The 65,408-nt window shown below is 32.9% G+C and overlaps 2 protein-coding genes across 2 annotated transcripts; both read left to right on the plus strand.

Moving 5' to 3' along the window:
- The first annotated feature begins 31,906 nt into the window (after positions 1-31,906).
- On the plus strand, positions 31,907-54,993 carry LOC115888839 (venom carboxylesterase-6-like). Its single transcript, XM_030908696.1, has 11 exons — positions 31,907-32,011; positions 35,873-36,010; positions 36,068-36,199; positions 36,912-37,063; positions 44,726-44,901; positions 46,012-46,208; positions 50,848-51,025; positions 53,414-53,577; positions 53,641-53,770; positions 54,467-54,590; positions 54,756-54,993. The coding sequence occupies exons 1-11, from the start codon at positions 31,937-31,939 to the stop codon at positions 54,964-54,966; spliced, it is 1,677 nt and encodes a 558-aa protein (XP_030764556.1). The 5' UTR covers positions 31,907-31,936; the 3' UTR covers positions 54,967-54,993.
- A 530-nt stretch (positions 54,994-55,523) lies between these two features.
- On the plus strand, positions 55,524-59,949 carry LOC115888818 (serine/threonine-protein kinase PAK 2). The gene is made up of 7 exons (XM_030908668.1): positions 55,524-55,902; positions 56,072-56,650; positions 56,867-57,019; positions 57,076-57,212; positions 57,272-57,414; positions 59,172-59,341; positions 59,537-59,949. The coding sequence occupies exons 1-7, from the start codon at positions 55,839-55,841 to the stop codon at positions 59,737-59,739; spliced, it is 1,449 nt and encodes a 482-aa protein (XP_030764528.1). The 5' UTR covers positions 55,524-55,838; the 3' UTR covers positions 59,740-59,949.
- Positions 59,950-65,408: the final 5,459 nt, after the last annotated feature.

The following is a 65,408-nucleotide window of genomic DNA, read 5'->3' on the forward strand; positions in this document are numbered from 1 at the left end:
TCGTAATTTTAAAATGATTTTCTGGGCAAAAAGTGCTCGCATTTACTTGACAGGGCAAACTGACTTTTCAGCATAAATGTGACAAATGTCATAGTTAAAGGTGTTAAAGATGGGCGACTAATAAATAAAAATTAAAACAGCATTTTCTTATTTTTTCGCTTGTAGATAAAACGTTGTACATGACACGTGCGTTTTAAACATGATTACAACACTCGTGTGATTAGAACGACTCGGTCTACGACCTCGTCGTTCTAATCGTTCACACTCGTTGTCGTAATCATGTTCATAAAACACACTTGTACTGTAAATAACTATTATCTACAACCGTTTAGTTATAACGTTTTCACATCACTGTTTTTTAGTATTTCAGTTACGTTATGAGATTCATAACACAACTAGTGGTGTTATGAATCTATAACACAACTAGTTGCTGTAATAATGAAAACAACTACGAACATCTAAATATATTAACTTTTCCGGCAATAATCTTCTACATCTGAAGGGACACTTTCGAATCGCTCATCGTAATTTTTAAAATGATTTTTCTGGGCAAAAGTGCTCGCATTTACTTGACAGGCAAACTGACTTTTCAGCATAAATGTGACAAATGTCATAGTTAAAGGTGTTAAAGATGGGCGACTAATAAATGAAAATTAAAACAGCATTTTCTTATTTTTCGCTTGTAGATAAAACGTTGTATGATGACACGTAGTTTAAACATGATTACAACACTCGTGTGATTAGAACGACTCGGTCTACGACCTCGTCGTTCTAATCGTTCACACTCGTTGTCGTAATCATGTTCATAAACACACTTGTACTGTAAATAACTATTATCTACAACCGTTTAGTTATAACGTTTTCACATCACTGTTTTTTTAGTATTTCAGTTACGTTATGAGATTCATAACACAACTAGTGGTGTTATGAATCTATAACACAACTAGTTGCTGTAATAATGAAAAACAACTACGAACATCTAAATATATTAACTTTTCCGGCAATAATCTTCTACATCTGAAGGGACACTTTCGGAATCGCTCATCGTAATTTTTAAAATGATTTTCTGGGCAAAAGTGCTCGCATTTACTTGACAGGGCAAACTGACTTTTCAGCATAAATGTGACAAATGTCATAGTTAAAGGTGTTAAAGATGGGCGACTAATAAATAAAAATTAAAACAGCATTTTCTTATTTTTCGCTTGTAGATAAAACGTTGTACATGACACGTAAGTTTAAACATGATTACAACACTCGTGTGATTAGAACGACTCGGTCTACGACCTCGTCGTTCTAATCGTTCACACTCGTTGTCGTAATCATGTTCATAAACACACTTGTACTGTAAATAACTATTATCTACAACCGTTTAGTTATAACGTTTTCACATCACTGTTTTTTAGTATTTCAGTTACGTTATGAGATTCATAACACAACTAGTGGTGTTATGAATCTATAACACAACTAGTTGCTGTAATAATGAAAACAACTACGAACATCTAAATATATTAACTTTTCCGGCAATAATCTTCTACATCTGAAGGGACACTTTCGGAATCGCTCATCGTAATTTTTAAAATGATTTTTCTGGGCAAAAAGTGCTCGCATTTACTTGACAGGGCAAACTGACTTTTCAGCATAAATGTGACAAATGTCATAGTTAAAGGTGTTAAAGATGGGCGACTAATAAATGAAAATTAAAACAGCATTTTCTTATTTTTCGCTTGTAGATAAAACGTTGTACATGACACGTGCGTTTAAACATGATTACAACACTCGTGTGATTAGAACGACTCGGTCTACGACCTCGTCGTTCTAATCGTTCACACTCGTTGTTGTAATCATGTTCATAAACACACTTGTACTGTAAATAACTATTATCTACAACCGTTTTGTTATAACGTTTTTACATCACTATTTTTTTAGTATTTCAGTTACGTTATGAGATTCATAACACAACTAGTGGTATTATGAATCTATAACACAACTAGTTGCTATAATAATGAAAAACAACTACGAACATCTAAATATATTAACTTTTCCGGCAATAATGATTCCGCGGCACGTACTGCGGCAAGTTCTACATCTGAAGGGAGACTTTCGAAATCGCTCATCGTAATTTTTAAAATGATTTTTCTGGTCAAAAAATGCTCGCGTTTACTTGACAGGGCAAACTGACTTTTCAGCATAAATGTCACAAATGTCATAGTTAAAGATGTTAAAGGTGGGCGACTAATAAACGAAAATTAAAACAGCATTTTCTTATTGTAGATAAAACATTGTACATGAAACGTGCGTTTAAACATGATTACAACACTCGTGTGATTAGAACGACTCGGTCTACGACCACGTCGTTCTAATCGTTCACACTCGTTGTTGTAATCATGTTCAAAAACACACTTGTACTGTAAATAACTATTAAAACTTAATTTTTCCTATAATTTTTTCCGTGAATTTTTATAGTCATCCTGCTATACGAGACGACCGCAACTCCAACAATCCACAAAAAAACCTCTACCATTGCAATAATCTCTTTAATTGTCTCACTGAACCACCCTGTATAATAATAAAGTGAATGAATGAAATGCCTAATTGAAAAAACATACAATTCCCAAGACAGTCATATATTATTATGTGTCCCTGTGGAAGAAAAACCACAGGAGAAGTGATTCTCCTATACTAATGTAGTCAACCGTTTCATTATCTGCAAACACGCAGCAGGTCGCCAACACTTACTTTACACATTAAATTAATTACATTTCACAAAAAGTCTCTTCAGGCTTTTTTTAGCGAGAATACCATTTTAAATTGACGTTCAAGTACTGTAATACGATTACAATAATTCATACACGTACAGCAGACGCTGTGCAGCGAACCGGAACACGTCTGGATCAATGAAGATCTAAAAAGGCAGCGAGATAGGACTGGATAGCCTAAAGTTAACCCTACACCATGTAGCAAATATCTTCCAGCATTGAACATATAACTTTATGTAATAGAGATGGTAAGGAACCTCTGTTAGTACGGATTCTGTATTTGGCACTTTCTGTCCTATTTAAAAATAACTGTATTTCTCTAAATTCAGTTTTAAGACACTCTGTATACATAAATCATTATTGATTTTAAAAATCTTATTCTCAAACTAGGGAGAGGGGAATCAGAGAATGAACAGAGATGATAGGTGTTAGGTAATAGCCTTTAATAGCTTTTATACTACCGTTTGAGACGTACTGATGTTACATGGATGTTACTTTGATATGTAATTTTTGGTTATTGTGACCAAAGAGTGCTATAGTCTGTCCAACGAGAAGATCCTTGACAGTGATAGATGTGTCTGTCATTTTAATTTCAAAGTAGTTTATTTTATTTTACAAAGAAATAAGTTGGTACAACTGGAACGCATAGCGATATATTTAAAATTTGATTGACATGACAAGTGATTACTTCAAAATATTGTGAAAAAAACTGTATAAAACTGAAAAAATGTAATCGAGTTATTTTATTACAAAACAAACAAGAACAAGACACTACATACCAAAAAAATATAAAAAAGAACTATTATTTACTTTCAAGCTTTATGAAACTAGCCGCATTTATGATTATATTTATCAATATAACTTATGTACAAATACAAATTTGTAATATTCCACAGGTATAAATAAAACAACATAGGTAAATACAACAAACTATTTAATTAATAATAACACCTACCAAATTTTATACCTTAAAGGTTGATTAATTAACTTTAATCTTAATTTTTTAAACCAGTACCTTTTGACAATATTTTCCTGCAGTACTAAAATCCATTATTTACCTATCGTGTGATGTCGATATTTTACAGCTGCTCCAGTTTTTAGTATGTGTTTAGTTTGATCCTTATATACGAGATGCACTTATCTACGACGAAATGGTATACAAACTTTATCGATGGCAACTTCATTGGTGTATAAGACTTTCTGCCTGGGCAGCGTGTATTAACCATAAACTGTGCTCTGGGTCTTCAGTTAATTTTCACTCGATTTTTCCTCCACTTGACTTCAAAAGACACAAAACACACGTAATAATACGAATCAAAATGCATCATCTTCCAAAACGCAGTGTATTTAACAAAAGTTGACACAAAATTATAACCTATAATTTGGCAAGACTTTGACAAGCGTCAAAAATGACAAAAATCTAAAGGCGAGTTCATACGCATCGGCGTCCGTGTGTCGTTCATCGTTCCGTCAAACCAATAAAATTGAAATACGATCTGTCATTTTTTAAATAAACCAATAAAACTGGTTAAAAACAACAAGACACGACGCATGACGGATTTATATTTAAACCCATCCATAGATAACTTAAAAATTATTAGAAACTTTTTTTAGTAAAATAAATAGATTGGTATGGGACGTCATCTGCTTTTCTTCTGTCATCGTCTGTCGAAATCTTACCTGAGAAAAAAAACAGAGTATATTAAAGGTAAAGTAAATGTTTTCCCATTAACTAAAGCAAAATATTTTACTTTCCTGTTGAAATATTCTATGCTAATGTTTTTCCTTATTTATTTGATTTGTCGACAACAACTTCTTTTTATGTCTTTCGCTTAACTGCCATACCTCAGTCATATAACATTACGCTCTTCAGAATCGCGTTATAGATCAGTTTTTTTCTGTGATCCGAGATATCCCTAGACCAAAGCACCGAGTTTAGAGCTTCTATCACCTTTCTGCCTTTACCAATCCGTTCTTCGATTTCCTTTTCGCATCTCCCTTTGCTTGCGATTTTTACCCCTACATACATATATTCTTCGCAGGCAATTTTTAGATTGTTATTTAATACCAAGTCTTCCAACTCGCCAACACACACGTATCTTGTCTTCTTCTTGTTTAGCTCCAGTCCTCATTTTTTGTATTCTTCTATCAGTTTCTTAGTCATGTATTCTAGGTCTTCTTTATCTTGGGCCTTTACTATCTGGTCATCGGCGAAATGCAGAGTATACAGAGAAAGCTTGTCATTAATAGATATTCCCATCTGAGAACACTTTTTGCGCCAGTGTTTAAGAGCTTCTGATAGGTAGATTTTAAATAAATTTGGGGACAGGCAACAACTCTGTTTTAGATCTTTTGATATTGGGAATAATAATAGAATAATATATATAAAAAAATTAGCACCAAATATATCACTATAGTCTGTGAAACGAATAACTTTGAATTTGACAGTTCCCGCGGGCTTTTCTAGTGTTAATTTTATTAGGTTAGCAATTTGCGGCCATGCTGCGCAATGCCGTCTCTAATAGAATACCCTCCGAGCGAGATTTATGACGTCACGCTAGTTAGATACTACGGATTAATAAATATGTAGTAGAATACATGGAAATCATAATTATTCCTCGTATTTTTGGTTTGTATTTTAAAAATGATACAGTTTACATGAAATATACATAATATACAGTTAATAAATACAATATATGTACCTACTGATAGTAATAAATACTTTGGCAAATTAACTATGAACCATACAAATGCAGCAAATGTTTTACAATATACAAATAATGAATAGGTACATAAGATAATGGGTAAAATGTAAAATATATTTTAAATTTTGGGGTTTGAAAATCGATCTAATTTCACAAAAAACATTCAATATCTACTAATAGTGATGTATTATTATTTGCATTCACAAAATTTATATGTATATTTTGCAAGTATCAATGTTCGAAAAATTATATTTGCAAATAATACAATATCATAGAAAAAAAGGCGTCAGCGATGGCTATGAAATAAAGATCGCTGTCATTTTATATGTAAAATTATTCTAAAATTTTTGATTTTCTTGGGATTTAGGTTCGGTAAAGCGCTGATTAAGTTTTTATTCATTATTTTTATTTGGTTAAAAAAAAACGTTTCGGCTAACATTATAGCCTTCATCAGTGTTGTGTCATATGAAAAAAATAGTGTCGAATATAATTCAAAAAATTACATATAAAATATTCACACCACACATCACATAATGTTTACTGCAATTAATAAACTAATATAAACTTGTCAAAAGATGACCACATATGGAGTACGATTTCAGCCATTTATTTATTAATCCGTCGTATCTAACTAGCGTGACGTCAAAAATCTCGCTCCGAGGCTGTTCTATTAGAGAAGGCATTGGTCTGAGATTTAGAAATGTCAAAAGCTGATGACATTTTACTTTTGACAATTATGCCATTTCGTGTTGATTTTTGCAAGAAGAGGAAAAACTGTCACTTATTTTATTATTTTCCGAAAAAAAAAATTTTTACGAAAGTAAAAAGAGTTACCTATCTGGTTCGTTCAGGCACTCAATTTAAAGAATATCAGTAACTTTTTTGACAGAGGGATTTTATATTTGCCATGTTGGTAAAAAAATAACGGTCAAAATTCAAAGTTATTCATTTTATAGACTATACCTGCAGGTGGAGACCTGCTAACTAACCAAACTGCTACGGTTATGAAAGTTTTAAGTCTGTTAAACTTCAAACCTCGATATGAAGACCGTATTTGTGTTAGTATTATTTCTCTTTTATTACAGTTCAGAACAGCATACCTGGATTTTTTGGAATAGTGATCACGGTTTTCTCTACCGTGCCCTTTTACTTGTGAATTCCAAGCTGAGTACGGCACTTCTTTCATTTCATTTAATAAAATAGAAATTAATGCCAAAATAGTCGTAAGCTGTTACTGTTTGTTTCAAAAGCAAATATCTCCAACAAAAAAAAAGCTATTGAGATGAATCAAAAAACAAATTACCGAGAAAATATATGTATCTTGACGAAATATTAGTTTTTAGATTTCTTGCTTTGTTAAATCATTCCACAGGGTGATTGAAACTTTCGCTAAAATAATAACATTTTGTTTTCCTTCGTATAATAGACACAATGGAAATTTTAATTTTAAAAGGGGCTAAAAATTACTAAAGGCTATTTACAAATTTAGCTGAAAAGTTCCGCAGTCCTATGCAAGGTGTATTTCCTCCTTTATCTTTGTCAAGTGAGCTGTTGCCTAGCATATTTCACCGAGCACATAAATTGAATATTTTTTGACACATATTTGTTTTTCCGATGACTTCTTAAACTGTATTTCTCGGATTGAAATTTTCAGCTTAGATTTTTTTATATTTAAAAAACTAAAATTATATTTACACGCTTTGCACGTACGTAGGTATAATTAAACCTGTACGTTGCCGGCTTAAAGTGCTAATTCGCACTTTGGGCTTAAACAGAAATTTAATTAAATAGAGTAAAACAGTATGTGTTTTAGTTTTACATAATTTATTGTATAGTATTATTATTTTAGTATAATATTTGCGAAGCACTTTAATGTTAAACGTATGTAGATTTTGCATTATATATTAAAATTAGCTTTGTTACTATATATTTATTATTTATACAAAATTAAAATAAACGGGTAAAAGAATAAACAACTGCAAATACACTGAACGGCACGGAAAATAGATACCTTAAAATTTTCATGCATTTTAAAGTTCAACATATTTTGTTTATATTTAATCAATTTGTTGCTAAATTGTTTGGATTTTTAGCCCCTTTTAAAATTAAATTTCCATTGTGTCTATTATACGAGGGAAAACAAAATGTTGTTATTTTGGCGAAAGTTTCAATCACCCTGTAGAATGGTTTAACAAAGTAAGAACATTAAAAACTAATCTATCGTCAAGATACATAGTTTCTTGGTAATTTGTTTTTTGATTCATCTCAATAGCTCTTTTTCTGTTGGAGATATTCGCTTTTGAAAAAGGCAGTAACAGCTTACGACAATTTTTACATTAAAAGCATACAAAACAGCTATAAAATAGTAAAAATTGTTTTAGTAATGTCACTGTAAGCTACTCAACTGCCAACAAACAATAATAACTATGAATAACATGACTTTTTTATGACAGTGACATTAGAAAAACCATAAAATCCATTTCATAGGTGTTTTATTAAAGACCAAAAACATAGGCATGCTTTCAATTCAATCTTAAGACTGCTGCAAATCGTTACTGTCTTTTCAAAAGAATATTTTCGTTGAAAATAAAGCTGTCGATATGAACTAAAAAACAAACTATACTCTGTTTTTTTTCTCAGGTAAGATTTCGACAGACGATGACAGAAGAAAAGCAGATGACGTCCCATACCAATATATTTATTTTACTAAAAAAAGTTTCTAATAATTTTTAAGTTAACTATGGATGGGTTTAAATATAAATCCGTCATGCGTCGTCTCTTGTTGTTTTTAACCAGTTTTATTGGTTTATTTCAAAAATGACAGATCGTATTCTAATTTTATTGGTTTGACGGAACGACAAACGGACGCCGATGCGTATGAACTCGCCTTTCACACCCCAAACGACGGTAGTGTTTAAATTCCTTACTTTTTCTTCCTTATTCCTGGAGCCCAATTTTTTTTTTCTAAACTTGAGTCCTTTCCGAAACCTAAAAACATAAGTGAGGGTAGTGAATGACACATTATTATGAAATTTGGGAATATTTAAATGATTACTAAAATAAAAATGTAAGTAAAATTAACAAATATTATATAATTTTTCACAAACTAACATCAAGCGGTTAAAAGAAGTTGTAAGTAAGTTTCAAGGTATTAAGGTAGGTGTCCAGAATATTCTCTTTAGTTGTATGGATTCCCTCGGGATAGAAATCTTCCACCTGGCTAATTAACCCTAAGGAACAGAAACAGATATCAAGATCCCTTTTAAGGCAGTGACTACAGCCAGACAGAACAGTACAAGAATAAAAGGCTTGTTTACAGTATAACTTATGTAACTCTGTATATACTGGGTGTCCCAGGCTGAGCGTGCATATGAAGTTTCTAGAAAACTACAGTATCTAAATCGGAGATTTTTTGCACGTCATTGTTTCAGAACGAGATTTATCGATTAAAAATATTTTCAATATGGCGGCACTTCCGGAAATACCGGAAGTTGACAGCAGCTTTCTTATTTTAAATGGGTACCCCCATTTTTTATAACATATTTAAATTTTCTGTAAAAGTTTATAAATTTTGATATCAAACACTTTGTCTCTACCATAAATCGTTTTTCAGAAAAAAAATATTTAAAATTTTTGGAGGAAAAAAACTGTCTGTCAAAAAAATTTGTATAGCCTAAACGTCAAATTTAGTGATTACCATAGCCAGTGTGACATAAAGAGAAGACATCTGGCTATCTATTTCAATAATTAAATTGTTCGAATGTCAAATAATATTGTACTGTCATGAAATTGAACGATTAAAAAATTGTCAAAAATCGTTGTTTGAAAAAAAATCAATCGTTTTTGTTCTTCTTTCAATCAACGATGCAATCTACAAAATGTACCACTCACTGTACACTATTTTTCTACACCCTGTATATCTAATGCGTTATTTTATAATTTCCTAGATATATTATTCAAACGGCTATACAAACTTGGCTTAAAATCTGTCCATTTCAAAGACAAAATCTGTATTCCAATAGATAGGATCTAAAAACTAGTTCTTAAATTTTAAATAAAGCGGGTTCCTCTCTGCATTTTGCATAAAGAATTGTTTAATTAGTGAGAGAGTCGCGAGGCGGCACGTTTTCCCAGTTTCTGTTTGTTTTTTCCATTTTCTTTTCATTTCCTCCTGTTTCCATTACGCGGGCGTCTCCCAAGCTCGTCGCAGCTTCTGACAAACTTTCTTGTTACAAGCAATAAAGGACTGTTTTACATAGACAAAGCCGAATTTTTCTACAAATAAAAAGTGGGGTTTTCTTACTATTACTCTCTGTAATAATAGTTATTACTAAAATAGTTATTTTTCTACCACTAGCCTAGAAAATGCAATTTGACACACGGAAAACTCGATCTGAAATTGGCGTTTTGCAAACTGTTGTGTACTAAGGATTTAGCGCACGACATGTGTCATTTTGCACACGACATGTGCCAATTTTAACATTTTTAACCTCCAATGCTCTGCTCCAATGTTTAGCTGAAACGCCAATCGCAACGCAGCCGTCAGAAAAGTGTCATCATTACATCGCAAATTATTTCACAAAACTGGCAAAAACTGAGTGAGTCTGTTGCTAATTTGTAGTCGTAGAAAAAATAGCGTAAAAGCTCGTTCGAAAACTTTTTTGTACACTCGTTCGACTTGTGGCTCTTGCCTGCGGCTCGAGCCAACAAACTGTCGAACTCGTGTGCAAAACATCGTTTTCGAAACTGAATAAATAAAAGCTTACTTCGGGTTTCTCTTATTACCGATTCTGAACCATCCTAGAACTGTGATGCGTATGCGCAGAAGGAAATATGAAGACATTATTTCATTATATTCAGCATGCGCTGCAGAGTTCTAGGACGGTTCAGAATCGGTAATAACAAGAACCCGAACAAAGCTACTATTTGGCGACATAATTCCGGAAAAAGCCGAACCGCTCCGAAATTATCAAGAGCTTTGGGTCGCGACCGTTGCAAGAATAGCGCCAAATAGTAATTACATTTTCCTTATGGACACTTTCCAATCTAAACTTGTTTCATTTATCTATGGTTTTTACATTGTCATTTCTAGCAGTCTTTTGAAATACACATTGTTACAGTCTTTTAAATTACACAGTAGTCTTTTAAATTACACAATGATTACATTGTCATTTCGCTAGAGTAAAAGATATGATTTTTAAAATAGTAGATAGTGTATACTCTGTTTTTTTTTCTCAGGTAAGATTTCGACAGACGATGACAGAAGAAAAGCAGATGACGTCCCATACGAATCTATTTATTTTACTAAAAAAAGTTTCTAATAATTTTTAAGTTAACTATGGATGGGTTTAAATATAAATTCGTCATGCGTCGTCACTTCTTGTTTTTAACCAGTTTTATTGGTTTATTTCAAAAATGACAGATCGTATTTCAATTTTATTGGTTTGACGGAACGATGAACGACAAACGGTCGCCGATGCGTATGAACTCGCCTTTAGATTTTTGACGTTTGTCAAAGTCTTGCCAAATTATAGGTTATAATTTTGTGACAACTTTTGTCAAATACCCTGCGTTTTGGAAGATGATGCATTTTGATTCGTGTTATTACGTGTGTTTTGTGTCTTTTGAAGTCAAGTGGAGGAGAAATCGAGTAAAAATTAACTGTAGAAACCAGAGCACAGTTTATGGTTAATAATCGCTGCCCAGGCAAAAACTCTTATACACCAATAAAGTTACCATCATTAAAGTTCGTATACCATCTCGTCGTAAAATTTGGTAAGTGTTATTAATAATAAAATAGTTTGTTTTATTTATATTGTTTTATTTATTCCTGCTGAATATTACAAATTTGTATGTGTACATAAGTTATATTGATAAATATAATCATAAATGCGGGAAGTTTCATAAAGCTTGAAAGTAAGAAAGAGTTCTTTTTCCAAGGCAGAAAGTCTTATACAGATACACCAATAAAATTACTATCAATAAAGTTCGTATACCATCTCATCGTAGATAAGTGTCTCTCGAATATGGTAGAAGGACCATACTAAACCCATACTAAAAACTAGAGTAGCTGTAAAATATCGACATCACACGATAGGTAAATAATGGATTTTAGTACTGCAGAAAAATAATGTCAAAAGGTACTGGTTTAAAAAAATTAAGATTAAAGTTAATTAATCAACCTGTGAGGTATAAAATTTGGTAAGTATTATTATTAATAAAATAGTTTGTTTTATTTATGTTGTTTTATTTATTCCTGCGGAATATTACAAATTTGTATTTGTACATAAGTTATATTGATAAATATAATCATAAATGCGGGAAGTTTCATAAAGCTTGAAAGTAAGAAATAGTTCTTTTTTATATTTTTTGGTATGTGGTGTCTTGTTTTTGTTTGTTTTGTATTAACACATACTGTTTTTTATTAAATAAAATAACTCGATTACATTTTTTCAGTTTTATACAGTTTTTTTCACAATATTTTGAAGTTACTTGTCAGTCAAATTTTAAATACATATATTAATTTCCTGCTCTGCGTTCCAGTTGTACCAACTTATTTCTTTGTAAAATAAAATAAACTACTTTGAAATTAAAATGACAGACACATCTATCACTGTCAAGGATCTTCTCGTTGGACAGACTATAAAAAATAGCTACTTTTGCACAATCGTAGAAAAAATATATTGAGTCGTGCAACGAATATGTCCTTTTTGCACTAGGTACAAAAATAACCATTTTCCTCAAACGGCACAAAAGTATTAATTTTTGCGACGTGATTGACAATATAAAAAAGTCATTTTAACGCCTAGACATAAAAGTAAAGCATTTTTACGCCTAAGCACAAAAGTACGAAAATATAATATTAAAACGACATAAATTGCGAGCCGCAACCATAGTTTCTCGATATATAATTACTTCCAAGCACTCCATACTTACAAGGTATTAATACAGATTATACAGATTATAAACTTATCGTCAAAAGCATTGTTTTTCGTGGTTACAATTTTTGGAGTCGCGCACTAGCTAGGTTACTAGTTTGCGCACATAGCACGCCCACTAATGGCCTCTAAAATTGTGCACAGCGCCTGACCGACCCAGTTATTACGCTGTTTAAAAGCGAGTTAAAACAATACCGGGTGCGTCTCAAAAGTACTCGATATTGTTTTTATTTTTTCAGATAAAAAAACGAGATATTGGATGTTAGTTTGTTAGTATATATGACCACTTTTTTACCACTTCCTGTTTCAGCGGAAATGACTACAACTTTTAATTTTTAAATGATACCCTCGGTATTTTTCTACTTTACTCGATAGAAAATGACACTCTGAATAGAATGACATATCATATGTCAACTTTTGATATTTTTGTATATGGCTTATTTGAAATTGTAAACATGCGGTTCATAAGGACAATTTGACTCGAAATACCAAGTGTGTGGTACCAAATTATTCGTAAAAAATTGCTTTTTTCAAAACATGCTAATGAGCCACCTTTGTTTCATTTGAAAAAATTGAGATATGATTAAAAATACGATTTGGGCATCTTTTAAACGGCCAGGACAAGACACGAAAAACATTAGACGATCAAATCTATTTTTCCAATGCTCCTTCACTGATTCTTTTCGTGAATTTTGTTCGATATTTTAGTAGTTATTCTGCTATTCGAGATAGAGACAAATTAAACAAATCAGAAACAATTAAAATCAGCCCAGTCGTTCTTGAGCTGGTGGTATAACTACCCGACTATGTCCTATTTATTTAGATGATTTTTTTTTCGGTATCTTTATAGTAATAAATGCCTAAAAATAACACAAAATTCCCAATTTTTATTTGTATAAGTCTAATGCACACGCAACTTACCAGAAGACTAACAAAATGAAAACAATATGTCACTAAGAAGATAAACATAATTTTACAATTCATAAATTTAATTCTGGTCGTCAAAATTATGAAATTATTTATGTTTACATACATATTTTGAGCTTATGTACTAATCTAACATCACAAGATATGAGAAATCTTAGATAAATAAGTACGTACACTTATCTAATGCTATTAAGTTTAAGTAGCAATAATGATTTTATACTACACAGTGGTAAGGTTTTCATACATATACATACATACATACTGCCATTACTCGCTGACGAGTATTCGACACGCATCAAAAGATGGTCACGCAAGGCGTTTTCTTTCATGAGCTTTCCTGTGACTGAAAAGCCCGATACGTGATGTTATTTTCCTACCGCACTCCGGACATTCAAAAATCTCATTGCTTTGTTGCCTCTTTGCTTTTTGAGTGTCGCAGTTAACTGAGTTTACAATTCTTCTCCATTGAGTTCTATTGTGAACTGCTTCTTCCCAATGATTCTGCATGTTAATCTCCTTTAAGTTTTCGTGGAAAATGTCCTTGTACCTGTTGAATTGTCCACCCGGCCTCCTCTTGCCGTCTACAAGCTCACCGTAAAGCAGAGATTTTGGTATGCGGTTTTCTTGCATTCTGCATAAGTGACCAGCCCATCTTAAGCGGGATTTTGTAACCATGACTTCAATACTCTCGCAGTTAGCTTTTTCAAGGACCGATACGTTTGAGACATGATGGAACCACCGGATTTTTAAAAGTTCTCTAAGGTGTCTCTGTTGCAACTTGTTTAATGTCTTCATGTGTCGGCGGTACGGCATCCAGGTTTCGCTCCAATATACCTCCCAATGCTCAAAAGTTCAGCCACTTATGTAAAACAACCAACTGGGATACTAGCTTTTATGATATCGACACCAAATTTTCTATTTTCGTAAAAACATTAACCAGTCTAGCGTTCAAATCCTTTCCTCTTAGGCCTATAAAAAATAAGCATAATAAACCTTGGACCACTAAAGGTCTACGCATATCTTCTAAAAACATGCGTTCATTATCTCACTTAAAAAAATTCGCAGACAGTCTCTTCTTCCACAATTACGTAAACTATACAGAAAAATTTATCATAAGACTATAAGAGCCGCTAAGGACCTTTATTATAATAGGAGAATAGTCAATTCTGGTAATGTTGCTAAGGAAACATGGTCTATTGTGAATGAGTTGAGAAACAAAGCTTTTCTTCGTCTAGCAATATCTCTACCTCGCCTGAGAACCTTAACGATTACTTTGTAAATGTAGCGAAAAACTTAACTAATACCATATGTCCTCCTCATGATCCACTTTCTTATCTCTCTAATGATAATGTAAACTTACACAGTTTCTTTTTTTCGCCCGTAGTTCTTGAAGAGCTTCGGAGTACAATTAATACCATCAAAAATAAATCCTCTTCTGGGACCGACGGGCTAACTTTAAAAATGTTTTCGAATCTGCCAGAAAGCACTCTGAATCACCTAACAACTTTAATAAACATGTCGTTCCAAAATGGTGTTTTTCCAAAATGTCTTAAGACGGCAATAATCATTCCTCTGCACAAAGGAGGAGACAAAGATGAAGCTTCTAACTATCGCCCAATTGCACTCCTTCCAACGCTATCTAAGATCATAGAAAGGTTGGTTAAAAGAAGGCTGGTATCTTTTCTGTTTAAGTACGAAATACTTACTGAATATCAATTTGGATTTCTAAGCAACAAGTCCACAAATGACGCTATGTTTTCCCTCCTTAATAAAGTTTACTCCAGCCTAAACAACCATCATTCTACAGCAACAATTTTCTGTGATTTTTCTAAGGCGTTCGATTGTTAATCATAAGATCTTAATTAATAAACTGCAGCACTATGGGTTCAGGGGATCATCTCTCGGATAGTTTAAGTCGTATCTGAGCAACAGAAGTCAACTTGTGAGGGTGGATACCACGTTGTCTTCTAGAAAGCCAATAGAATGTGGAGTACCACAAGGCTCAGTACTAGGCCCTGTTTTGTTTCTTCTTTTTATTAACGACATTGCTAACATAAACATCAGTGGCAAAATATGTCTTTTTGCGGACGACACTAGCTTCACTTGGAGCAACAAGGACATCACGGCACTTCATAGGATTATATCAAATGACTTAATCACCATTAAATCTTGGTGCGATTCGAACCTCCTGAGTCTCAACATTTCTAAAACTAAAGCTTTGTCGTATAAAAACTCGTTGCGGCCTTTTGTACTTAACAACACCACCATTGACGTCGTAAAATCTGTAAAATTTTTAGGGCTTGTTGTGGACAATTCTCTGAAATGGGACATACATATCGAAGCTTTGTCGAAAAAATTGAGCTCTGCCTGTTTTGCATTAAGGTCTGTTTCTAAGGAGCTTAAATTGTCAGTGGCTAGAACTGTTTATTATGCACTTTTTGAGTCGCACCTCAGGTATGCCCTTCCATTCTGGGGTACGTGTTGTGCGACTCAATTTGACCGCATTTTCAAGCTCCAGAAGAGAGCTGTTCGATATTCACTAGGACTAAACAGCAGAACTCATTGCCGGGACTTTTTAAGGAATTAAGAATATTGACTCTTCCTTCCTTATTTATATTTGAATCCGTTTGCCTAATACGTAAACATGTATCAGCTTCTCAAGAAAGGCCATCTCACACTTATCCACTCAGGAACGCGGAGCAAGATCTTTATCTACCTACCCCACGCTCAGAGTTAGTTAAAAGTTCAATATTATACAACTCGAAAAAAATGCACAATGGTCCGGACTACTTGCAGGATGGGATAGAACTTTTATATTATTATTACCGAACCAATTTTTAGTTGACTTTGCTGAATGGCACGATGCTCCATCTTGTTGGAAAATATAGTCTTCGTTTGGAAAGAATTCTTGAGCACTAGGCAAAAGTGAGGTCTCAAGTATATGTTGATATTTTTGGGCGTTAACAGTGCCATCTATAAAATTTAATTTGCCCAAACCTCTTGCTGACATGCAACCCCAAACCATAATCCCTTTAGGAAATTTAACAACCCTCTTTAAGCAATCTTTATGAAAGGCTTCAGCTTTATTTCGTATTATTCGTTTTCGATGATCTCCAACGCAAACATCAAATTTAGACTCATCGCAAAATATGACTTTATTCCAATCATTTTGTGTCCACGATAATTTAGATTTTGCCCAATTGTAGCGATTTTTCTTTTGAATTTCTGTCGTAGCGGTTTTTCTTTGGTCTAAATAAAAATTTGTATCAATAATCTTCAGGTAATTGATTATCCACACAAAATAAAGTTTACCTTGTAAAACCCCAGACCGCATTTATGGATATATTTTCGGCAACATTCTCTTGATATATTTAAACCAGTTACAGTATTCCATTTAACTGTTACTTCGCGAAGAGTACTTCTTCTCGCAGACTTGCAAATTTTTACTAAATTTCGTAAATCTCGCTGAGATACAACTTTTGGCCTTCCCGAACTTTTACCTCTAACGTCTACATTGGCAGATTCGCCGTATTTTTTATTATATTAAAGACCGTGGTTTTTGGAATACTTAAATCATAAGAAATTTTTCGAATTGTTTTTCCCGTACTGTATTGACGAATGATAATTTCGCGTAGTTTTTGATTTGTAGCTTTTCCACGGACCATTACTTTGAATTAAATTAACAAAATTGAAAATTAAAAAAATTAAAATTACTTACAGTAAATCTCACTATTCAAAGTATCGAGGCACTTACAGGCTGTCAATGCTGAAGTAAACAGTTTGCGACATTTGTGACAAAGCCGCCTATGATGATATTAATTATTTAAAAATACTTATCCCAACATTTAGTTGTCAGCAAATTTGTCTTTTTATGAACAAAATCCGCTACTGTAAATATGGATTGATTTACAAATTCATAAAAATATTGTCAAGTTGTTTAGGATATGTGGCTATGTTTATATTTAAAAAATTAAACATATATTTTTCAGTCATTTTGAAAAACCAGGGCAATAATTCCAAAATATGACCTTGTCCCAACATATAGTTGTTAGGGCTCGTACTTATAGGAACTTTTTTTACTATTTTTAGGAGTACTATCACCCTTTTTTTTACACCATTTCAATGATACCCTGTATACATTTTTATACATTCACAAACATCAATCAAAACAAATTACTAATATCGATTTAGTATGATAAAGTTTATTGGTTGATTAATCGTATACTAGAGATCAAGAGAGGTCAAAATCCCCAAACAGCGTAATTTTGATTCAATTAATTGAATATTAACGTAAACATTTAGATTTTATTAGCCATCTCCTGTTACCTGAAATTAGCATATCAATATCTATCTTGTAAACAATAGACACCAATTTGTTTGTGAATGGATTTCAAGTGTCATGAAGATAACATTTATACTATTTGATATTTAAACAGGTGTATCTTAAATAAATGATAAAATCAGGAAAAGCTTTTGTTTACGTCCTTACGGAATAAATGACCTCGTCGTCTAATATTATTATCATTTATTGTCTGGATTTCCCTAAATGAATCAGTTTGAATCAAAGTCAAAACTCGTTTTTTTTTCAATATTAAATATTATTATAGATACATTGAATGCAAATTTATTTATTGATATTGTTGTGTTATTAATATATTTTATTTACGTCAGTGAGTTAAGAAGCGCTTAACTCACGCATTTTCATTACCGCACTCCTTGTTTAGACGACTTCTTCTTATCACGCCCTCTCCTGCCGAAGGTTGGCAATCCAAATGGCAATTGTGGCTCTGGAAACTGCAGCCCGGAAGATCTCCGCAGACGAGCCTTCAAACCATCTCCTCAAATCTTTTAGCCATGAGTTCTGGCGTCTTCCTACTGATATTTTCCCTTGCACTTTGCCCTCTATTATGAGGCGCAGTATTTCGTATCTACCACCTCTCATAGTTTAGATATCTACCAAAGAGAAAAGAAATATTTTGTAAAAGATTTATTTTGAACTAAATTGGAAAAATATGTTATGAGTAACTTTTCATTTCCATAGTTGTGTACTTTTTCTTCGGTGTACCATTTTCCATACTTAGAGTATGTATATTCATACTTCTGTTTCGATCTTGCTGGAAGCAATCCAGAAATGGCTCTGAATGCCTCTTCTTCAATGTCAGAGGGAATACTTTCCCAATCGCTCATTTGTTAAACTAGTGACATCAATATTATTTACTGTCATATTGACATTGTCATGCATAGTGTTATTTGAACAAAGGTAATTGATTTTTAGGTTCAATGTTCAATGATTAAGATATTAAGATAATTAACCAACAATAATTAAGATATTAATAACACTGAACAAAAAACTATGATTCAGGTCATGGTAGGCTTTGGAAAAAAGTTGCTTTTGACGTAATAGCATAAACGTCAAACTGTTATTAGATCGACATTTTGATAGTCTTAGCAGCGTTTTTTATCTTTTAGTTGCTTGGTTTCAACTGTTAATAGGCGGTTGAAGCGTAGTGCTAGCCACATTACCTTCCTTGTATACCGAACGGCGCAGTCCAAAGACTAAGATCTACCACAGTCTTGGAAAACACACCACTATTTTCCAAGCTGAGCTATATGCGATTGAAACCTGTGTGCAACTGCTGGTAGAACAGCAATACACCGGGAAAACAATAAGCATATTTTCGGATAGTCAAGCCGCGTTGAAAGCACTTGAGGCAACGAAAAGTACGTCCAGGACGATTCTTCATTGTAAGAAACTGCTAATATATTAGGAGATGGAAACAAAGTGTCGCTAATATGGATACCGGGACATGTCGGCCTAGAGGGAAATGAACGTGCTGATTCCCTCGCCAAAACTGGTGCAGGCTCGCCATTCGTGGACCCAGAACCGACACTTAGCGTACCAAAAAATCTCGCATGAAGGCTCTGTGAATGGGTTAGGGGTGTAACGCTTCGGGACTGGTATGACAGTCCCGGAATGGAACATGCCAAAACAATCCTAGCAGGGCCATCCAAACGTAGAACAGATGAACTCCTAAAGGCTGGTATGAACGGAGCGCGTACGCTTACTGCAGTATACACGGGCCACTGCCGGCTGAGATCACACCTACAGAGGATGGGACTGGTGGAAGACGCCGAATGCCGACTCTGTATGGAAGATGACGAAACAATGAATCACGTTATGTGTACCTTCCCTGCTGGGGGCAGGACCAGGTTTGAGGTGTTTGGCAAACCCACGCTAGACTTATCAGACCTAGAAGACATATCACCCTTGGACATAACGGCCTATGTTAAAAGGCTGGGTCTTGAGGGCGAACTTTATTGCTCTTTTTCTATTAAAGAGCTTGTAGAAACTGAGCCACAATAGGCCCTCGCGGCCTCAGTGGAGGGTCCCACCTGGGACTCACTCTTAGTAAAATACAAATACAATACCGAACGGCTCTAGTATAGCAAGCTGTACCTTGCTACTCCCAAGGCGTTAAACGCTATATACGGGAGCTATTATTATTAATTGCTTTTTCAAAATGCCTTTATTATTTGAAGTAGTTGAAGTTGTTGGCATTTTGAAAAAGCAATCAAAAGATAACAGACTATCAAAATGTTGATCTAATAACAATTTGACGTTTACACTATTACGTCAAAAGCAACTTTTTTCCAAAGCCTACCATGACTTCACTGAATCATCGTTTCTTGTTCACTGTTATTAATATCTTAATTATTAGATATTAATACATCTGGTATTACGGTATTCTGGTATTTCGTCGATTTTAAAATAAACTAACTGTTTCTATCTTATTTTTTGTTAGAATGGGCTTAATCAAGAGGGCTACTAATACCGTGTTGTAAAAATAATGTAATTAAGGGCTTATTTTTTGGTATTAATTATATTTTTGCTAATATCTTCGGTTTGAAAGAAGACATCAAGATGCGGTTTTCGCTGACTTTTTAAGTTTTTACTACTCTTTACTATCAGGAGAAAATTACATATACTATCGTATTTTTTTTTTTTTTTTGAAAAAACGCTCTATGTTTATTAAATTGTATGAAAGCGCCCCCTAGCGTCTACGTTCAAAACCTTATTATTATTGCAAAATAAAAACACTAAATCACCACAATACACCAAAACACTTTTACTTTTACACTGGACGCGCGTTTCGCTAACCATGTTAGCATCATCAGCAGATGATTATAAACTCAATTTTTTTTAGTTTATAATCATCTGCTGATGATGCTAACATGGGTAGCGAAACGCGCGTCCAGTGTAAAAGTAAAAGTGTTTTGGTGTATTGTGGTGATTTAGTGTTTTTATTTTGCTGTGTAACACCAAAGGTTCCAACCCTCAACTGTAATCTTATTATTATTATTTTTAGTCCTTTAGCCTCTTTAGTCACAGCTTAAGTAAAAACCAGCTCGGACAGTGTAGCGTGCCGCTTTGATCTTTTTACGCTCGGATTTGCGATTCGAAAGAGGGGGAACACTAGAGCGGCGAGCTCTCTCGCCAAAACCAATAGCCGCGTAAGCGCCAGTCGGCCCAGAGATGTATTCAAAAAAAAATTATTCGACTGGTGCTAGAACATAATTTAGATACACGTTTTTTAAATTGTTGACTTTAAATAAATATGCATTCTCAAAGAAAAACATTTAAAAAACAAATTAATTAATTTATTTCTAGAAATAACAGCAAAATGAAATAGGTACATTGATTACTTATAGTTATTTACGAATGTTTCTAAATTAGGAGCTTTCGGTTTTTGTTTGCTACATTTAAGTTCTTATTAATATTCTTTAAGGTATCATAAATTCTAACTTTTGCGTATAATTTTAACAAAAAATACATTATAGGAAAATTTTGATTGATGGTTGAATTTAATTGTCTGAAATAATTTAACGAATTTACATAATATATTTTCATTTAAGGAAAGTTCTTCAAAATTGTTCTGAAAAATTTTATAAAAAAACTTTTTTAAAAACAATTTTTTATTTAAATACACTAAAAAGAATAAAATAAACTTTTTCTTTAAAACTTTTATTATGAACTTATAACGTCATTACACAATTTTAATATTATATAAAAGCTTGTCGCGAGATTTGAGTGTACAGTTGCACTCATAAAAATCTGGTACGACAACTTTATCTTGTAATTCCTGGTCTAGTGGTCTATCATAACACAAACTTTGAAAATGAGACAGGGTAGACACAGGTTTTAGTTAATTTACTTGTTTATCGATGTAGAGAAATCTCGCGACAAGCTTTTATATATCTAATATTAAAATTGTGTAATGACGTTCTAAGTTCATAATAAAAGTTTTAAAGAAAAAGAGCTTATTTTATTCTTTTTAGTTATTTAAATAAAAGCTTGTTTTTAAAAAAAGTTTTTTTATAAAATTTATTTTCTACTTTTTAGTTATGCTGGTTTCTCAGTGCCACACACTTAAACTCAATTTTTTTCTTAAATAACTTTCTATGGGTATCCTAATAATATGTATATCGATTTTCATTCAAAAAGGAGAACTTAAAAAAAAAAAAAACGACAGCTGTCAAATTTGACAGTTCAAATGTGAGACAAATAAAATGAAAACCGACTATGGGGTAGGGGGCATCCAATATATCGATTTTTATCAAAAATCGGACAAATTTGAAATTATTTGACAGCTGTCACGTTTGACAGCTCAAATTTTTTCTTTCATTTTAGCCCACGGCCATCATCGATTTTTATCAAAATCGGACAACTTTGAAATTTTTTTGACAACTGTCAAATTTGACAGCTCAACATTTTTTTTTCATTTTCGCCCATGGCCGTCCTATATATCAATTTTTATCAAAATCGGACAACTTTGAAATTTTTTTGACAGCTCAATTTTTTTTTCTTTTATTTTAGCCCATGGCCATCCTATATATTAATTTTTATGAAAATCGGTTGACTTTGAAATTTTGACATGTCATTAAACTGTCATTTTTTCAAGATGGCCGCCCATATATTTTTTTTCATATGTATATACCCACAATATACCTATACATGTTGTTAAATTGTTCATTACTCGCGGCAAGAGTTTTATGGTTTGGTTGAAATAACCTCGGCCCGCTCGTCGATAGACGACGCGACGGGACGAGTCGGCAGAAAAATCAATAATGCATACGTTCTCAATAGGCAGTGTTGCCATTCTGTTTCCCTATAAGTAACTGTCGAGTTAACAACCTGTATATATATAATTTCAGCCCGATCCATTCATAAATAGAATTTTAAAAAATCAAAAACCTCAAAAATGCCGCCATTTTGACAGCTGTCAAAAATTCGGGACATGCCTTGCAAAAAAATGTATTGTCATCGGGACTGAACCTACATGCCAAATTTCAATCTCCTACAATAAAAGGAAGTGGTTTTAATTTAGCTTAAAAGATTTGCCCCGAACAAACATACAAAGCAAGTTAAATAAAAGCTTATAAAAATAGCCTCCAATGAGGAAACTAAATAAAAAAATTGTCACTTGGCATTAGCAAGCCTCCAAATAAGTAGTCTTCATCGTTTTGAAAAGCTCTAAAGTGTGAATATACTTTTGAATTGAACATTAATTTTGAATTGAATTGAAAATTAAACAGACTATATTTTGAATTATTTCCATAATTATTTGTGCAACCAGCAGCGGCACATTCCGGAAAACCTTTTCCCATTCCATCAATAAAAATAAAATTGAAATAAAAGCACGAATACCAATGGTTAAATATAAGAAAAAAAATCGAATTAAAATCTTCCGTAATACGGCCCTACGCGCCACCGGTGGAGGCTATGCATCGACTGAATGAGGCTGACTGTCGGTCGCTTAATTCAATTAGCGCATCGTCGGAGTGGGGCGTTTTAAATTCGAGCGTGGGAAAAATTGGCGAGTGTCAAAGCTATGTTATTCTGTAAGCTGTGCTTTAGTTATAAATATTTTTTTCCGTAGGCCCTACGGCTAATACTTTCCGAGATACAGCCGAGTGCTATTCTTAGTGGGACACCCTGTACAATACACGCGAGTTAACTCCGTTAAGATACTTGTGTGGTTACACAAGTCGTGCTGTTAACTCACGTGTATCTTAAATATCTATTAAAATTATTATAGAAATAGAGATGTTTAATATTGAGACGGTCACTATAAACGTTGGTGGGTAATTGATTAAATAATAATTTATAAAAAAGTTGTTGAATAAGTATACTGAGCAGTCACCAACGTGCAACGTATTGAATTTCTGTGATGAATTTTGTACGTGTTTTTGCCCTGATCCCTGAGTCTTTTTATGTTGAACAAACCGCCCTCGTATCTGTATCTAATGTCCACTCCTCTTTCCTGCAATTTGCTGTCCACTATAATATAGAACGCTACCACAGATTAGGTATACTATATGTATACAGATAAAAATCTTATCCCTAATTCGTGGTACGAAAATTGTTTTTTATGACGATGTGCAAACGAGTAAAATTTCCTGTGCGCAAAAGTAAACTCGCGTAAAATAACAATAAACAGCATAATAGAGAGATATCGTTAAACCGAATAGCGTGCATGGACGTTAATAAGGCCAGGTGTTATTTCTTTTACGTGAGGTGGTATTAACTCTCTTCATTTATAGTTATCGGATCGGAAAGAATTCTGTTCGCGTCGCGTCCGCTATTTAAACTTAACCTAACTTTGAATTTAAAACTTTGAAATTGTTTTGTTTTTACTAGGTATTTTAAAACTAAAGGGCTAAAGTGCTTATTTCCAGTGCTTCATTGTTCAACGTCTGCTAGTGGGTTTAGGGCAACAAGCAACAAATTCTCTTAGATGGGCTAAGTCGTCATCTGCTGTAAACCTAAGCCTCTTTATAGGTTCTTTAATATTGGAAGAATTATTTTGGGCCATATTTATTTAATTAAAACTAATCCTTAACTAAACTACCTAACCTATCCTTTACTAAACTGCTACTTAAATATCAAATTATCTAATAAAACTAAAGTAATAATTCAAAACAATTCAAACATAACCTAAAATAAAAGATCTCGCCGCTCGCCGGCCGGCCCCGGTTGTCAAATATACCCGCACATGCCCATTTAAGCAATTTTTAAACGTTATTTAGAAATAGCGCTTGGTGTAATTGATCCGCAAATTACGTCAGGCGGTCAGGCGGTAACGTTATTAGCGGGTGCATATCGTAACCATGATAAGGTACGCGTAAATACTGCATGACACTATTCGGTTTTCCGATATCTCTCTAATAACTGTGCCGGTCAGGCGCTGTGCACAATTTTAGAGGCCATAAGTGGGCGTACTACGTGCGCAAACTAGTAACCTAACATTAGCCCGATTCCAAAAATTGGAACCACGAAAAACTATAAAGAAAAAACAAAGTTTATAATCTGCATAATCTGTGACGCTACGACGCTACCAAGAATATGTTGAAAAAGAGAGGCGCTAAGACACATCCCTATATATTTTTTCAATTATGACTAAAACGACTCCCCTCTGTATTTTACATAAAGAAACGTTTAATTAGGGAAGAGAAAGGGTCGCGGACTGGCACGTTTTCCCGGGGCTTCTGTTTCTTTTTCTCATTTTCTTTTCGTTTTCGCGTTTCCATTAGGGCCTAGCCGATCCTTCTCACGGTTTCTGACAAAAGGTTCTTGTTAGGAGCGATACGAGCATGTTTTTCATACAGACAAAGCCAAAAAATCGGAGAAATGAAAAAGTGTTTCTATATTAGGCGAGAGCGTACGGGCACCATTTTTCTATAATGGAAGCTATTTCTGAAAAGCTCTAGTCATATAGTATAGACTAATTTACAGTGGCGGCGCATTGTTCAATATTTTGGGGTCCGCTACTTTAAAAAACGCGGATGACGCCGAAAATACTAGACCTTATGGATGACAGACAGAAGCACAGGGCAAACCCGATAGAATACAGAAAGAGATCTGGATGTCAATAAAAATGTCAAGAAATAGAGCAACTACAAGCAAAGTATGACACCTTCAATGTTAATAAAAAAGGAAAAGAATTTACAAACAGACATAGAAAACACCAAGAAGCAATCCTAAAGGTGCGTTTAGACTTGAGCACGCAAGAGCTGAGCGTGCACCCACGGCATTCGTTCGCGCTCTCGGCTCCGTTCAAATTAAAAACTTATTTTTCGACGAATGAAGTGATCCATTTGTGCGCGCACAGCAGAGTGGTGTGGGCGAAAATAATGGACGACCAAGAAATAGTCGAGGCTGCAGTCATTGTTATGCACAGCTTAATTATTAAAAAGAAGAAAAATGGAAAACATCGTCGCTGGTGGCAAACCCAAATTTTTAAAAATCGATATAATTTACTGCAACAACTTAGTGTCTGAGGAGGGCTATTATCAGTTCAAAAACTTTACAAGAATGACCAGGCCCGACTTTGAATATTTACAAAATTTAATAACACCAAAAATTACGAACAAAAGATACAAATTTTAGAATAGCAATTTCATTAATATCGACATATTCAATATTAATTTTATTTACAAGGTTTTGCTATGCGTTATATTTTTCTTATTTTTTTAATAATACAACGAATGTTTAACATCCCATAATATAGGCAACTTTTCATATTTTTCAATTAATAATAACGAAGATTCATTGATCCACTCCATAATTTTAAAAAAGAGAACGAAAAAAAATCGCACACGCACGCACGAACGCAGACAAAACAAATTGCCTGCGCAAACTGAGCGTTCGCGCACACATAGAATCCCTTTGAGCACGGACCAAAAACCGACACCAGACGGCTTACGTTCGCGGCTGCTCGCGCACAGACAGATTCAAAGTGAGCGTGCGCGCACAGCCGTTTACACTTGAGCATTCGCGAAGGATCAGTGCGTGCGTGCTCAAGTCTAAACGCACCATAAGAGACGATAGCAACGAGATAATTCTAGGAGTAAAGGCTAAGCTTGCGAGATGGAAAGAATATATCGAAACACTTTTTAATGATGACAGACCTTGCTTCCCACCACTGATAGATCACATACTGAATGAAAAGGCTCCAGCAATAACCAAAGACGAAGTTGTTCATGCAATAAAAGCACAGAACAGCGGAAAAACTACCGGCCCCCATAAAATTAACGTTGAAATACTTAAACTCATTGCAGATAACGAAAGCAGAAGTCTAGATTTGGTAAACAGCATTATTTAACAAGTTATATATCTCAAGCAAAATACCGTCAGATTGGCTTCAATCAATATTCGCGTAACCCTGCCAAAGAAACCAAAAACCCAACCCCACAATGTGATGACTATCAGATGATAAGTCTTATGTCCCATGTCCTCAAAACCTTTCTTAGAATCATTCACACGCGAATCTACAAGAAGTGCGAAAATCAGATGGACAACACCTAGTTTGGGTTCAGAAACGGACTCGGAACGCGTGAAGCACTCTTCTCCCTAAATGTAATGACACAGAGGTGTAGAGACATGAATGTGAATGTATTTGCATGCTTCATACACTATCGTAAAATGTTCGACTGTGTTAATCATCAGAAGATGATCAAAATTCTAAGAACAACCGGAGTTGACGAACAAGACCTACGTTTCATATCAGAACTTTACTGGCATCAACCGGCGGTAATTGAGATGAAGCGGTCAACATCGGAAGATATACAAATCAGACGGGGTGTTCGGCAGGGTTGCGTCTTGTCTCCGCTCCTGTTTAACCTGTACTCGGAGACTATATTTAGAGAAGCACTGGATCGAATCCAGGGCGGAATCAAGTTCAATGGAATCCCAATAAACAACATCAGATATGCCGATGATACGGTTATAACGATATACAAGAACTGCAAAGCATTATAGATTCCGTAGTCCACTATAGTGAGATGTTTGACTGCATCTCAATGTCTCCAAGACCAAACTATTGGTCTTTTCTAAGACTCCAATAAATGCACACCTGCGTGTCAAGGGACAAACAATCGAACAAGTGACCTCAATAAAGTATTTAGGAGCTAACATCAATAGGCAATGCGACCTGAAAAGAGAAATATTTTCAAGAATTGAGCAAGCGAGAAAAATCTTCGTGAGTAGAACTCAGAACTCGAATGGCCAGATGCTACGTCTTCTCTGTGTTACTCTATGAATGTGAGAGCTAGGACACTGGATTCACAGGCCGAAAAGAGAATAGAAGCCTTCGAAATGTATGTGTACAGACGGATGCTGCGAATCTCATGGGTACAAAGGATTACCAACGATGAAGTACTCCAGCGCATGCAGAAACAAAAAGAGATACTGAACACCATCAAGGAAAGGAAAATGCAATACCTGGGTCATGTGATGAGAGGTGGTAGATACGAAATACTGCGTCTCATAATAGAGGGCAAAGTGCAGGGGAAAAGATCAGTAGGAAGACGCCAGAAATGGCTAAAAGATTTAAGGAGATCGCAAATCGGTCTGGTAAATAGCCTCCGTGATTCCAAATTTTAAGTGCTTTAATACCTCTTCTAAACACCAGACGATATCGAAATTTATTAATGGGTTGCTCGTAATTAGCATTCAAAAAATAAAAATAAAAAATGTGGGGTGGACCACCCTTATCACTTAAGGGTATAAAAAATACATAACTATTCTCAGACCTACTGAAAATAAAAAAGCCGTTTCGGAGGAGTATGGTAACTAAACTACACGAGAATTTTATATAAAGTATGCAAAAACTGTTTCATGACGCTTTACTTGTCTCTATGCGTGATATGCGTTAAGACAATACTTGAAAATAATTTATTTATATACTTAATCCTATACTAAATGTTGTGTCTGTAATTCGGTAAGTTGACCGTGTTTGATGAATGTACAGAGTGTACCATTTTTGTTGCAAATAATGGTTCTTTTCTTTATTAATGAAGACAGAACTATTGTTACTTCATTGCTACTTTACCAGGCCCATCTTCTAAATGTGATGAAACTTTGCTCACTGGGGGTGATTTTGAAAATGTTTGAACTAATGATTACAAAAAAATGCGGATTTATTATGATATATGCATAGGATATAAGAATAATTTCCTAACATAAACATAATAACAATTGAGATGGAATTAAATATAGAAACAAATAACTTTAATGCAAGTATTGTATAAATAAATAAAACAAATAAAAACAAACGTCACTAGTGACGTAAAGTTTATATATTTTAATATAAATTCCTTTTCTTTGAATGCATTTTGGTTGCTAACATGTCTAATTTTATCAAAAAAGTAGTTAGATAATAGTTCAGAAGCTTAAAAAAAATTCAACTGCTAAAATTGTAGATAAGGTAATTTATATTTGAATATCCTAGGTCGCAACTAGTAAAATGTTTACATTTACTTAAATTAAAATTTCGCAATATTTGATGCAACTTGATTTTGCCAATTGTTTATATCTGTATTTTTTTTCTTCTGATATTGGTATAGAGTATTTCGTAACTTTTGAGATAAATTGATGTTATCATGTATAATTTATAGGAGGAAAGAAGAATATCGAAAACTTGAACGACCTGTGATGTGGACATAACAGATGATCCCTGGATATAGTCATAGTAGAAAGAAAAGAGTAGTTGCACTCTCCCAAATATTTTCTGCCAGTTTCTACAATCTGTCGAATATCGGCAGATTGCAGAGCGTTTCAGTTGAGTTCCGTCCGTCGACCTGCGAGGTTCGAGCATTGCGTCCCAGCACAGAGACGGATTGACAAAAAATGAATGCCTTACTGTGTACTGCTATTGGTTGTAGTAATAATTCAAAGAAATGTACTTTAAATTTTTTTTGAGAGTCATTTATGATCATGTTTGTGTTCAAGTTAATTTTCTCAAGACTGATTACTACTTAATAATTTGATATTATTTTCATTTAAACCTCAATTTTTTATCGATTTTACTTTTGACAACCATCCCTTGTTTGTTGTTTAACGAACTGCACCATCATTGACAAAAATTTGTTAGTACCGAAAGTACCGAAAAAAAACTGGAAATTCCTGTTCCTTAGAGGCATGGTACCGAAATTACCGGTTCCGAAAAACAGCTCCGGTTCCGGAAACGCTATAACGTAGCATAACCTTGAATCGCCCTATACAGGGTGAGCCTTAAAAAAGTGCAAATATTTTTAGGGGTACATAGTATATTTTGATCCAGAAATATGAAGATTTCTCTGCGCAATTTTTTTTTTTGAAAAGAAATCTGGAAATTTTTAGTTCAAAAACATAATTTCATAATAATTATGTTTTTGAATATGGTAACTAGGGTTCAGAACCGGAAATACCCGGTTCTTTTGAGACATCAAAGAATATATCTATGAGATATCAAAAAATTATTCTTTTATTACGTGAGAAAGTAGTGATGCTATTTCTCATTGTTCTTGCTTCTTTTCTCTTTTGAAATTTCTGTAATGTTTATTAGCAATTATTATTGAAGTTTAATTACCATATTTTATTATTTAGTACAATGTGTTGTTCAGTGTATTAGTTATCCAATGAAAATCACCTAACCAATATATTACTACAAAACAAACACATTAATGTTAAAATTAAACTTGTTTTAAATTAAAAAAAAGTTGTAGATAATCTTTAAAATAGATAATATAAAAATATGTCATTATATATTTTTTCGCATTTCTTCCCATCAGAAGAGTTTCGGATACAGAAAAATTGTTACTTACACGAAATGTGAAAATATTCTGTTTTCAAGCAAATTTTTACTCGATGATCAATTTTTTTATTTTATTTTATTGTGAACTCATATTTTCTCTGTGAATATATACATCTCTGTGAAACTATGGCGAGTGCTACGACTATACTTTGCCTAGTTATAGACGCGAGAACAAGGTCATATATAAAGTGGCAGAAAAAGAACAAAGGATTTGACAAGGAGTAAAGCTACTAGTTTCCTTCTACTATGATAATATAGTGTCGTGGCCAGGTACAATAATTGCACCAACAATTGCGAATAATAAGTGAAAAAGAATTCGAACTAGGTGTCGTGTTGTGACAATTTCAAATGTTAATAAAATTGCCGAAAAAATATTAACGCGTAAAGGAGAGCGTAAAGTCTGATACTACAGACATAGCTACTTTTGTTGCGCAGCACATTAAAAAACTGCGCAACTTGATCTGCTGCAAGTGTGAATACCTAGGCAACCTGCAACGTTGCGATCGCAGCTTGGTTGCGTAGGCTACTTTTTTGTTGCGCGCAGTTTAAGAAATAGCCGTGTGTGAACAGTTGTTGAGGAAGGTTGCAAGTGCAGCAAAAGATTACTAATCAGTTGAAACTTTTACTGCGGACATCGGTGCAGTATTCTGTTGGTATACCCGAAATGTATACACTTTTGTTCAGTTAACTCCAGGATTTATATGTAGGTATTTAGTAAAGAATTAACCGACAAATTGCGATGTCGTCGAAGTCGAAACAAGCGATTTGGAACAGAGAACAAGTAATATGTTTAATAGAAGCGGTAGAAGCAAGGGAGTATTTATGGAACGTAAAAAGCCCATTCTATCACAACCAAACGAAAAGACGAGCCGCTATTTTGGAAATTTCTTCTGAATTACATATGCCCGATGAAGACATAAAAAAGAAAATTCACACGTTGCGTGCACAATATTCGAAAGAACGTTTAAAAATGGAAAGTTCCAAATCCGGTTTACTCTTCCAAAAAGACATACACGATACCTTCAGCTGCGGATGGTGTACTGTTGAATGTTGCCCCTCCAAGGCTGCGGCTACCAAAATATGTTGCAAAAGTGGCGCCTTGGTGTGAACATATAAAAAGCATGTAGTGTCGACCTGCAACTTTTTTATGCAGCTACTGCATAAAAACTGCGCGTTTTAGACTACTTTCTGCTGGTGTATGAACACTGTATGCAACTTTTGCAGCGGCTGCAAAAAAGTTGCGCAACAAAAGTAGCTGTGTCTGATACTACCTTAATTAGGGCGTTGTTGGGTGCAATAACATTCAATAACTCAACTTTCCCGGATATGCAACTCTTACGAAACAACTTTTTATTGCTTCATAGTTTCTCACACCGATTTGATCAAAAGCAAAAATGGATTCCAGCAGTTCGACGAAACAAGTGAGTAAACAAAGTGAGTAAACAAAACATTATCAAAAAATTAAAGAGACATATACTATGAGAGGATAAAATATAATTTGCAATATTAATGGTATACTTTTTTTAGTCAACTAGTGATTAAATATTTTATGAAAATCTTCTAAAATTATAATTATATACCTATAAAAACTTCGTTATAGCCGAAACAGCCTCAATAATTATGAACCCACTAGCAAAACCGGTGATTAAAACTATGCTCGCTACAGTAGTTTAACTCATCTAAAAAGCCAACCCCAAACGTGGATACCAAAATTTTAAAAATTTGTAATTTGTTTTACAAATTGAACCAAAATCTGTCCGATGAGACAGAAAAAAATCGACAGAACTTATCCTTTTACACCTTGTATATTTATTTTTTTAAACGAACTTGAAAATTGATAAATTTATTTATTAAAGATTTAGAAATAAATCTTATGTATCTTTTAAAAGCCCTTTTGTAATACGAGGATGTTTATATATAAATTAGATGTAATTTATATTTTTCAGTTGCATATTGGTTTATGTAAACGCCGTATAATGAGTTCAGTGGATATTTTTAAAATATGCCTTACTGTAGCATTTATTTGTAAGAATTATGCTGTCAATTCTGAAGTAAGTTTTAAATTAATTAATTTATTAATTGATTTAATTGTAGGTACTTATTTTTTTTTTCTTTCTGACATTAATCAAAAATTAAGGGTTACCTCGCTTACTGATAAAGATAGAACCTTTTCACGAATCTGGGGTTACTTTTTTTTATTTGGGTCAACTTTCGTTTAGTTGAAATCAGTTAAGGTGAAATCAGTTAAAAAAATTTTGTCTTTAAAAGGCTACTGTGAAACACGGAAAAGACAAATTTTCCTGCGGAAACAAAAATTTCCAAATTTCGCACTTTAGAATAACTGAAATCTGCTATAAAAAATACATTTTGCGTTTTATTTTTAATATTTTTCTGAACATATAAACATAAAAATTTTCCTGCGGAAATAAGCTGTTTTCACTTTATATGGAAATTTATTAGACTTTAGAATAGCTGAAATCAGCTATATAAAAAACAAATATATTTTTGCCTTTTAGAAGCATTCACGAATTGAGGAAAATAAAAATTTTCCTGCGGAATTAAACTGTGTCTATTTTTTGAGGAAATTTAATAGACTTTAGAATAGCTGAAATCAGTTATATAAAAAATAAATATATTTTTGCCTTTTAGAAGCGTTTACAAACTCAGGAAAACAAAAAATTTCCTGCGGAAATGCTTGATTTTCATTTTCCATTTTTGTAAGCATAAATAAATAAAAAATTATCTTTTTATCACTTTTGAACCAAAAATAATAATTTAAAAGTGTCTAAAATGCTAACTAATCTAATAATATTTTTACAAAATCACAGTTAATTATTAAAATATAAAAACCACAGCTTAACACCCTCCACAAAGAAAAGTTAACCAAAGCAACCCAAATCCTAACCAATCTAATAATATTTTTGCAAAATCACAGTTATTAAAATATAAAAACCACAGCTTAACACCCTCCACAAAGAAAAGCAACCCAAATGCTTACCAATCTAATATTTTTGCAAAATCACAGTTAATTATTAAAATATTAAAGAAAACTGCATGATCCAATGATTTTTTGTTTTGAATCAGCCCTATTTACTTAAAGCTTTAAGAAAAAAAACAAGAATAAGTGCAATATTCCGAGGTACTTATAGTTCACAAGAACCTATATTATCTATTCTACAAGAATTATTATTCCTCCGAAAGATGTTTTACCCCACCCAGCATCCCTATTCGCTCCCGGGTCCCGTAAGCTTCTAAACTGAAAAACGTATAAAAAACAAAGAGCACAAAATGACATTGACACATTTCCGCAGGAATTTTTTCATTTTTCATGTAACTGATTTCGGCTATTCTAAAGTCAAAGCATTTTTTTATGTAAAATAAAAATAAAAAATTTCCGCATACACTTTTTTGTGTTTTATATTTAGAAAAATGTCTAAAACACGCCCCGAAGACTAGTTTTGATGTAACAGATTTCGGCTATACTAAAGTCCGAAAAATGAAAATGACGCATTTCCGCAGGAAAATTTTTGTATTTTGTACTCCTAACGCCTTCTAGAACGCATATATAAAGTTATTTTTTATATAACAGATTTCAGCTAAACGAAAGTTGAGCCTTTTATTTTTTGTGAAACCAAAAATGCCATGAACAAAATTGTGATGGCCTTTTTAACTTTCATGATACAGGGTGATTGAGAAAAAGTTGCAATTTAAGATACGCATCGTAATCTCATTTACCTGAAAATTTATCAAAAAGGTAAAAAAGTATTGTTAAAAATGGTACCTAATCTCTGATGCCTAGGCGTTAAAATGACGTTTTTATATTGTCAATCACGTTGCAAAAATGAATATTTTTTGACGTTTGAAAAAATTAGTTATTGTTCAACAAAAAACATCCCCCTTTAGAACTTTTTCTTTAATGGCCATAATCGGGAGTAAAAGCCTAACCGCCCGAACAAACACTAGAGGCGCCACCGGTCATCAAATGGTGTAAAAATTGCGAAAATTTAATCATCTAATTTTGACACAAGGCGCTTAACTTTTTCAATTTGAATTCAATATTCATTGTTTTCAAACTATATTATTGTACTTTGTATTGTTGTATTTTGTGAATGTATAAATGTTTTCTTAGTATAAAGTTGCATTATAGTAATTTAAATTATATTACATACATATAGAAGATTCAAATATTTGGACATATATGTCAGTTGCCGTCTAAAATGTCATCTTGATAACAAAAAGTTAGTTATTGTTAAAAGTAGTTAAAATCCATAGATAAAAGAATATAATCTTCTATTAAGATAGATATGAAACTTAATAGTAAAATTTTGGGTCAAAGCGCCCCTCCGTGTTCTTAGTAGAGACTACGTTTAACCCGGCGCCTTCGCCTTTCCTGCTGTAAATATTTTTTATGTTTATATTTGATTTCAAAGGATTTAGTTTTAAAGTTACACTGATATATTAGTATATCAGCGTAACTTTAATAAAACATAAGAATATATATATTTTACAGTTTATTAAATATAAATTTTGACTACAAGGTAGAAAGTAAATTACAATATTTGATAAAACTTATAAGTATACCATTTTTACAGTTAATAAATAATAAAACTATTTCTGACTATGATATTTAAAATTTAGATAGATAGAATATTAAAAAACATACCGGTATTTGCAGACGCAGGCCCAAATTCAATAAAAACCAAAATTTTTCCTGCGAAAATCGGGCTTTTTTCACAGAAAAGGTATTTTTTGATTTATCAACAATCATTGTCAAGTTGACAATATACAGGGTGTTTTCTAATTAGTCTAAAAAATTGTGGTGTGATTCCTCATGTGTTCTTAAAACATTTTTTATATAACCATTGGATCTAAAGTACTTCCTTTCTGATCTACGGGGTGTTAAAAATTAAAAAAAAATCGATATTTTGCTTAACATAAATGGTACACTACTGCTTTTTTAAAGAAAATATATTTTTTTCTTGACTGGCCATCCTTTTTCAACAAAATTGGTTTTTTGAGTTTTTCTTGTTCATCAAACGGTTGCCGAGAAAAAAATAAATATACTTATTAAGAGCCCGCCTTCAGCCGTTTTTAGTTTTTTATTTTTTAGATTTTTTATTTTTTAGATTAATTAGGAAACACCCTGTATATGCATATCACAGGCAACCAAATAAACGAGTAACCTCTAAAAATTATTTTTCCTACCACTAGCGACGTACCGTGTTTTTAGTGAGTACTAAATTATTTTATCAAAATTTCAACATATAAGCTTCCAGGCAATGGTTAAAATCATGTTAAAATATTAAAATTTACAAGTTTAATTAGATATTTTATATTATTTCAACAACAAACACATAATAGTATAGCGTAATGTTGATATACAGGTCCAAAACAAAAAGTGCCGTTATATTTTTCAGTTTTCGTTGTCAGCCGCGGAAGTTTCAGTGATTTTAGTGTTGTCGGATATTTTTATTTTTGAAATAGAAATATTGCGTTTGGATTGCAAAACTAAAAGTGGAAGTTTTATTGCAATGTAAGTAAGCGTTTGTCCATTTTATATTTTACTTTTTTCATACCTACGACAAATATACATATATTGAAATTTTATAATTCGTTGTATTTAAAAAATGTTATAAAACAAGCTTGTAATCCTGTAATTGACATAATTGTTATGTAATATATTCCATTTAAATGTAATATATTACTTTACAATTAAAAAAATGAAAATTTAAAAAATATATTAAAAATATATACAGGCATTAATTGAAATTTTTTGAGTGCGAACAAACACGAGAGGCGCTTTATTATTTACTTTCATTTTTAACATGACAGACGAAGTTCTAAAGGGGGATGTTTTGTGATTGTTGAATCTGGAGCCGCAATTGTTCCTGATCCTATTTTATTGTCTGTAGGAATATAGTCCAGTGGTAACCATTCCAGATGGAAGCGTACGCGGGATAGTCAACCAAACTGTATCAGAAAATGTAACGTACTACGCATATAGAGGAATACCCTACGCGCAGCCACCGATAGGAGACTTAAGATTTGCAGTAGCTTAATAATTTTTGCAGTAAAATATACTTTTTTATCGTTTTTAATTTTATTAGTCGCCAGTGGAGAACGATGCATGGACAGATGTTTTAAACGCCACCAGCGAACCCAGCCAATGTACTCAGATATCTGACTCAGAAGTAGTCGGTTCAGAAGACTGTCTTTATATCAACGTTTATACCACCAATGTACGTATAGAAAACAATAAATAATATTAAAATTTATTTAAAAAAAAAACTATTAAAAAACGAAGAAATATATACCACTTATTACAGTAAAAATAGGGTAAAAATGAAGAAAAAAATCTGAACATAGAGTAAAAATTGCAAACAGAAATCTGATATGGATTTTTTTTCTGAGCGCCCTGTTATAACAGAACCAAACTGGTAAAAAATCACCCTATAATAACGTAAAATTAAATAAAAATTATATTTTAGCCGATGCGATGTCTAAACACACGTTTTATTTCTAACTAAATAGTAGCTGTCGTTTTGTTTAATATAATCATTATTATAGTTGTTATTCCAACTAAACTTTAAAAAAATATTAGTAATCCGTCTGTTTAATACAAACATTCAAACAATAGAGTTATGGGGACGTGAAACTAAGAAATAGTTTAAAGAATTTAAAATAGTACTTTAATAAATAATCTTTTAATACTTTCATTGAATAATATTGAAACTAGAGTACTAAGACTCCTTGTAGGTATATTAAATATATTAAAAATATATTTAATGTTAGTTAATCTTTCTGTTTTAATATTAAATGCAAATATTATAATATAAAATAGAAAAAGTCGATCCTTTCTCATGCCAAAAAAACTATTGCTCCATATTCAATATGTAAGAAATCATCCACAATTGACATTGAACTTTAAGGAATAACTTGTTTTTTTTTCAGCTAAATTCAAGTCTTCCTGTTATGGTCTATATCTATGGAGGTGCTTTTGTTTCTGGATCTACAAATAGTTCCGGTACTCCCGATTACCTGCTTGAAAAAGATATTGTGTTCGTAATTTTCAACTACCGATTGGGTGTTTTCGGATTCCTCAGGTAAAGACTAAGGGAGGGCGCGCACTGCATCGGATCGACCAGCAAAAGCGACTGCGACCATCGTACATATAGACGGCGCCGGCGTCCTTTAAAACATTTCGGCCTGTAGAGGCCAGATTCCTACCTCTACCTATCTACGATAGTCGAGTCACCGCCTTCGCCGTTTCTCGCCGGACTGGTACCGATTCAGTGCGCGTACACCTTAAGGAGGGCGCGCACTGCATCGGATCGGACCGACCAGCAAAAGCGACTGCGACCATCGTACATATAGACGGCGCCGGCGTCCATTAAAACATTTCGGCCTGTAGAGGCCAGATTCCTACCTCTACCTATCTACGATAGTCGAGTCACCGCCCTCGCCGTTTCTCGCCGGACTGGTACCGATTCAGTGCGCGTACACCTTAAGGAGGGCGCGCACTGCATCGGATCGGACCGACCAGCAAAAGCGACTGCGACCATCGTACATATAGACGGCGCCGGCGTCCACTAAAACATTCGGCCTGTAGAGGCCAGATTCCTACCTCTACCTATCTACGATAGTCGAGTCACCGCCTTCGCCGTTTATCGCCGGACTGGTACCGATTCAGTGCGCGTACACCTTAAGGAGGGCGCGCACTGCATCGGATCGGACCGACCAGCAAGAGCGACTGCGACCATCGTACATATAGACGGCGCCGGCGTCCACTAAAACATTTCGGCCTGTAGAGGCCAGATTCCTACCTCTACCTATCTACGATAGTCGAGTCACCGCTTTCGCCGTTTCTCGCCGGACTGGTACCATGGTACAAAGAATACAAGGTATGATCGATAGCGGCTCCAATTTCGTTCAGTTCGCGCATACCACCTGTGACGTCACTAGGAAAATGAGGAATAAATAAAAAATAAAGAAAGTTGACAGGAGATCTGCATTTTTTGGGGTTATGGCTCTGGTTATGGTTAAGAATTGTTTATTTTTAAGACTTTTTAGTTCGTTTAATTTAATAATTACTAAAACCAGAAGTTCCAAAAAAATATATTTAAAAATAATAATTATCTATTAACATGGCTTTGGACTTTGGACCATAATAGGTAAGAATACTAAATTTATTTCTATATTCGGTACCTATAAAATTGTTTATTAGGTTTTTAGTTTGCGATGTTTATGGTAAATAATTTTCATGTGCATTGCCTCTGATTTCACATGAGGACAGAGATGAGGATATATATGGAAAAGTAACCACAAGAGGAATTGTTACATCATTTAAAAAATGTTGGGAATTTTATTGTTTCCCATAGAAAAGTAGAAAATGCCAATGCAGATGAATGTATTGTAATTGTGATAGAAGTAATTCCAAGGGTGAAGTTTATGATAATTAGTGACCTGTGCTTCTTTTTATATGTAGATGTTTCAGGTTTTGAGAATAAATCGGTTGAACGAAACCCAAAATTTAGAGGAAGTATTTGCATACCCAGAATATGCCCATCAACGATTATATAGCTCAAATTTCCTTTAATGGTAGGCAATTATTCAATGCAAATTAACTTTTTAAGTGACTGAAATATTAAATAGTTTACAATATAGTATATCATTAAAAATATATTACTTTTAGGTACAATTAGGGCCTGATACATTTCAAAAAGTAGAATATTATTTTATATTAAATGAGGTATTGTACCAACAGTCAATTTATATTAATACCGGAGATGAAAAAATAACAGAATAAATAGTTCTTTTTTTATACTACAAAAATAAACTATAGAATACAACAGTATTTAAAAAAATAAATAAAAAGTTATGTCCCGGCCGAGATTCGAACTCCGGTCTCTCGCTTCCTAGCCCAACTCCTTACGCACTGCTCCACAGTAACTTGCTTAGCGATAATTCAATGACGGTATATAAACAAAAAAACAGGTTTATAACAATATCTTGACGATTTGAACTGGCGCGCGGAGCGTGCTGACCAATAGCGCCTGTTATCACCTGTGACGTAGCGACCAACCTGCGCAATATCACACCTTGTATTCTTTGTACCATGGACTGGTACCGATTCAGTGCGCGTACACCTTAAGGAGGGCGCGCACTGCATCGGATCGGACCGACCAGCAAAAGCGACTGCGACCATCGTACATATAGACGGCGCCGGCGTCCACTAAAACATTTCGGCCTGTAGAGGCCAGATTCCTACCTCTACCTATCTACGATAGTCGAGTCACCGCCTTCGCCGTTTCTCGCCGGACTGGTACCGATTCAGTGCGCGTACACCTTAAAGGGCTCGAACTCACTGACGACCAGGCTGGCCGGAGGCATTGCGTTTTTAGCTGCGGCCAGATGAACGACCAGTTTCAACAGAGTTGTCAAATCTAACGATTTTTTACGTTTTACCAATTAGAAAATATTGTTTCAGAAATGTTCAAATATCCGAGTTAACTAAAAAGCGAAGTTGCTATTCGCAACAAACACAAAGCATTGTGTACGCGCGACCGACAAAAAGGGAGATATTCTGTTTCTTTTTTCTACTGATATGGCGCCCTTATCGACTTTAGAAGTAAACATATTAGGGCCATCGTAAAAGAAGATCGTCAGACACTGGCTCTAAATATAAGCAGGTAGAAAGTTTAGCTTCCAGTTATTTCAATGTTTATAATATAACGAAGAATCTACAACAGTAATTACTTCTATTTTTATGAATGTTTAAGTTACTTTCTTATTTTTTTTTCAAAATAATGTACCTAGTAGAAATATAGTCTAATGAACCCTGTTTGAAAAACGTTAAATTAAATATCATATTTAAAATACAGTTGTCCTCTACTAAAAAACTAATTTAATAAAAAAAACTAAAAAAACTAATTTAATAAAAAAAACAAGTGGTTGTAGAAAAACTTTAAATATCATTTTTTTTTATTTTTTAAACATCGAAACTCAAAGGTATAATAACAGGTATCATACCAACCATAAATAGAGAAGGTATGTCATATAAAAATGTTTTGAGTTTTTACTAGAATCGACCCTTGATAAAAAAAAGGGATTAGATTTAAGTTTACCTTTGATCCAGTCTGTATATTATTTCTTTGGATTTTCTGCACGTGTGCAAAAACTACACTAAAACACTATATCTTATAGAAAATAAAATATTGTGCCTTGAATTTGAGGGATTAAAAAACTGAAAAATTATTAATTTGGAAGAAAACCGGCAACAAGCGGCAGAAAATAATAATATTTCCGTGCAGTCGTCTGGTCGCAACGACCAACGGACGGCCAGGACGTTAGTGTGCGCTATATCATTTGATTTAATGGTTTTAGAGGTAGCTGCGGCCTGGCCGGTGCGACCTGGTCGTCAGTGTATTCGAGCCCTAAGTATTTCTAAAAATATAAGATGAAGTAAAGATTCTTTCCAGGTATTCTAGATTTTTACTAGGCAAATGTCATAGAATTTAACAACTTATTGCCCTGCAGAGTTTATGCATTTTGTAAAGACCAGTTAGACCTACTATAATATTGTAAAATCCTAAAATTAAGAATCTACGTGATCTGCTTTTAATTTCTTATTTGGCGTATCTTTCTGTCCCATGATTCTTTTTGCTATTTCTGTTTTGGTTTTCTGTTCAATTGAATTTTCAACGTAACCTTCAGCAACCGAGCTTGATCGCCAACCTCCATGTCGCTTTAAAACTGTTATGTCCGCTCCTGAATCTGCCAGCATTGTTGCAGAGCTGCACCGGAAACAATGACCAGTGTATTCAATGGCGTTGGAGAGTCCAAGAAATTCCGCTATCTTTTTTGGCATACTCCCAATTGTATTGATTCCAACTGGCAGGGCACGGCATTGATTTTTTCGATACGTCAAGAAAAATCGTCACATTGAGTGGTCAAAGTTTTGCATACTTACAAAATACATGTAAGAAATTGATACCATCTATTGGTCCCTCAGTAATCGTAAACACTCTTGGAAAATGAGTTTTTGTATTCGGAATCTTCACACTAATAAATGACTGACAATCTTTAATGGCATCTGCGTTCAAAAACGTGATTTCTTCCCTCCTACATGCTCCAAATACTCATGAGCGCCGGAAGAATGAAATTTAGGGGGGAAAGGTAAAAATCTTTGAATAAGAAGACTAAGGAAGGAGCATATCAAAAATCTTAGGTACACCGCGATGGGCCTCAAATATGGCCGACTTAAATTCCGGTTTATCAGTGCCGTTCTAATTTTATTTAAAAAATGTAAAACTATGGTGTAGGGTAGACGTGGGGTAGACTCAATAATTTGTTGTTTTATTTTACGTTGTGAATAAATGTTGGTAGTTATTAAAATTGTTATAAAAATATATAATTCTAATAAAAATAGATAAGTTATAATAAGTATTTATTAACACAAACATCCGATACGCTACTGAAGCAGGTAAGTCAAATTAACGTATCTAAATTCTTTGACATCTAATCTTTGACAAGTAATAAATAAAAGCTAAAATGCAAGAAAAATATATAATTTAGTTAATTTAAGTGAATTTCATAAATGATCGGTTTACTACACGTATGTATATTATATAGTCACTTACTAGCGAAAAGTTGTTCCATTATTTCACTCAGTTTTTGCCGAGATCTACCGCACGCTACACAACCAACTATTTTAGAGTCTTTTTCGATAAATCGCAATAGTGTCACTGTTAATTTAAGTTCTGCCACAATTTCCATCTAGATTTACTACCTTTATACAACTATCAGTAGTAGAATAAATAATAAATAACATAAAATAAGCTCCGTAAAGACTGACAAATCCACAAAATTTCAAATCAAATTCAAATGTGTCAAATGAATCGTCAAACAGAACTGTCAAGGATCCCCACCCTAGAGAGCTTTTATGGTGGCTTTTCCGCCCACCATGCATGAATACATGGATAGCATATGGATAGCATTATGCTCCTTCCTTAGTCTTCTTATTCAAAGGTAAAAATGAATAAAAAATTGATATTAATTATTAAAAATAAATTATTGGGAAAACTGGAAATCGTCCGATTTTCACCAAAATTGGTATACACCCTATTTTGAAGTCGTAGATTACGAATCTGAACTTTGTTCTTGGCGGTCTCTTACCGTTTTTCAGAGAAACGGAAAATAATTTCAATATCGATTTTTTCTTAATTCTCATATTTTTAAGGTTTTCTAGCACATATTTTGTTAGGTATTCAATAATCAATAATGTTTTTGCTATTTTCTGTTACTTTTTTAACCAATTCTATGCATAATCTTGAGGGCGAACTTTAATGCTCTTTTTCTATTAAAGAGCTTGTAGAAACTGAGCCACAATAGGCCCTCGAGGCGTCAGTGGAGGGTCCCACCTGGGACTCACTCTTAGTAAAATACAATACAATGCATAATAGAGGAAAATTTGCAAAAATAAATTTGTAAACAATCTGAAAATGTTAGGTTACAGCTTTGTTCGGGTTCTTGTTATTACCGATTCTGAACCGTCCAAGAACTCTGCAGCGCATGCGCAAATGAAATAGTGTCTTCATATTTCCTTCTGCGCATACGCATCACAGCTCTAGGACGGTTCAGAATCGGTAATAAGAGAAACCCGAAGTAAGCTTATGTGTTTCTGGCATTTAAAGCAACGTTGCCAATGCTAAACCTAAATTTAGCGTGTTTTTTTCGCTCATTCTGGAATTACGAAAGGCGGTCGCCAGAAGAACGGCTCCTTCCCATAACTGCTATTTTACCAACGAGATCTGACTATTTATACCCACGAAGTTGCACGAAAGAGTTTTGATTGCATTGGTTACAACTTCCATGCAGAGGGTGTTAATCTTTTGTTGTTATATTATTAGATTAACTAAAAAAAGATTAACCCCCTCCGCAAAGAAGTTAAAACCAATGCAATCAAAACTCTTCCGCGTAATTTTGTCGATATAGGTATATATTTAATTATTGTCGATCTCATAATAGGTAATTTATTTAAAATCCCTAATCACCCGAAAAAATAGAAGATATGGCAACGTTGTAAATGTTCAAATTTCTAGATTAGGTCTAGAATATATTTGTCTCTCTTATTACATAGGAGAGAGAAAGAAGGATATATCAAATATCAAACTTCCATCTGGTCTCAATTTTCTTTGCTATTTTGTTAAGAAAAGTGTTTTTTCAGTAAAATGTTGGACACTTTTCTATCCCCAATCAAGTGTGGCTTTTAGATAAACTATAATATAATGAAACTATAGTGAAATTATTACTTTATAGGGCCGAAATAAAGAAAAATTCAATGTTGAAATAATTTTCCGTTTTTTCTGAAAAACGGTAAGAGACCGCCAAGAAAAAAAAAGTTTCGTAATCTACGACCTCAAAATAGTGTGTATACCAGTTTTGGTGAAAATCGGACGATTTCCAGTTTTCCCAATAATTACTACATTTTTTTATTATTTTACAGGTAACACCTAACAATTTTATAATAATGATTATTTTGTTACAGACGGATGTAAGAAGATAGCTTTTATTTTTATTGTTTCAGTAATCCAGGAGGGGGGGGGCAAATACCCCCTCTTGCCACCCCTGTCCGGCGCCCATGCAAATACTCCAACGATTAAGACAACTTTAGCTAACAGGAATTCTTTGTCATCGGCTTCTTTCATAAAGCGTTCTATTTCCAGTTTTGTAAATACTTTTGATTTCTTTGCCTCATATCCGGAAGCTTTTATTTTTAAAAATGCAATAAGGTTTGTGAATTTGCTAATATCTACGTTTCTGTTCAGGTAAATCATGGTGCGGAGCATCGAATATTTACTCCACAGAGTTGACGGCTTTAAGGTAGTGGATAACTTCAGGAAATAGGCTAGCAATGCCTTTTCTGTGAAATTCTCAACATGCTTTTCTTTGACCCAGCTAAGTTGTTGTAGGTGGTCTCGCATAAGTTGTTCGACTTCTCGGGCACCAACGTGGATAGCGCAGTTTCAGCAGCTTGTTGAATATCCAAAGACTCGTCATTATCACTCATTTTTTCACAAAACTTTGTAGGAAATACGGCGACGTTTGAACCTGTACAGAAAAATAAAATTTGTCATTAAAAAAAATCAAAAAAAAAATTTGTCATTAAACAATGCATAAACAATACTTGTGTCTAGCCCTAGCAGGCAACTATTAAGCCCGACCAATCACGTTAGAGTTTTTGACAAACACAAATGAATTACCCTTCAAATGACCACGCTAACCAACCTGATTGGTCAAGCTTAATAGTTGACTGCTAGGGCTAGACACTCTATAAACAATGCCTTAGAAACCGATTACCAGAACATTTTAAAAAATGTTTAAAAATAAATAATAATAATAGTATGAAAATCTCAAATTATCCGCTTTCTTAAAAAATCTTCTTTGAAATTCGTTGCGAAAAGAGTGTTTTAAGAATTCGACAATTTTGCGTCCCGTGCTTAAACCACATTTTTTGCAACTTGTTACATAAATACCTATTTCTTAACTTTGCAGTAGGAAAGTTAAGAAGGAAGTCAAAAAATAATTTTTGACTTTCTTTTTATCTCTTATAATTTCCAAGATCCCAATGATCATTCTCTAATTTGGGAGAACTTGTACTATAAAATAAAGTTAAGAATTCTTCGCTCTTTATTTTAGTTATTCTATATATTGTTTTTTCTAAAGTAATATATGTATTAAACTTACTTACAATTTATGTTACTTAGTACTGAAGATACGGCTCTTCCTGGCAACTTAGGAATAAAAGATCAAATACTGGCACTCAAATGGGTGCAAAATAATATCGAATATTTCGGAGGGGATCCAGATAAAGTAACAATTTTCGGAGAGAGTGCTGGTGCTGCATCTGTTTCTTACATATTAACTAATAGCAATACAAGTGGTAAGTAGCATTTATTTTTTCAATAATTGACCAACAATAATTGGCAAGTTATTATTTAATATTTTTTTGAAATTCTGTTAAGTATATTGTGTTGCTTGATGTCAAATTTAAGTTTCCTATACTTTTTTCTTTACTTGTGTTCATGTTAATTTTCCATGACTGATTACTTAATAATTTGATATTATTTTCATTAAAAATCTCGATTTTTTATCCATTTTACTTGCCATCCCTTGCTTTCTGATTGATGAACTGTTTGGAGGGGGCATACTCAAAGTGATTTAAAAAATAATTATCAAATCGAGAGTTTTATCCTGAATAGAAAATCAGATCAGCAAAATAATTATTAAATTATCACTCTCCACAATGATGTAGGATGTAGAGTGTAGAGTGTAGGGCGTAGAATGTAGAGTGTAGAATGTAGAGCGTAGAATTAGAGTGTAGAACATAGAGTGTATAGTGTAGAATGTAGAATTAGAGTGTAGAGTGTAGGGCGTAGAATGTAGGGTGTAGAATGTAGAGTGTATAGTGTAGAGTGTAGAATATAGAGTGTAGAGTGTGGAATGTAGAGTGTAGAGTGTGGAGTGTAGAAAGTAGAGTGTAGAATGTAGAGTGTATAATGTAAAGTGTGGAATGTAGACTGTAGAGTGTATAGTGTAGAGTGTAGAATATAGAGTGCAGAGTGTGGAATGTAGAGTGTAGAGTGTAGAGAGTAGACTGTAGAATATAGAATGTAGAAGGTAGACTGTAGAAAGTAGAATGTAGAATGTATAGAAGGCGGGGTAATCACCGTAACTACTGACAAACATTTCTGTTGCTCAATACTACAGTGAGGTATCGCTCAAAGCTGTAGGTTATTGGTATCATCGGCTGGAAGTTGGAAAAATGGAATGTAATTAAAATCTACGATCCACACAATTCAGGCTATATCCTACACAACTCACAAATCAGCTCGATCGTAGTTTCTTCTTTTATTATTCCTTCAATTTTACATGATTTATAAATACTATTAGAAATGTATTTTTATAATAATTAATAATTTTAATTTCTCTCTATATATCTTCCTTTAATAATAAAGGTCTTCTCTTATTTATTAATAACTTCTCATTTTAGATTTGTATCAGAATGCGATCATGCAGAGCGGCACTGTGTTGTGCCTTTGGACCTTAGCTCGAAACGCAAGCGTTAAGGCTTTTAAATTAGGAACATCGTTGGGCATCATTACTGACAATTCCACTTACTTAGTGGAACAGCTTCGCGAAGTTGACTACAAAGAACTAAAATCCGCTGAAAATACACTAACGACATTGGTGAGTAAAATTTATTTATAAAAAAATCTTCACTCGTTTTTAGAGTTCCGTACCTCAAAAGGAAAAATCGTAACCCTTTTAGGATCGAGATATTGAGTTGCTATTTATCGCGATATTGAGTTGAAATTAAAAAACCGTATACTCAGGTCTACCAACGTGTAATTCAGTGAGGTCTACATTCCCTTGAAGCTATAAAAAAATCAGAATTTTAAGTTGACATAAAAAAGACACTACCGTTTATGCATAGATAAAAGAAAATAATCTTCTATTAAGATAGATATGAAACTTAATAGTAAAATTTTGGGTCAAAGCGCCCCTCCGTGTTTTTAGTGGAGACTACGTTTAACCCAGCGCCTTCGCCTTTTCTGCTGTAAATATTTTTTGTTTATATTTGATTTCAAAGGATTTAGTTTTAAAGTTACACTGATATATTAGTATATCAGAGTAACTTTAATAAAACATAAGAATATATATATTTTACAGTTTATTAAATATAAATTTTGACTACAAGGTAGAAAGTAAATCACAATATTTTATAAAACTTATAAGTATACCATTTTTACAGTTAATAAATAATAAAACTATTTCTGACTATGATATTTAAAATTTAGATAGATAGAATATTAAAAAACATACCGGTATTTGCAGACGCAGACCCAAATTCAATAAAAACCAAAATTTTTCCTGCAAAAATCGGGCGTTTTTCACAGAAAAGGTATGTTTTGATTTATCAACAATCATTGTCAAGTTGACAATATACAGGGTGTTTTCTAATTAGTCTAAAAAATTGTGGTGTGATTCCTCATGTGTTCTTAAAATAATTTTTATATAACCATTGGGTCTCAAGTACTTCCTTTCTGATCTACAGGGTGTTAAAAATTAAAAAAAAATCGATATTTTGCTTAACATAAATGGTACACTACTGCTTTTTTAAAGAAAATATATTTTTTTCTTAACTGGCCATCCTTTTTCAACAAAATTGATCTTTTGAGTTTTTCTTGTTCATCAAACGGTTGGCGAGAAAAAAATAAATATACTTATTAAGAGTCCGCCTTAACCCGTTTTCTAACGATTTTTTATTTTTTAGATTAATTAGGAAACACCCTGTATATTCATATCACAGGCAGTGCCTTCTATTAAAAGATCAGCCTACGGGCGGACTTTTGTTTACTTCATCAGCTGTACATACTTAGATATTGGGTTAGATTCCGTTTCATATTTTGTCGGTTGATTTTTGGTTTTAACTCTTTGATTTTTGGTATTATTTATTATTGTAGTGCAAAAAACTAATTATTTTGGTGTTGAAGTGACATAAACTACTACCAGATATATGGTCACTCTCGGTTTCGCATAAAAAATAGAAATTTTAAAAATTACACGTTGTGCAAGTGATTTAACCTAAAAGTGCCCATAAATTTTTTATTTATCTTGATTTTTGTGTGTGTTTTTTAAGACTCTAACAATTCATCAATAAAGCTTAAGTGGAGTGTGTTATTGGTGCTATGCCTCATCTTTGTTGTGCTCCTGGTGGAAAGGATAGTTATTATACTAGGCAGCCTAAAGTGTCCGGAAGAGCAAGAAAAGTGGGTACGAGTTATAAATCAAGAGAATTTTATTGAAAATATCTTTAATAAATTTAAAAATAATATTCTCCCATGATGGTATTAATGAAAACTGGACAATTATGTTTATTTTATTCATATTGTGGAATCTCCACTCCAAGTGTTGCTGGTTCAGCTTCGATAGATTCAAACACGTAAGTAGGTATTATGAACTAGGGAAAAATAAAGAATATGTGTATTAGAGATCATGAAAAAGATTATTATTTTGAGTTCAAATTTGAAAAAAGATTTTTGTAAAGACAAGACTGATACAGTTTAAAAGAAGAATGTGTTTTTGTTTGATAATATATAATGTATGTTAAGCATAACATATATTTGTTCCGTAATTTTTAATGAATAGTATTGATTATTTATAATACCAAATTAATATCAAATATTTAAGTGATGGCTGAATACAATATGAATAAAATAACAATAAAATTGGTATATTTGCATAATACAAAATTAAGTTTTAAGAATAAAGGTATTACTAAAAATACTAAGAAATTCATATTTCTTTGTTTTAATTGGTCTAATGTTATTTACATTTTACGTAAGAATTATACCGTATCATCGAAAAAATCGGCGTCTAGTTGGCTTGAAATGAACATCGATGACATTCCCTAAATAACTGTACACATAAAATAATTAACTAGAATTTTACAATCTTGAAAAATTTGATATTCTTGAACCTTGATTCTAAATATTCTAAATTTTTTTGATTTTCTTGGAATTTAGGTTCGGGAAAACGCTGATTGATTTTTCATTTGGTTTTTCATTATTTTTATTTGGTTTAAAAAAAACGGTTCGGCTAACATTATAGCCTCCATCAGTGTTGTGTCATATGAAAAAATAGTGTCGAATATAATCCAAAAATTGCATATAAAATATTCACACCACGCACATAATGTTTACTGCGTACTCCATAGTCAATGTAGATAATTTTAGTGTTAAGAATAATAATTTTAAAAATATGTGGTCATCTTTTGATAAGTTTATATTAGTTTATTAATTGCAGTAAACATTATGAGGTGTGAATTATATTGTATATGTAATTTTTTGGATTATATTCGACACTATTTTTCTCATATGACACAACACTGTGAAGGCTATAGTTAGCCGAAACGTTTTTTTTTAACCAAATAAAAATAATGAAAACCCAAATGAAAACTTAATCAGCGTTTTTCCCGAACCTAAAAATCCCAAGAAAATCAAAAATTTTAGAATAATTTAACATATAAAATGCCAGCGATCTTCATTTCATAGCCATCGCTGACGCCTTTTTAGATAATATTGTATTATTTGTAAATATAATTTTTCGAACATTGATACTTGCAAAATATACATATAAATTTTGTGAATGCAAATAATAATACATCACTATTAGTAGATATTAAATGTTTTTGTTAAATTAGATCGATTTTCAAACCCCAAAATTTAAAATATATTTACATTTTACCCATTATCTTATGTACCTATACATTATTTGTACATTGTAAAAAGATTTGCTGCATTTGTATGGTTCATAGTTTATTTGCCAAAGTATTTATTACTATAAATAGGTATATATGTTGTAGTTATTAACTGTATATTATGTATATTTCATTTAAACTATATCATTTTTAAAATACAAACCAAAAATCTGAGGAATAATTATGTTTTCCATGTATTCTACAACATATTTATTAATCCGTTATATCTAACTAGCGTGACGTCATAAATCTCGCCCGCAGGCTGATCTTTTAATAGAAGGCACTGTCACAGGCAACCAAATAAACTAGTAACCTCTGAAAATTATTTTCCCACCACTAGCGACATACCGTGTTTTTAGTGAGTACTAAATTATTTTATCAAAATTTCACCATATAAGTTTCCAGGCAATGCGTTTATGCCACAAAAAAAGTATACAGGGTGTCCCAGGCTGAGCGTGCATTAGAATTTGTTAGAGAACTACAACATCTAGTTCGGACATTTTTTGCACATCATAGTTTCACAACGAGATCTATCGATTAAAAATATTTTCAATATTGGGCCACTTTCGAAAATACCGAAAGTTGACAGCAACTTTCTTATTTTAAACGGGTGCCCTCATTTTTTATTGCATACTTAAATTCTCTGTAAAATTTTATGAATTTTGATATTAAACACTCTATATCTAACATTGACCGTTTATGTATTATACCAAACCATAAATACACATTTCTCCAGTTGATTATCGAGGGCAAGATCGAGGGCAGAAGAGGTTTGAGACGGAAAAAAATGTCGTGGCTGCGGAGCATAAGACAGTGGACAGGCATTAGTAACATACAGACTTTGATCCACACAGCCAGAGATAGGGAAGCCATGGAAAATGTGGTCGCAAACATCCATTAATGGATAAGCAGACAAAGAAGAAGAAGAAGAAAAATGTACCTATTCTCTGCTTTTACGTTTGCTTCTTCTTTTCAATGGAGTTTAATATTGAAAAGTACTTTATTAATAAACTGCTAAACTCGTTAGACAGCTCAAGTGAAGATTTGCAGGTCCAATAGTAAAACAGATCAATAATAAATAAAGAAATCTAATCTATATTTATATTTTTATAGCTTAGAAAACATTCACGATTACTTGTTGTCTTGTTTTTCATGTTTTCTTTAAATATTCCTGACTTTAAGAAACAATAGCTGCATGATAAGTTTAAATGGTCCTAAAAAGTAATTCTATTTAGTTAATGAAAATTATTTACCTTTACTGCCTACCTCCATTGCTTTTAGATGTAAATACAAAATATTATTACAAATTTTAGAAATTAAATGAGAATTTCGCTCGAACTTCCAATACTTGCTTGATTTCTGTCACATAAATTACATTGATTGACAAACAAAACCAGAAAAAACAGCCTTCTAGCGCTGGTTAGTTTGGTGACTGTTATAACTGATTTTTTAGGAACCGTGTTCCGTAATAAGAAAACTGTCAGGAAACCGATAGAAACGGAACATAAAACCATAACCAAGGTAAGCAACAGGGAATACACCCTTAATGTTCTTATATTTTCACAGATTGAGGCAGCGGGAGGTATTGTAGCTGGCCTTCCATTCGCTGTCGTTATCGAACCGGACATTGATGGAGCTATTGTAACTGGCAGATCTTACGAAAAACTCTTAAATGGAGATTACAACACGGTACCTGTTATAGTCGGATTCAATTCTTTCGAAATGGAAAACATAACCAATACATGTAAGAATAATTTTCATAACAGTAGATAAAAATTTCTTGATAAAAGATCTGGAGAGAGATAAGCTCCTGGACTGTGAAAGGCACGACTCCAAGGACTAAACCCCAACCGTGAAAGGGTGTAGGTGTATGACGGAAGCGCAAAAAAAATTACATTCTGAATAAAATTCAGTATGAAGAATTCATTCTCACTTAATAAGAAATCGTATTTTAAATTTCAATCTAGAGTGCTATGGCTATATTAAAAACACTAATTCTTAATCAAGGAGCCTTGAAAAAATAGATTTGACCGTCTAATGTTTTTAGTGTCTTGTTCTGGCCAGTTAGAAAATGCTCAAATCGTATTCTTAATCATTTCTCAATTTTTTCAAATGGAACGAGGGCGACTCGTTAGCATATTTGGAAAAAGCATTTTTTTACGAACAATTTGATACCACACACTTGGTATTTCGAGTCAAATTTTCGTTAGGAACCTCAAGTTATAATTTTAAATAAACCATATGCGAAAATGTCAAAAGTTGACATATGATATGTCATTCTATCCAGAGTGCTATTTTCTATCGAATAAAGTAAAAAAATACCGAGGCTGACATTTAAAAATCAAAAGTTGTAGTCATTTCCGGTGAAACAGGAAGTGACCGAAAACAATTGAGCGTCTGGATTGCACAACTTGGCTTGCCCAGTAGGCAAGCGAGACATCGACGCTTTGCTGCGCGCCGATTTAACAAAATAAATAATTTTAAAACTGCCGTCATTTCGTTAATAATGATCGTATCGTGCTGATTTTTGCATAGAAATACTCATGAGTCTTTAGAGCTTCCGACAAGCCTAAATAACTGGATTGTCTATAAAATTTTCTATACTCCGTGTAAACAAAAGTCTATCGCAAATACTGTCTTTCGATTGACGTACATAGCCATATCTCTTTATTAACGCAGCGCCGGTAGTTCTCGCAAAAAAGCCGCATAATTCAAGTTTTTTTAAGCTAAAACAATGCAATATTTTGAAAAAAGAACTACATTATAACCAGGAGATATCGGCAATGATAATGTTCTTGTCATTTGATCAAAGTTTAGAATTTATTTTCTGTAAAAATAGCGCTAAAACTTAAACCAAAGCTGAACGTGCGCTAAAAACGAGCGTTGTACTGACCATTTTTTTTTTAATTTATACTCGTTATTACTGCTAGCATAAACCGATAGACCTAAATTTTGAATATGTTGTAACTAAATGTATAACTAATTAAATGATAGTATTCATATTTATCAGTTTTAAAATTTATAACAGAGATTTTTATCTCAAAGTTATAATATACTCGGGCAATGTAAACAAATCGAAAATATAAAAAATAATCCAGTTATTTAGGCTTGTCGGAAGCGCTAAAGACTCATGAACAGGGAATGCAATCCCGCACCAAAATCTCAATCCCGCAAACCCGCGGGATTAAAGCAATCAATCCCGCGGATCCGCAAAATTGCGGGACTAAACAACAGTAATACATTTGGTCCTAAATGGTGCAAAAGGCATTGTACATTTTACATAGGCCCATAATGTATTGTTATAGCGTGTATCTTAAACTAGCTGTACAGAAATTTGGACCGATGTATACAGAATGTTCAAAAAATATATTTAATATTAAATAAAGTCGATTTTGATTTTTTAAAAATTGTAAATTTGCGTTAAAAAAGATTCTTAACCAAATTTTCACACTCTTATAAAACACCCTGTATACGAGAATTCACTGAATATATTTTCGAAAACCACGTAGCATCTTAATCACAATATATGCATCTAAGAGCTGGTCCAAACCGCATCCAAAAATCTTTTTTAGTTCAAGAGATATTCAACTTTAAATTTACCCTAAAATTTTGCTTGTCCCGATAATTATGTCCGGCGGTTTATTTGACGAAATTGTCCACAAGTACTAGTTAAACGCTTTTCTTCACTTCACATACACCAGAAAGAAATCTAACAACTAACCTGTTTGTTTCACTAATTTTTAATTAAAAAATCAACACGATACGATAATTATTAACGAAATGACGGGAGGTTTAAAACTTTATTTTGTTAAAACGGCGCGCAACAACGCGTCGCTGTCTCGATTGAATACGTCAATCAATCCTAATTTATGTCATATACTAACATACCAAATCTCGTTTTTTTTAACTAAAAAAATAAAGAAGTTATAGGGGTGAGCCACTTTTGAGACGCACCCGGTAGAGGAACATATTGTTGTCAGAGGAGGATAGGAAATAACTTATTCCCTTATACAACAGGTAAATCCCCATGTATTATGAGTTATAACTCAAGAAAGAGGAACACAAAAGATCTTTAATGTCGCGGTCACTATAACCCCCACTCATTCTATATTCTACAAAGATATTTCTTTAGTTTTAGTCAATATAATTGCCAGCCAATTCGAAGTAGAACTTTGGAGACTGGCCCCCTACGACCTGACTTCTAGCTTCTTGTATAGAACGTCAGCAGGGACCATCGTAAGAAATTATTTTTTCGGCATTCTCCCCATTGCTGTCCAATCAGAAGCCATAGCTAACGTAAATTACTTGATTTCTGCTATTAAATGTGCTTTGTTTAAATTAATTAGACGTTTATTTTAGTTTGCAACAGTGGATCAGTTTGATAGACCAATTCGAGAAACTGTCGACCTTATGTCCCAGCATAACGATGTTTATTATTACGAATTCTCGTATGCGGGTAACTTGGGTAGTCCAAATAGGACTGACGCAGGTATGTTGTTGTTTTTCGCTAAGTCGACAGAAATGTTTTACTCGGAGAATCACCCCGTATAGAGATTCAATTTACCTATGATTATACAGGGTGGCGCACCTCATTCGCCTCGGTTGATTATACGAAAACGGAAAGATGTTTGAAAGAGCATTTAAATCTGCTTCGAGTTATTTAAAAAAAATACATATTGTTGTATTTGAAATAACAAAGTTTTTTTATATGTAATAAATATTTAAAATAAACCAGCAATTTTTGATACCCCTGTATACATTTAAGAAAGCAATACATTTTTTTGGTAAAGTTTATTTCTCTGGCTTCAAAGGCAGCACAAGAATTGACTTTGAGAAGTAACGTACAGGGTGTCGACAATTTTTTTTATTATAGCATGCATATTTAAATATCTTTAAATATATCAAAAACCAAAGCATTTAAACATATTAAACCCTTATAATAAATGCCTTATTTTATGCCCAAGAATCAAAAAATGAAATAAAATACCGGGTGTTCTATAAGAAAAAATATAACTTTTGGTATGGATCTTAGTTCTGACACACCCTGTACATTTTAAAATAATTTTAAATTATGCACATTGTCTCTCTACATATACCCATAAAAAAATTTGTTTCTGCGTCTTTCCGTTTTCGTATAATTAACCGAGGCGAATGAGGTGCGTCACCCTGTATATTTTTATTATAGGCGTTGCGCACGCTGAAGACGTAAACTATATATTCGTCACTTCAAACGATGAATATGCTACCGATGAAGATCAACTTACAAGGCAAAGAATAATAACTCTCTGGACAAACTTTGCCAAAACTGGGTAAGTTTTTAAAACAAAAAATAAATTAAAAAATGTTTCTAACAAACGCTTATTCAAAAACAGTCCTAAATGTTTTCTAATTATAATGATAATTGATTGTTAACGTTTTCATTTAAGTAGCGCTATCACAAAAACTAATTTTTGTCTTTTTAATATATATTTTAGCGATCCCACATCGTCTGATCCCCTGAACGTTCTTCAGAACATCACTTGGACACCAAATAACTCAGAAACAAACACCTCATCCGCTGTAAATTATTTGGACATTAACAGCACGCTCTCGATGGGAACCAATCCAAAACAAACCGGATGGGAGTTCTATTTAAATGAAATATACAGCGTCTACGGAGATTCTTCTTATTATACAACATACTAACTGTTTAAATAAACGATTTCCAACATATTTACCCTTTATTAAAATTTCGTAATAATCTTGACAAAATGGTGAATGCGCCAAAAATTTTAATCGTTTTAATTTAATGTTTTTGCCTTATAATTTCAAAAAAACTCTCAACACTTTCACAATGACATTAAAAAATATCATAAAATACCAAAACAGACTTAAAAATAAGTATTTACGCTTAAATACTTTATTGCTTTGAAAAATAAAAACTTAAATTGCTAGGACAGCTTATTTTCTCTGACAAAAATGTAATATTTTTTTATGTTAAAAATTGATAATAAAAACTCATGGCATCATTTAAGACAGCTTCTAATTTTAAGTTTCAAACTTAGATTAAGAATAGGTTTGAAACTATTATACCAACTGTATTTTTATTGTTCAAAGCAATACATATTTAAATATGTATAAATAAAATAAAGAAGCAACTAGAAGTCGCTCATACAAAATGATCAAAAAATAACGGCATCAAAGTTGGCTTGAATATGAAGATTGCGGTCAGTTCATGTGTAAAATTAAAATTGTGGTGGTTGTAATTAATTCAATTTTAACTAATTTTTATTATCGAAATTGCCCAGCTCTAACGAAAATTACAACCAAGGCCGTCCTATGATTCACAAAATATGGAAATTGCTTTGACACATCACGTCATTTGTCACTTTAAGTAAGAGGGTGTGTGTGTTTTTCGAGTTTTTTTTTCTTTTATAAATAAAACAATTTTTAAATGCCCATATCTCATTATGTAGTGAATATATACCACATATTTTTAGCGAATAGTCACTGTTTGAAAGTCGATGATATATCACATAATTATTAAATTGATAGTATCACTAGAATAGATTTTCAAGATGAGCTTTTATAACATGTTTAAAAGAAAAAAACCAAGGGAGGAGACAACAGCAGCAATTATCGGTAAGTATGAATTATTATTAGTGCTGTAATTGTTTGGAAAATGTAATATTTGATACTGTCATTGCATTTTTTATAGTACTAGGGTTATTACTGATAAGATTTACTTAAAACTGCCATAAATCCATACTTAAACCTTAATGTGAATTGTCACCAAATTATTTACTTTCAGGCAACCCAACCAATGTGAATCACGATATTCACGTTACCGTAACATCTGATGGCATTTTGGAGGGCCTACCTTCGTCCTGGGTCAGACAAATTGGCACCCAAATAACAAAGGCTGAACAACATGAAAATCCCGAAGTTGTCAAGAAGGTTTTACAGTATTATAACTATTCGGTTAAGAAACATGCAGGCCCCACACCTGACATTAAACACATATATACTCAGAAAGATATTGACGAGGAATCAAAACAGATGGATCTATACATGCAATCGAAAGACGCTCACAAAAGTAAAGATTCAAATTTGTCGGATGATTCTAGTAAATCAGTTGAATGCGATAATGGTACGTCCTTACCTTCAATAGACCCAGTGGAAATAGAAGATAATAATCTTGTTCAAACAAAGAAATTGGCGCAGACCATAGATAATTTAACTATAGAGGCTGATGAGATAGAGTATAGACGTCCGAGTTTAGATGAAAGAAAGTTTGGTATTACGGATGAAGAGTATATGAGTGAAATTAAGAAAATATGTAATCCCGGTAATCCGTATGATTATTATGAAAGGACATTAAAGGATTTAGGTATGTATCTAATAAAAATAACTATAATTTAGTAGGTAATTAATTGTTTAATGGTATGTAGGTAGGTATATTCAAACTATTCAAAGTAATGAATAAAAATATGTATGTATAAGTATTGTATGGTTGCATATGAACTTCTTTGCACCAATGGGTCACCCTGTATATTTCTATACCAGTAAATTTAAAACAAAGCAAACAATTTTTCTTCTATTTTAGGATCAGGAGCATCGGGAATGGTTTTTGCAGCAACAGATAAAGCAACAGGAGAACTAGTTGCGATAAAGGATATTGATATGACAAAACAAAGTAAAAAAGAGCTGCTGCTGAGTGAAATCAAAATTATGAAAAATTTTAGGCATAAAAATTTAGGTATTTACACAAATTAACGTTGAATTTATGTTATTTTTTAATTCATTTTATTTTAGTTAACTTTCTGGATGCATTTGTCATCGATTATGATCATCTATGGGTTGTGATGGAATTACTGGACGGTGGTCCTTTGACTGACGTGGTGACGGAAACTATCATGAAGGAAGGTCAGATTGCTGCTGTTTGTTATGAAGTATGTAGATGTTTTGAAGGAAATTATTGAGAAAAATTAACTAATACTGTATTCTGTAGGTTTTACAAGCCGTCAGTTACTTGCATAATCGAGGAACGATTCACAGGGACATAAAATCTGACAATGTGCTGCTTGGTATGGATGGAACAGTGAAAGTTACTGATTTTGGGTTTTGTGCAAATGTTATTGGGAATGAACAGAGGTAAGTTGGTGTTTTAAGATGTTATTAATAAATTTATTATACTACAGTTGTGTCAGTCATTTTAATTTAGAGGTAAATTGTTTTTTGCGTCATTTTTTTGAATGCCGTTTCGTCGGGAAAAAGTTGAAAAAATGTCCATTTTGGCTAATTTTTACACATTTTCAAATGCCTGAGAAGCATAGTAGAAATAGACATAAATTATGAAAATTTCAGCATTTGTAGGAAATTATATGTAGATTCAAAATATATGTACCATTGAAGGCTTGGGTATCTTGGCTTTGTGAGAAAATTCATTTTTTGGACCCCAGTTTTTTAGCTAATTTTGATGAAGGTTTAAACGTCCCCTACATCCATTACTATTCTCATAAGACTATAATAGCATATACTTTCTTTTTCTAAGCCATTTAATTAGTAAATAACAGCAGTTTTAATAAAATCGGTGACATGACGCAAATCGTATAAAAAAAAATTGAAAAATGCCCATTGTTGGCTTTTTTACTCATTTTTAAACACATAGTAAACATAGTCATAAAATTGTGAAAATTTCAGCATTTGTAGGAAATTTTATGTAGATTCAGAATATACATATACACCTTTAAGGGTTCAGGTACCTTGGTTTTGTGAAAAAATTAATGTTTTAGACCCTTGTTTTCAGCTATTTTTGATTAAAGTTTAAAACGTTCTCTACATCAATTGCTGTTCTGAAACATAGTCATAAAATTCTGAAAATTTCAACATTTGTAGGAAATTTTATGTAGATTCCGATTATCTACACCTTTGAGGGCTCAGATACCTTGGCTTTGTGAGAGAATAATTTTTTTGGACGCTTGCCTTTCAGCTATTTTTGATTAAAGTTTAAAACGTTCTCTACATCAATTGCTGTTCTGAAACATAGTCATAAAATTCTGAAAATTTCAGCATTTGTAGAAAATTTTATGTAGATTCCGAACATCTATACCTTTGAGGGCTCAGATACCTTGGCTTTGTGAGAGAATTATTTTTTGGACGCTTGCTTTTCAGCTATTTTTGATTAAAGTTTAAAACGTTCTCTACATCAATTGCAGTTCTGAAACATACGTCATAAAATTCTGAAAATTTCAGCATTTGTAGGAAATTTTATGTAGATTCAGAATATACATATACACCTTTAAGGGTTCAGGTACCTTGGTTTTGTGAAAAAATTAATGTTTTAGACCCTTGTTTTCAGCTATTTTTGATTAAAGTTTAAAACGTTCTCTACATCAATTGCAGTTCTGAAACATACGTCATAAAATTCTGAAAATTTCAGCATTTGTAGGAAATTTTATGTAGATTCCGAATAGCTACACCTTTGAGGGCTCAGATACCTTGGCTTTGTGAGAGAATTATTTTTTGGACGCTTGCTTTTCAGCTATTTTTGATTAAAGTTTAAAACGTTCTCTACATCAATTGCTGTTCTGAAACATAGTCATAAAATTCTGAAAACTTCAGCATTTGTAGGAAATTTTATGTAGATTCCGAATATCTACACCTTTGAGGGCTCAGATACCTTGGCTTTGTGAGAGAATTATTTTTTGGACGCTTGCTTTTCAGCTATTTTTGATTAAAGTTTAAAACGTTTTCTACATCAATAATTGCTGTTCTTGAAAGACTACAATGACCTATATTTTCTTATTCTATACCTTTTAATTAGCAAATAACAGCAATTTTTATAAACTAAACGTCGGTAAACGAAACATGACGAAAATCGCGAATTTTCATGATTATTGTATGTATAGGGAAACTATGGTTGGCACGCCATATTGGATGGCACCCGAAGTGGTAACCAGGCAGAAATACGGAAAGAAGGTGGATATTTGGAGCTTGGGTATCATGATTGTGGAAATGCTGGAAGGAGAGCCGCCATATTTAAAGGAGCCCCCTATACGAGCATTATATTTAATAACAGGTAAGATTTTTTAACATAGACGAAATTTTTAAGTAAACTAATAAAATAGTAAAGATTATACTACCCAACAGTAACCAACAGTTTTACCCAACTTAAAACCGGCATGAAAAATCTGCACCTTAAAATTTTGATGTATAGTACAGTAGATAAGAACAGAAAAGGGTGATAAATAAATAAATAAATCTGTTATTTCAGCAAACGGCAGACCAAACATACCCAGATGGGACAACTGTTCCCCCAAACTAAAAAGCTTCATCGACGCCTGTTTGCAAGTGGACGTAGACCAAAGAGCAACAGCCGACGAACTTCTGGAACACGAATTTCTTCAAGAACGAATGGAATTACGAAGTTTAACTCCTTTGATCAGAGCGGCCAAGAGGATTCTACACAAAACATGAACGATTCATAGGTTTAATTTACGTGTTTTTAATTTTATACATATTTTGACTTTCCTTGAGGTAAAGGAAGCTAAAAAGCTAAAAATATAGCATCTCTTTGATGTAATGGTGAGTGGTTAACCAAATAAGTTTATATATCGGCGAGTAGAAGCCTTTTTTAAGTGCCATTTTTAAAAAAATTATAAATATATTTATTGTTGTTTTTGGCAATTTTGTTATTATATTATGACCAGTGCTACAATATCAAAATGAATAAAAAAAATTGTGTGGGCACTATGTGCGCATATTTGAAGTGGAACTTCCTCTTACTTCCAGCACTCCATTCGGGTACCTCTATCCGCGTGCCTAGTTTGGTTCTAATTGGCCAATAATTAAGAGAGAAAAGTCCTGATGATTTCGTCCATTTAGAGGCATCGATTCGAAACGTCGAGGGCATCATCCTGTAGCCCGTCCCCAATTATGCCGCAATCGACCCACATTTTTCTTCAATATCAAATCCTTAGTCCTACCCTGATGAAGATGTAAACGAAACGTCGCACAGTGCTTCGAACATGTGGCTCTAGAGGACAAAAATGCAAAACTTCTCTTTTATTGTAGGCAATTTATTCAAACTAGGTTTATTTGACACAAATGATGAGTACTCTCATTGTACTAAATGAAGATGTTCTTAGTCCCACGTTTATGAAAAAAAATCTTGAAAATAATAAAAATGTTGGACCTGTGTTCCATCTAAAGAAATAATTTATATAATAAATCCCTGTGATAAAAAAGAATTGAAATAACAATAGAACATGATTCCTACAATATAAGCCTAATATAAGATAAAAATGTTTTTCTTTAATGAAAAAGAAACATTAATGCTATATTTAATTAAAAAAAAACTTAAGATACTATAAATTTCCTTTAGGACAACAAAATGCACAGATCGTAACTACTCTGATTCAGAAGAATCACTGCTGACAAAATGTTCCAAATTTGTATACCTTGTTTAACAATATCCATAGTCAAGGACTGTATATATTCTAAAGGACTATTCGATCGCGTCAAATCGCCGCTGTCGTAGTCGCCGTGGAATGCTACGTCACGCGCTGACCAGCGCTCCACAGTGTGGCGGATGGTTATTCTAGCGGGACAAAATCTCAAGAGCAATGTTTGGGACTTAAAATCTAAGAACGTAGCAAATGGTCTAATATATAGCAACTATATGGTTAAATTTATTTATTTATTAACAACTTAGTTTATTAATAAATAAATACAAGATAATAAAACTATAATATTATTCGTACATGACACACAAAAACCGTATTGTAAACTATTGCCAAATACATAAAATTGTGATATCAAAAACTCTTTGTCAGTTTTTTTTTAATTAATTTGTAATCTTGTGACACCCTCTATAATTTATTTTAAAAAAATATATTTTATTTTGAAAATAATAAATAAGATAGATATTTTAATTTTAACACTCGGTAATTGTAAATTCATATATAGTAAGTATCTAAGACAAATTTTTAAACTCAGTGCCTTTTGATGGAGTCGTTTTGTTTTTATGCTATCCGATTGAAATGAATCTTTTTGGGCATTCACCTGTTAAGCTTGAACTCCCTGTGACTGTGACTACCTGTGTTGGTAACTATTGGTAACTCAAAAGATCTACATCATTCAATATATCGATATTTGAAAAAAAAGTGAAAGTTTGATATCTGCAGAACAAAGGCACGAAGAATTTTAACAAATAATATACGTACAGTAGAAAAGTACATACCTTTGGCATTCTTCAACATAATTTGGCTTTCTAATAAAATGTATAAGAACTTGTAAATATTTTGTTTTTGTATAATCTCTGCCTTGCTGAGCAGAAAACGACCAAATTTGGTTGATAAAAATGTATAGAAATACAAAGAATATTCATGCATTTTTGTATCAATTCGAATGTCTACTATTTATTCTTATCAGTACACATTTTTTGGCTTATTTCTAACCAAACGCTTTTGTCCCGCTAAATTTATCTTCCAACTCACTGTGCGCTCGTCCGTCAAATGCAAAAATAGCTGTCACTGTCTAAAATCTTTAGCGCCAACTTCAACTCGGTCAGTAGATGACGTAAAAAAACTGACAGTGCAGGAAGATAGAAATCGAACTATCCTTATCTCTATAGTATCCTTGATCCATAGTGGCTTTCAATTAAGTACGTACTGTTTAACTCCATATACAGAACTACTATGATTGCTATTCTTTTCACTGATATAAGATAATGATCGCAAAATTTATTTTTAGTGAAAATATTTGCTAACAAAAAACGCTGTTTATGAAAAATAATATACAGGAAGGTTGAACATTGTTATAAGTATAAAATTACATATTCAGATATTAGTAAATTTTAACTTTTTTTCGATTTTTGTCCATGGGACGAAGCACTGTGCGACGCTCCAAGATCGTTACCACTTTTCCTCTCCCGTCTTGTGTGTCACGGCCTTGAATTTTTACTCCCATCGCGCGTAAAGAAGTTTCACTTCAAAAAATATTAAGTTATTGCTGTCTTTTAGAATAAATTAGGTAAATATAATCCCAGACAAAATATTTTTCTATTAACATAGATTCGAAAATATACCCTTATAGTCCAAAATCCCAGAGCGATCAGACATAACTTATTTTCACAAGGATGAAACCTTAGGCTCTCAGTAGTGCTCTCATGTGCTTTGAATGTGCTCCCGCGTGTTTGTGGGGTTCGCCCTGTGACACCTTGACAGATACCAGGTGAGGAAGGTAACTAAAACAAATAAATGAACTTTACTTACTTTTACATGTTTGGTTTTTACATATGTTATTAAGATAGCTATTATAAAGGGATATTTAATCAGTCAGACAGATTGTAATGACCAAACATCCTCTAAACACAAAAAATATTTACTCGTGACTATGAGCGCGGGAGAACTATGGCTTTCGAGTAAATTTTTTAAATATTTTAAAAGTACTTACTGCTTTCGATTTAATATTTTTGCATTTCTATTTAAATAAGATGAGCTTTTTTATTAAAGTAATAATTAAATAATTAATAATTATTAAAGTAAATTAATTTATTGTATATTAACTACTCAAAACGATTATCGGATATTTTCTAAAAAAAATATTAATTTGAAAAACAAGACACTGGGAATTCTGTGATTTACGTTTTTAAATAGATTGTATACTGTAAAAGGAAATATTGGAAAATAAGCCTGGGGGTGACATGCAATTCTTAGTCGGCCGACTATTTAGTTGCAGATTTGTAACCAATATAATTCTAATGGATCCGCGCTCACATGCAATCCAATAGTCGGCCGATCGGCTCCATAAATATGTATTGTTTTCACTTTTACAACTAATCTTATTTAAATAGGGATGCAAAAATATTAAATCGAAAGCAGTAAGTATTTTTAAAATATTTAAATACTCGGAAACGCATAGTACAACTTAACAAGTATAGCTAGAGACGTGAGAAATATAAAGTAAGAGACGTCCCTCGATGCGCAGTGGACAGCACACAAATTTGCTTTAATCAGATTTGTCGCAGCGTAACTGCATCTCTCTTCCGCCGAATGCGTTCACTCTCTATCGTGTGCGCGACCGGTGCTATCCCCAAGTCTCTTCCTATATTTGTCAAACTGTACTCCCGCGCTCATAGTCACGGCTAAATCATTTTTGTGTTTAGAGGATCTTTGGCCATTACAATCTGTCTGACTGATTAAATATAACTTTATATTAGCTGTCTTTGTTACGGGCGAGAATTAAGGGGCTCAGTTCATTAAGGTGAGTTAATGTATCAGGACTGTGGGCACTCACCTTTATTCCCGTTCTGGACTCGTACCTGTTGATTTTTTGCTTGAACAAAACACTTGAGGATAGCGCGCGCTTGGAGGTGTACACTGTGTACTCGGCCGATCTTGTCTCTCTCTCGTATTACGCCGGTATTCAAAGCACATGAGAGCCTAAGGTTTCATCCTTGTGAAAATCAGTTATGTCTGATCGCTCTGGGATCTTACTCTATTATTATTAGTATAGTCCCTTTCATAAAAGTTGACGATTCAAGGTCAATAATTCCAGAATTTTTGTCACAGTCTTTACAAGAAATGAACCGACCACACATAGGTATAGACACTATTTAAGGCCAATAATATAGTGTAGAAAATATGTTTATTTCATCTATTTATATATTGTGAAGTATTGATTTTTTACAAATTTATTTAAAAAAGATCCCTATGTGCCTACCAATTTAATATTTGTGAAGCACATAATTTTACTACAATTATACATAAAAGAGTGAGCTAAATATACAGCTTTAAACACTAGTAGCTGAACTTTTAGGAAAGAAAATGTACACCAAAGAAAATATTATATTCTTTGAGCTTTTTACTTGTTCATAAATATCTAAGCATTTTATTTCTTCAATCAAACTTAAGGTTTGCATAAAATCCTTCGCTGGACAGACTATTTTGCATAGTAGTTCAAATGTCCCAATGGTAAAATTTTTATATATTTTTTGTATATCGACTTTTTTTAGTACTGAGCTTCTTAAATCGATTTGTAATTCCCCTAACATTTTTATGATAACTCGATAATAAAATACATCGATTTTTTTTATGTATTTATATCAAAAACCGCCCAATGAAAAGTGAGATTGTATAAGTAAATAATCAAGTGGGTCCAAACAGCATTTTCTACTTAACTGAAGACTGAATACTACCATAGTCGTATTTTTTGATATTGTATCTGTAATTTTAGATAAACGTTTTTTAACACAATTTTGTAAATATTCGAGAGTTATACAATTTTATATTATTAACGAAATTAATTAGTGAATATGTTGCTTTTCTGTATTAAATTATATAATGTATGTTAATTTTTAAGTGTTTTATGCCTTTATATTATATTATATATTTCCTTTATGTCGATGAATAAGCTCAAATCATTTCGACTATTTTTATTTGAACTTGGTTGCAATAAAATATCAAAGAAAAAAAGTTGTACATTTTTTATTTATCAAATAAATAATTTTTCAACTACAGTTTTTTTCGTTTTGAATTGTGACAATGTAAAATATGCCCAAGGCACTATTACAAGTTAATAAGTACCGACACTATTCAACTTCGATTATTACGTACCGGGTGTCCCACTAAAAATAGCTCTCGGCTGTATCTCGGAAAGTATTAGCCGTAGGGCTTACGGAAAAAAATATTTATAACTAAAAGGGCTATGAGAAATTGCTGGAAATTATTTTCAAGTTTGTAAAACGGCCGCTAGGTGGCGCAACTGCTATGGAAAATAAGAAAATAGATTTTTTACAGAATTTTGCCTAGATAACGGGTACTATAAATAATAGCTTCATAATCTTCAGTAAATTTTGGATTTTTTGTTAGAACCATTTTCCCCCTAACTGCTAAAATAAAGTGGTGGGGAAGGTTAGATCTATCTTTATTTAAATGTTAATAACTCCGGACTGGATGATCAGAATCCAACAAACGGGGGCTCGTTTAAAAGAGCGTTTCTTACTCTATATTATACCATAAAAATAATAATAATAAGGTTTTGAACGTAGACGCTAGGGGGCGCTTTCTTACAATTTAACAAACATAGCGCGTTTTTTTCAAAAAAATTAAATACAATAGTATGTGTTATTTTAGCTGATAGTA

The sequence above is a fragment of the Sitophilus oryzae genome, unplaced genomic scaffold (genome assembly GCF_002938485.1).
Source record: "Sitophilus oryzae breed Bouriz unplaced genomic scaffold, Soryzae_2.0 scaffold_808_pilon_pilon, whole genome shotgun sequence".
Classification (NCBI taxonomy): Eukaryota; Metazoa; Arthropoda; class Insecta; order Coleoptera; family Curculionidae; genus Sitophilus; species Sitophilus oryzae.

What these genes read in the sequence shown, in the direction of transcription:
- LOC115888839 (XM_030908696.1), top strand. Translation starts at nt 31,937, where the DNA reads ATGAGTTCAGTGGATATTTTTAAAATATGCCTTACTGTAGCATTTATT. An exon ending in ATTATGCTGTCAATTCTGAA is followed by an intron (nt 32,012 to 35,872) that starts GTAAGTTTTAAA and finishes TATTGTCTGTAG; the next exon opens with GAATATAGTCCAGTGGTAAC. An exon ending in TAGGAGACTTAAGATTTGCA is followed by an intron (nt 36,011 to 36,067) that starts GTAGCTTAATAA and finishes TAATTTTATTAG; the next exon opens with TCGCCAGTGGAGAACGATGC.
- LOC115888818 (XM_030908668.1), top strand. Translation starts at nt 55,839, where the DNA reads ATGAGCTTTTATAACATGTTTAAAAGAAAAAAACCAAGGGAGGAGACA. An exon ending in AAGGACATTAAAGGATTTAG is followed by an intron (nt 56,651 to 56,866) that starts GTATGTATCTAA and finishes CTTCTATTTTAG; the next exon opens with GATCAGGAGCATCGGGAATG. An exon ending in GTTATTGGGAATGAACAGAG is followed by an intron (nt 57,415 to 59,171) that starts GTAAGTTGGTGT and finishes TTGTATGTATAG; the next exon opens with GGAAACTATGGTTGGCACGC.